Consider the following 72,089-nt stretch of genomic DNA (forward strand, 5'->3'; position numbering starts at 1 on the left):
TACTCGCAAGTGCTTGCTGTAGAATATTGAGCATAACCGTTTCAAGTACTTGAAATTATTGGTTAAATTCAACAGAGATAAGAACAGGAGTTGTTAAGATACGTGATGAATAACATGAACATCATCGAAAATGCATAAGATCTGTCAGAAAGCTCTGCACCAGCTCATGTCCTGTACGCTAGACTGCAGGTAAAAATCCATACTCATTTGCTTACCCGCAGCTTTTAGAGCACCGAATCCATACAGGTTAAACATGCATAGTTCTCCTTGCAGACGACACGACACACTCTTCTTCACACCAAGTGACAGCACCAACACCAGTGAAAACGTGATGAGCATTCTTTCTAATCTGCAGATGATGAAAGACAAGTAACATCTGTCAGATCGGCTCCTACTCTGTCAGATCGGCTCCTACTCTGTCTGTGTATAGAAAGCAATGTTCAAGAGTAAACCTAAATGAGAATTTATTCTAAAGAAATTTAAATAAAGCTCCAAAGCTAGTAAAGTGATTGAAGACGCTGGAGAAATGCTCAAGAAAACTCGCTTATGGCTATCGGAAGTCCATAGAATCATCCGTCAAAACAAAAAATGATATTCTCCATTTATTTTGATATTCCCCCACAGCATTGCAACACTATTTTTGGCATGTTTTAGCATGTGTGCATGAATTGCGCAATTTTATCTTAATAGCAATTTGTGACAAATCACGTAGTAAACACATTCTGTGCTTATTTTTCTTATCTTCCTCTTAATGACTCTTTTGGGTAAGGAAATAATTGCTAACGGAAACATTCAATTTTTCTTTCAAATATGGAGGTTATTCAGTAGAATGATTATGTCAGACACTTTAATACCAATAGTGAAAGACATAACTTAGAGATAAACATCTATGTCTATAAGATGAACATCTATGTCTGTGGTTCAAAGTTATTACAGATTAATGACAATTATTATTATTATTGGCAAAGAAAAAACTTGACCAGCCTGCAGACCAATAGGATTATGTTCCATTTGTGCAGTATTTAGATGCAACCGCATATACTAACTCATTACTGTAAGTATATAGATAAACTAAATATATAGATATATTGATTCAAATAGAATAACTGAACTTAGCACACAAACATCAAGTATGTTTGTACTGCAATCTGCAGAAAATACAATAAGGTTGAATTTTTAAGACATGTCCTTTCATATAATGATAGGACAATATCTCCTTATCTTAGCCACCGCCTATTAAGATATGCGGAAAGTAGCACAAACATGTATGAGTATATTGCAAACGATGCTTGTGCCCTACCTACCTTATTCTTGCGTGTCGTCAGCGAGCCTTTTCTGCCCAATTGAAAACTTTAAGCAGTTTGATATAACTGCTGGTCAGATGCGCTCAACGACCCAGCTCTTCCTATCTGCAAAAAAAACTCGTTATAACACAACCACAATTGATCTCCCGCTAACACCTAACTTCGATCTTATAACTCTTTAAAAATCATTCTATTGTAATTTAAACGCAGCAGCTTTACGTGTTTTTATAAATTTGTTAAAGCGTTCATAACATCCCTACACACAGACAACCTTAGACACATGTGTAGGCCCTTACAAGGTACTCACGAGTACTTGAGTTAGACACAGGAGCAACACTTAATCGATAGTGCAGTCCTAGCCCTCGAGAGCTAAGCTATGAAAAATAATCTTCTACCTTGCCAAGGAGTAAAGGCAGGGATAGACACACACTTGTGTCAGCTTGTCATTCTATATCGTCTCAACCATAGAGAGATAAAATAGCTATATACAAGTTGTGACAGCTGCTATTCATGTCAGACTCGCCACATACGTTCCTTTTACCTCCTGATCAGGGAGAATCAATGCAAGCCTACGACTTAAATGTCTCACCTACAAGAACCATAGAATACATAGCTCTAGAGTTTATTTCCTCAACGTTTTTTTATTTTTAATTTTAGCGTGTGTAGTAAAGCTGCCTGAACTATATTGATTAAAATTTTAGAATCTGCTAAATAATAAGAAATTTTACTCCGTACAAATAAAAGTTGAGAGTCAAATTAACTTTGGTGTCAGAATTGGAGGAAATAGGGTTTATATGAGCAGAATATCCTAAACTCCAGCCTTTGAGAAACACGACTAACAAGACTACAAAAGCTCCAGTTATGGTAGATTGACGTATATATCAGTTCTGTGGGATATGCTTATGAAAAGAATTCTACCGCGTGTTTAGGAAGGAGGTTTCATGTCTGGCATACAATGATTCAAATTCAATCGATTTGAATGCATGTCATACACAAGAGCCTAGAGTCTGTGTCAATACCAAAGGGATATTAACTACAGCTGTTGTCCGCTATAACTAATACAGCGATATCAGCAGTGGTCCAATTTTGAATAACTTGTAGAATAATTAGCGATGGCGATGACAACAAAGAGAGACATTCTTTCGATCAATCGTTGTACTTGTGTGACAGCTAAGGAAACAAAACCATAGGATAAACTTTGCTAATGAGATCCTAAACAAACAGATATACTAAAGCATATTCTCACCAACTAATTAGAAGAGTTATTCTTTTTAAATCAAATAGATAACTCATGTAAACATGATATTGTAGTAGATGCATTATTCACCTAATAGCGTCCTTCTTTGTTTGAGAAATTCAACAAAAACCGGAATTGAATGCCTGTTGTTTGATTAGGTTTTTATCTAGACTAACTGGAGTTTAACCAAATGCTTAATTGGTAACCCTTCTTATTCTGCATACCAGAGTAGCATTTTATCAAGTTTCCAATACTCGTTGTGCATATGACATGGAGGCAAACTTGCTATGCTGCCGAGTTACGCGAGCTGACCCGCTGCCGAGTTATGCAAGGTGAGCCGCCATTCATAATCAGATTATATGTACAAAAATATAATTTACAAAATTTATCTTTTATTACTTCAGGTGTCAGGGCAATCAAGACCCAAACACGAACAACAACAAACCCTCCTTTTTTGATAAGTAACTACAATTTATTATATTTTTATAATATCGTAAAGTGTCAGTATCGACTGTCAGTCTAAAGGAAAAAATCCTGTAAAACCCATTTTTATCCCACTGAAATATAGCACATGAAGTAAACGTATAATAAAACATTTACCTTGCTTTTAGGAAGAATGGAGGCTGAACTCAAATCTCCGAAATCACTTCTTAGTCGTGTTGGTATTTAACGTAGCTGTGAACACAGACCAACATGTCATGCACACGCATGTCAGATTGCGTGCTAACAAATAAATGGCTCCATTCAAGTCTCGAGCTAAGAGATAAGGAGAAACCCTATTGTTGAGAGATAGCGATGAGACGTGGTGAAAAGAGAACCAGCAAGCGAGATGGCCTAGTGCACAATTGTCATTCCTCCTAATTATGCTAGACTTAACAGGCCAGTTGTGATGATATACTGACAGAGATAGCGAAAGGTAAATACTAGCCATTGCGGTCTTAATCAGCATGATAACCATGTGCTGCGCATTTGAGAAGCGAGCAGATTCAGCCAATCAGAGCCCGTGTATGATACTGGGAGGGATAAGAGATTATAGCGAGTACCAGCTTCTTAATAAAGACTTTCAGGTAATCTGCTGACATATAAATGCTTTTTATCAAGTAAAAACTTTGTGTAAACCTGTGTTACAGAAAAGCGGTTGAGCATTCTTTACAACAATAAAATACAAGAGGGACATGTCTAAATATATTAGGGTAAATACAAATAAGAATAATTACTTTACTTCATGATAAAGACCAGAAAACGAGGACTTTTAGATTAAAATAAGTCAGGATACTGAGTGTGGTAAACTATATGATACGGCAGATGACTTTGACAATCCGTTCAAATCAGACGATTCTGGTCATTGGCAACAGAAGTGGAGTTATTAGCTTGAACACCAAGCATGGCGCTACAGAACCAGCTCTAAATGTATCTCTATGAGCATCAGATAAAATAGACATAAAATACAAACATTTAAATATAAACTGTTTAAATACAATTATTACTCAAGGTTGTTTGATTAATGGAAATATAGAATTCAAATATAAACCTGTTATAGAAAGGGTATTAAACAAAGATCGATCACAAATAACTTGTGCTACATATTTGCAAGTCACTGGGTATAATTGGCATTTGTCATAATACTATTTAGAATATGATGTACATGTGCATTCTATGGTAGAGCAGGGACTACAAATATTCGAGTAGGAATATTTGACAAGCACTGGCTCCGGACATGGAGAATCGTGCTGGGTATCTTGTCATACTGAGAAGAAAAGGCCATAGGGCTTGAGAACGTTGCCACTTTTACAAGACAAGAGACAAGTGTGTCAATCTTTTACCATTCGTTCCGCTTGAATTTGATATGCAACCTTCATGATGAATGGTTCTTTCAAGAAAGTTTGATATGTAACCTTCATGATGAATGGTTTTTTCAAGAAAGTTTGATATGTAACCTTCATGATGAATGGTTCTTTCAAGAAAGTTTGATATGTAACCTTCATGATGAATAGTTCTTTCAAAAAAGTTTATACAAACTTAAAACGGATTTGTGAACTAAAAGAGGTAATCTGGTGGATGGAAGAATGCAGGAAGTGACACTGTCACAACAAAAATGTTTCAGTGCAACTATAGGTATTCATCATAAAAGAATTAGCTATCTCTGAAAGCATTTCTTATCTCCTTCGACGATGAGTAACTCGAGTCAATATTTTTATCACGCCGGTATTAGTCAGGTGTCTAAAGAGTAAGTCAAGTATATTTAAGTTAACTTCTGCTGTCGAAAGGTTAGTCAGGAATCTGCGCAGTTGGCTATAAGTGTAGGCGGCCTGAGATGACTGGTAATTGTCTCCAACAAATACCTATTTTAATGACTCCTACTTTATCATTGCATGTATGTCTGTCTGTTAGTCCGTGTGTCTGTCTGTTAGTTCGTGCATCTGTCTGTTAGTTCGTGCGTCTGTTTGTTAGTCTGTGTGTCTGTCTGTTAGTCTGTGTGTCTGTCTGTTAGCCCGTGTGCCTGTCTGTTAGTCTGTGTGTCTGTTTGTTCGGCTGTGTGTCTGTCTGTTAGTCCGTGTGTCTGTCTGTTAGTATGTGTGGCTGTCTGTTAGTCTGTGTGTCTGTCTGTTAGTCTGTGTGTCTGTCTGTTAATCTGTGTGTCTGTCTGTTAGTCTGTGTGTCTGTCTGTTAGTTCGTGTGTCTGTCATTTAGTCTGTGTGTCTGTCTGTTAATCTGTGTGTCTGTCTGTTATTCTGTGTGTCTGTCTGTTAGTCTGTGTGTCTGTCTGTTAGTCTGTGTCTGTCTGTTAGTCTGTGTAAATTCTATGCATTTCACATTCTTTGGCTGATTTCAAACCGATACATGATCCGATCCATAATCTGTGCCTTCAGCCAGATCGCTAAAATACTTGGTTTTAAAAATCCATTTGGCTACTGAGAACCAGCCTATTAAACACCTACCTGCAGTCTATTTGATTGAATGTGAAAGAAATCTCGGACATCCACAGGCTGACTGCTAGTTAAACTCAAGTTTAAAAGCATGAACAGCGTTATTGGTTCCATTTCTGTTTCAGGGTTTTATAAAAGCTTAAATTAACAAAAGGGGCTACCAGGTAAAAACCTTATTTTATACAGATTTAGAGATGACCTTGGAAATGTTGATGATTGAACAGGCCAAACAACACATTTCATCTTCTGTTCAATCAAATGCCTCTTTCTTGACGTTTCCTTACATTATTGGTACAATATCTTAGACAAGGGGGTTCCTTGAAGCTCTGCGAAATCGTAGACAAAAATAAAATTCAAGGAAATTTGTTAAAACTCGTAACATCATTTTGTCAATCATCAGTGATTCTAGACGCACCATTCTGCCATCTTTCATCAAATAGAAGTTTCTCCTGCAGGCAACTCTAACAAACTACTCAACAATGCTGTGTTTTGCAACACATTCATATGAAGTCTTCAAGCTTTTCGCAGTTGCACCATTGAGTGTTTTGACATTTATGATTTGCTGAATACATAATATAATTGTGTAATATTTTTGAACAATTAACAGTCTTTATCATAATACATACAATAAAACTTTAAAGAACTTTACTCGATGATTAATATTTGTGTTGATAGCTGAAGATCTACTTTTCTGCTCGCCGGGTAAGACGCTACTCGAATGCTGCAGTTGTCTCACCTACCTGCAAAAACTTCTATAAAATTATTTCATTGTTTTGCATGCATAACCAGATTACAATAAAAAGTCAACCATCAAATGAGAGATACATGTGGGTTTTTTATGGCAGCTATTATTTCGTCATTTTTGCTAACTTTAAAAGTTATGTAATGCTATATTAAAACTTTTGCTTTGTATGTAAGTTGTATTATAGTAACCATGGTAATACAGAATAAACACATACTTTTGGAAAGAAACGAGTTATCACTCGAGTGAATAAATACATATGTCTGCTAGGTTAAAGAGCTCTTATGAGAGAACCAACAAGCCTGTGCGGAGTTGTTAGACCCTTAAGGTTCTAGCAAGTGTCGCGTGCCAGCCTAGCTGTAATTGTAACCCATTGTATTGGATTAATTACAGAGCAAACAAGGGCTAATAAATATGTAATTAGAACATACGCTGACACGCTTCTAAGGTGTTAGGGAGAAGGAAGTAACCACTCCTCGTATCGGCCCCGCCGGCTGAATCCACTAATTGACAGTCGGACAGAATTGGATACTTAAATTGACGTTGAAGAAAAGCTCTAGATGCTGCGAAACAACTTTCACTGAGACAATATTCGGAACGAGGTTCCGACGGAGATGATCCACGGATGGTTGGATTTTATTACACTCTAGATATTTTTTAATTTAAAGTTCCAAGTTCCAATTTCATAATAACGATTTACGCAGAGGCAAAAGGCTGTCAAGCGTGGACTGGTGCAGTTTTAGGGTTTAGTATCAATCTCACTGGTTGCAGAGCTCTCGGATAATGCGAGGCAGAGGCCTGCATATGACGATATTGGCCGCGCTAATCAAGCACAAAGTATTTTAACGAACAGCCATTTGCTTTTTTGCCTATGTCACGGCCCGGCAGCCATGAAATGTACAGACGCAAGACTCTATTACAGAGAGAGGTCACCGAAAACATACAGCAGAAGGTCATTTGTTGACGTCCGTAATAATCTCAGAATATGTTTAAGGCTTTAGCTTGGCAAGACTGCTTGTACTGTTCAGAGTGGGATATCAAGGTGGCATCTAAAGGCAGCCTTTTTAGTGCACAGATTGAGAAGATCAGCAATTAAAGAAAATGAGATTTGAATTATGAACACATTTAGAGGCTTGTGTAATTTATTCCATTTATCTCTATTTCCGCCAATGTTCCAATAACTGTTAGTTACCACTCCCAGAAGAGACGTGCATGAGGTAAAGCCAACTAAAGTCCTTCATAAAGATCTTCATCACAGGTATTATTATGCGCATAAAGAATACATGCTGTAAGAGAGTTGCATGAGAAGGCAACTTTCACGCCGATCACAGCACTTCAGCTTGCATTGACTTGTCAAGAAAACTTTATCACAAGATTATTTTAAAAACTAGTTTTTCACATGAGAATTCTCAGCCTTGAATATTAATATTAAAAGGTTGGCCAGGCATATGGCTAGTAAGAAGGAGCTGAGCAAGAGAAATGTTTCAACGGAAGCAGCGATAAGAGAACTCGCTTTTGAGAGTACTTTAACATTATAGCCACATCGCTCAATGTTTCTTCTTACCTGCCACTTCAAATATGTGACTCACAGAACTAATACAAATCATTTGCTCTAGAATATTCCATGCTCACAAAATGACACATTCTCTTATAGTATGTCTGAATTTTACCTCAATCACCTGTATGCTCTAGATGCAGTTCACCTCTGATTGTGAAAGTTGATTGTTTTAAAGTTGGACTTGCACAAAATTTTAGTATATTTTATCAGATTATATCGGGATATATCAGGATATATCGGGATATATCAGGATATATCGGTATTTTTCTAGCATTTGCAACTTTTCTTGATGTTTGAGGTGATTTGACTTCCAGGATGTTTTAAGATTGGAATTGACAAAATTTGATTACGGTGAAAATGCTCAGATCAAGCAAAAGTAGGATTACGACCTGTATTATAGTTACAAAGGGACCGGTAGATCAGAGACTCGTAACGCTGAAACTTAAATACAATAGTCGATATCGACTGTAGCAATGATAGCAGCTAATGAAATCATTTCGAATTTATTTTTCTTTTGAGCGTTTTAACCTCAATCCAGTTTTGTTGATTTTAATATTGAAACATCCTGACAGTCAGATCACCTCAAACATCAAAAAAAAATTGCAAATGATAAAAAATACCGATATGTTCTGATAAAATCTACTAAAATTTTTGTGTAAGTTCATATTTAAGCCTGGTACTAGTCCTGGTACTAGTCCTGGTACTAGTCCTGGTACTAGTCCTGGTACTAGTCCTGGTACTAGTCCTGGTACTAGTCCTGGTACTAGTCCTGGTACTAGTCCTGGTACTAGTCCTGGTACTAGTCCTGGTACTAGTCCTGGTACTAGTCCTGGTACTAGTCCTGGTACTAGTCCTGGTACTAGTCCTGGTACTAGTCCTGGTACTAGTCCTGGTACTAGTCCTGGTACTAGTCCTGGTACTAGTCCTGCCAGAGAGAATATTGCATTAGAATAGGCTTACTACAACATATTCATATTTACTTACGTGAACATATAACTCTTGAAAGAAAGGACAGAAGCCAAATCGTCTCGCTCACATTTCCAAGCATAATCAAAATTCTATTAAAAATAGGCATTGCTTCAATTCCGTGACAGTTTCATACAAGTGCTTGTTTAGCAATAACCTTTGTCACCAGCAATAATATCCTTCATATTAGCGAGCATTAGCTTTAAACTAGCTCTGCTACGGTTCTGGCATTCCTGGGAGCCAGCATATCATTGTTTGGTCACCAAGCTTGTACCAAGATTATACCGAGCTTTCGGAAAATGGAAAAACTAGACCAAGAACTCACACAACATTCACTCCCATAAAGTATATCTCTACTCTGGTTTATTGGGCAGATAGTATGCTTTTATTTCAACTATTGTTTGCGTCTAGTGAACCACACAACCAGCTCCTTCCATAGCGCTTCTTTGTATATTAGCCAATTCTGGTTTGGTCAAATCATGATTTCCTTATATGACTACATCTCCATACATTTGAGTATCAAACATTAGCATTAAGTTATTTGGTACGGAGTTTTATTGGCTGCTTTCTCTTACTTTTCTCCCAATAACAAATGGGTGACTGGCATATGGTAGGAATATATATATTCCTACCATATGTCAGTCTATATATGATTATTATATATACTATATATAAATTTATATATATTATATATATATTTATATATATAATATATATACATATATTTATGTATATATATATTATATATACATTTATATGTAATATATATACATGTATTTAGGTATATATATTATATATATTTATTTATTTGTAGTACATATATCTGATACCATGACAGGGTGTTCAACTTCTAATTCTAACATATGCCAGTCAATGTATTATGTTAATATCAATGTTAATATTGCAATATCTTTCTTTTTATTTAATTTCTTGTGGCAGCACATGCAAAACATTTCTTTTATATCAATGATTATACACTGCCCAATAAAAGTAGTATATACGGTACTTTTATATATACTTTTATTGAGCAGTCCATAATCATTTATACAAAAAAGCTTTACACACAATACTTCACACACGATGCCACAAAAAATTAAATAAAAAGAAAGATAATACAATATTGGCATTGGCTATAATAGTATCTCAGTTAGACGTAGCCTTCAGACATTGAGTCAAAGCTCTTTATTATCTCTCATTGGATCAGAGTGTTTGTTAGAACCATAGTCTACCATCATCTACATAAAACAGTCGAAGAAAGGAGCTCAGGACACATTTTGGCAAACATTAGCAAGAAACATGCTCATGGTATAAAGAGTCATGACATCACCAAAGAAGATTTGGTGATTCTTTCAAACTAATGACTATCATCTGCCAGAAGCACACTTACAATACGAACATACTAGCAGCAGTCATTTGGCAAACAATTGGACAGATGCCAAAAATGCTTACATAGTTTGTTTACTTCTGTTTTATGAGCTATTAATTTCTGTAACAGCCAGTTTGGTGAGGGAATCTATCTCATTTTCTCCAAAACATCTTTTTGAGAAGATACAAATAGCTGAACTTGATATATTGAGTGTTGGCATTAAATATGTTTGCAGGCACAAGGAGAAATGAAAATATCTCGGAGCTCAACTTCATTATATCCATTTCTCTCTCTCTTTCTATTAGAGAGCTTTCAAATAATGTAATAGAACAGTTGCCATAGATAGAGCTTATTTCTAAACATGAAACTTGCCTGCATTTACTCATTTTGCTATAAAAGAGGGCAAACTGGCTATATACCACCATCAGCAGCCACTAGCATACATTCTACCTGCTTACAAAGAGATATTCTTAACAGACAACATAATGGTTGGCCACAATTGTCACTTTTCATTAATTTGACAATGCTAACCGCTAAAAATACTAACTGCTAACAATATTAACTGCTAACAATGCTAACTGCTAACAATACTAACTGCTAACAATGCTAACTGCTAACAATACTAACTGCTAACAATGCTAACTGCTAACAATACTAACTGCTAACAATGCTAACTGCTAACAATACTAACTGCTAACAATGCTAACTGCTAACAATACTAACTGCTAACAATGCTAACTGCTAACAATACTAACTGCTAACAATGCTAACTGCTAACAATGCTAACTGCTAACAATACTAACTGCTAACAACGGCAAACTATCTAAACAATATCTGAATATTCTTGCTAAATAAGTAGGATGTTGAATAGAAAAAAGAGACTGAATATTTAAAGTTCTTCCGATATCCTGGTATGAAGTCATATAAAGAGTCTGCAACTTATAAATAGCTATTATAGGTTGGTTAAAAACATACATACACCTGATTTATATAACTTCTCAATATACTAACTCTGTTGACTAACTTTATAGACTAACTCTATGGACTAACTCTACGGGTTAACTCTGTAGACTACCTCTATGGACTCACTTTATAGACTAATTCAATAGACTAACTCTGTATACTAACTTCGTAGACTAACTCTATGGAAAAACTCTATGGACTAATTCCATAGACTAATTCCAAAGACTAATGGCATAGACTAACTCCATAGACTAATTTCATAGATTAATTCCATAGACTAACTCTAAAGAAGTTGTAACAAATACATCCATACCTCTACTCAAAATTGCTTTACCGTACAACAGTGTTCCCAACATATAACATGTAATTATAAAGAAAATGGAAGAAATATGAATTGAGAACCAAAACCATATCAGATAAATTGGTATAAACTTTCTTTAGATTTCTAATATCCCTCTCACCCTGAATTCCACTCGCAAGTCATTAAAGTAAACTAACAATAACGTTCATTTGTAATAGACTATCAGTTATAATGGTTGTAACATAGTCTTATATAGCTCACTTATTTTACTGTTGTGTTTAGTTACCCGCAATATTTATTTAGGAATTATCTCAAGTACTCAGGCTGTAGAACAAATTAAACTATTTACAATGTATTCTTATGGAAATATTTAATCCAACATACAACTGTTTTATCATATGAACTAGGTCTTGAAGCGAATAAAATTAGTATATCAAGGTTTGACTGTACATTGTAACATACATATGCAGTGCTCAATCAATTTTATTCTATATTCTCTATTTGCATGAAATAAAAATTACTTAAAAGAAAAAATCATCTTCCGTGATTCAGCAATTAGCAACTTGTTAGTAATGACACTTCCTACAGAGCTGACACACAGCTCTCAGGCCAATGCCGGCGAAAAAGTGTCATTTACGGTAGCTAAGTTTAGCGACAAACATATTGCCTGTTACCCGCTGCATACTTTTTACTACCCGCTGCATAATGTTTGGTACCTGCTGCATACTGTTTGCTGCCGCCTTTTGAATATTGAGACAGTGTCACACCTTGTCATAAAACTCACAATCACAAACTTGACATAAAACTCTGTTGACTTACCTTGCCAGAGCAAAGTTGAGGAAACTAGAGAGGAGTTTATGGGTATATGAGAACTTGTCAAGAGGACTTGGTTGCAGCCAAATAAAAACCCAATCAATATGATAAACTGACCGACTGCGGACCCGCTTACTCTATATTGCTTGTGACAGCCACTTTACAGACCAAACTTATAACAATAGTCATATCTGCTGCCGCTACATCCAAACTAATTATTATACAATATGTGAGGATTCGTTAATCATAGGAACAGTACGCCTGCAGACATTTTATAATTTATGGAATTAGCACAGTTCGCGTGATTACGAAAGTAAATGAATGTGGTTTAAGCTGCTGATATTATGCAATGAAAATAATAAGACATGCCTTGTGGAAATACGAGACATAGAAAGTGTAGATGATATACGTTTAAGCTATAAGGATATGCAGGACTAGCAAATAGTAGAGAATTGTATAGCATTGCACAGTATAGAGGTCTAGACTCATATATGACATGGTCTGCAGGTACTTGAACTGCGTGTGACATGTTGAACAGTTGCGAGATCTGTATTAGGTACAAAACTAAAAGAGCACGTTTTACGAAATTAAACTTTAAAAAAAACTATTAATAAGCCAAAATGATATATTATATTTTACAACTCTCATCTTATATTATATGAAGACGCAAAAACAATTCTTCCATGTTAGCTAAAAGTCAGCACTGCAAATATCAAGACCAAGCTTGAACAAGATGAACGATAGTGTCAAAGGTATGAATGTTATTATTAATTTACCACTTTGAAACCGATGTTTTTTAAAAACATGGTGATAAAAAGTTTACCTGTTGGTCTGTGACACTTGGTTGCTGTCAGATGTCTGGTTGATAGAGCAATGCAGAAATAGATAAGAAGGTCATGGAGACTTTTACAGACCAATTAGACAAGGAACTCTTGTCGGACTACAACTAACACTCTGCAGCTTGAGGAAAATGTCAGACAGGAGCTACCGGTCTTTCATAGCTTTTACATTTCAATTAAGCTTAAATTTCATGTAGTGAATCCATTTTAGATAAGCAATATTTTAACAGTTGAAGCTACATGCATGAGCTGTGTACACATTAGTATAATTGCTTCATGAATAAACAAAAACCATGTCTGCATGATTAGCTCAAAGCTATGGTTAAGTATTAGTAGTAATTCATATTTGAGGATCATTTTTATCAGGTATGCGTATTCCGTGGCAAGGCTTTCATTTCTGACCCTTTTATATAGGCTACATAATCTTAGTTCCGTCTGTGGGCTGTTCTACGTATGATATATTCATACTAAATACTAAAACTCTGAAATAATCCTATTGACTGTGTAACTCTCTGCATGATATTGTCGGTCTCTACCAGATATCCATGTAATTAGTACTACTGTTACTGATTATATTAAAATGAAAGCTCTAATATATTGTGCCTGTTATGTGAAACATTAGAAGTCTGTAACGGGAACAACTCAGAGTTTTACTGATAGTTATAGCGAGTGAAAGGAGAAGAACTGATAGCCAGTCTTAAAAGGCATATGATTTGTGGTCGGGTCCTAACCGTGAAATGTCGATAACTATGCAGTCACTCTGAGTTCAACAGCTTGTATACAGTGTCACACCTCATTTGTTTTAGCTCAACTTGTTATGTATCATTTACAGCTGTTCTTCACAACATTTCTTTCATGATTACAACTTTCTAGGTTGTTTGCTGACCTCGTTTATTTCAACCCTAAAATTATTTTGGGGTTGAAAGTCCTAAATAGGAGAAGACTCTAAATCTGTAGCATAACGTCTCTAATCTGTTGGTTTACTTTTTTTCGCAAATACACCAACAAATGTATTTTATTTGAGAATGCAGCAGATGAAGGTGTAGCATATAAAAAGCATATATAAAGGTGTTACTGGCCTCCAAAAGTGTTATATTCCTCATATTTTGGTTTCATATATCAAGTCATTTTCTTGATGAACTATCATGCCAAACGGGTACAAGATACAATAGGACTGACAAGTCTGTCTTATTTAAACTCACTTGCAGTTTTCACATTTCTCAAATACGAGTTGTATATACATGTACATGTGTTTAACTTTTGGTATTTTGAACACAGTTAAGATGGAGATGTGTCTGAACTGAACTTCTCCTTCTGGTTAGTGTCTTACTGACTAACAATCCCCAATGCTGTCAAGTACCTCATTGCTTAGTATTATTATAGTGTGTTATATGTACATATATGTATTCTTTTATTGGGCAGTCCATAATCATTTTATAAAAAATGTTTTACATGTTGTGACACAAAAATATAAAAAGAAAGGTATTGCAAAATGGTGTCATGAACAAAAAACAAAAATTTATACAAAGAAGGCGTGAAACTGCTTGAGCTCATATATGCATCTGATCACTTTTGACCAAAGATGAAAAGAGTTAGAAATACGATTGTTGAGTACATCTTTAGGTAAGTACAAAATAAATCATATTCATAGTGGTTTGTCTTAAAGAGCCTTTATACTATACAAGTACTTACTAGTATGTGTAAAAATATCCTGATATACTCAATTAGAACAAGAAAGAGCTATATAGAAGTCAAAATATAATTTAGTTGGACCAAGTTTAATCAGGGTTCCTTTAAAAAGAATTTGTCAAGAAGGAAGAAACTCAGGCTGAAGTAATTTAATTTTTTTTATAATTAAGTGAATTTAGAGTATAAATGATTACACACTGCATATGTATGTTATAGTGTACAGTCAAACCTCAAAACACGAAGATTATTTGCTTTAAGATCTACTTTGTATATTAAAACTGTTGTATGTTAGATTAAATATTTCTAAAAGAATACATTGTAAATTGTTTAATTTGTTTTACGGCTGGGTGATTTATGATAACTTCTCAATAAATACTGCTGTAACTAAATACAACAGTCAGTGGATTATATAAAACTATGTTAAAACTATTATAACTGATAATCTATTACAAAAGTATGTTATTGTTGCCTGACTTTGAATATGTCTTAATGAAAGTCTAGGATGAAAGATTTATAAAAAAACGAGAGGAAATTTACACCAACTTAGCTGATATTTTGTTTTGTACTAAATCATTTTTTTTTCATTTATCATCAACTGTTTTAAGCCTTTTCACTTTTTTATAAGAGAGTAAGTTTAGCAACTTATTGTTTGATTCATGGAATAGAGAGAGAACCAAGTGCTTCAGACTAGATCCAATTATTGCCCAATCGATTGAAAATCTTATTTTACAAAATAAAATACAAGAAACTAAAATACAGTGACCTTCCAAAAAGATATTCCAAAAAGGCTGACAAGAAGAGAGACATGCTTCTATTCCTTGAAATACGATGAAAGTACACGCGACATTTGCGCAAAACCACAGAGCTTGGCTGTCATCACTTATTAGCCACAAATATTTCTATAGATATTATCCGCTGCCTCAAGCTGCTGGCGCGTGAACCAGTTAGACTTACACAACTTTTACTACCTGTTGACTGATTTTGGCTACAATAGTTGCAACACCTGCTTTCAGTTGCCAAAACTTGGTGCCAGTCGCTACTGGCAGTAAGACGTAGTTGATTGATATGTGTCAAACACTCAGACTTCAGATGCCGTTGCAGGGTCTCAAGGGCCTGAAATAGATATAAGATGAAGGGAAGGTTTCATCGGTATATTTTTAAGAGTTTTTCATATAAGTAGTGTGAACTGTCAAAGACTGGTTAGATTAGACAGAAGGTCTTGATAGTAAGTATTTTTATCATTCTAACAGCGATAACTTCAAAATATGCGTTTTATTACATCTTCAAAAAACTGGCATCATTGCTGAATTAATTGTTACAAGTCGCTCAAGCTCTCCTTATGGTTTCAGATTGAAGTGGTGGCTAACAACCTCCAAATGACTAGACAATTAGAAACAAGTTAAAAGTATTTCAAGTAAGATTTAGCATAGAAATAACATCAAGTAGAAACCCACCTAAAACTTTGCCCATCAAAAAATAGATGAATGTTGTCATAAGTATCAATATGCTTGTGAGAATACAACTCCAAACTATGTCAGACTCGAACTGATGTGACGACTTACATCATTGCGCTAATTTTTTGTCAGAACTTAAAATTCATGATATTATTATGCTATTTTGGTTTTCGATATCAAATTTAATATATAATAAATAATAAATAAGCAAATATTTTGCTGTATTATTTATGGTATACACATTCATTATAATCTAGCTCTAATATACCTCACTAATAATTTATTTTTGTTGCATAAAAGAGCATTTGACCAATCGCAAATAAACATATTCCAGCATATCTTATTCCAAATGATCTTTCCAAATCTTTGCATCTTTTTACTCTGCCTTTGCTAAATGTTTATTTTAGGTCGAGTTTAGTTTTCAAGGTCGTTTATAGTTTGTGTTTTCACTTTTCACATGATAGTTACAGGTTCTCAACTCATTTCAACTTACGTTGTATGAATGAATTACATACAACCTCTAACAATTATTTTGACAATATCATTGTGAGCTCGCTTAATAATCATTCTACTACCTAATATTCGTTCTCTCAACAGAGAAAGGTATTTTAAATACTACATGCATTTGTCTAACCTTTTATGTCACTTCACTGACTAGCTGTTGTCCAGCTATGATACAGCTGTCAGGGTGATCAAAAACTTCAGGTTGTCACTGTTGTTCCTAGCTGATGAATATTATAATATCCTGCGTCATACTTAATGAATATTGATGTTCATATTTGATGTGGGACTCTTCTCGTATAAACTATGCATATGAGCTGGGGTACAGTTGAATCTCTTTTTAGAAAAAGTTCTTCTTAGATATGGACCAATCATGGAAATGTGAAAAATACTATACTTTTTCTTATTTTGCGAAGATAATATTGGATATGAATAAAAAAAAATTTTGACCAGTTACTGAAGAAATGGGGAATACTCTCTGACATGTGATGAGCATCCTAGTGGTACTCGGACTGGCTAGCACAAATTTGCTTGCATTCCCATGAGCCTGCCATGTTCAATGGCATTTCAACGAGTAAGTAACCACAACTCCAACATTGCATACACTTTCAACAGAGCAAATTTCTAAGTACCGAATTATCAAATTTTGAGCACAGCATTTAAGACTCTTATATGTGATCCTCAAAACTTTGGCTAAGCAAAAATGTTTACTAAAACTTTATAGAAAGCTGGTAAAGAATGCACTGGCTCAAATACGATTCATCGAGAAAGTGTCTAGTCTCTAGGGGCATAGTACGGCAATTTAAGTTGTGGTATTGGATCAAAGTTGTTAGAGTTGTCCCATCTTTTCAGCTACACATTATTAAGTACAAGATATCGTACAATATATACAGTTAACCCATTACCACAATTCTGTGATGAAAAGAATTTAATAAACTTTATTTGTTCTGCAAATGCGGTGCTTTTAAAAAGTTGGACCTTTAAGACCAACTTTGAATATTCGAACATTGGAAGCTCTGTAATCTTCAATAACTACTATTCTTATTAGCATCTTTCAAAAGAATGAATGAGTACTCCTCATTGCTGCTTGAATAGTTTAAATGCGATTATCAGCTGAAAATATATTAAATAAAACACATTCTAGAACAAAGCTAATACCGACACAGCTGCTCTAGTAAAAGTGATTTACTATATTTATTTTGTCTAGCTATAATTTATATTTAGTGAAAGTTTAAGCGAGTTTTGGCCATTAATCCGCTACAACATGCCAACTTTAACTTCCCGAACAGTAAGAATAATTACTGTTTACCACCTTGCAATATCATTACAGTAGCACATTGGAAATTTGATGATTTTTTTCATAACCAATTATCACATTCAACACTAGTTACTGCCTCATATGTGGAGCGAGTACTGCACAAAACAGTGACTTGTTACTAATCTAACTACAAATTCCTATCCAATGACAGTTCCTGCTCCATACTAGTAAGACTCCAACCCTGTATGGTTAGACAACTCCACTTGCTATTGTAATCTTCAGTAGACATCCGTTCTATGTAGCGGTAGTAACAGCAGACTTTTTATTGTTCACAAGTTGAACACTAATCGATGATTACACAGATTTCAATTTCGGAAACTTTTGGAAAAAGTAGCTGATTGCAAAATTATTTTGTGACAGATCAATTAATTGTTGGCTACACCTTGTTTGACTAAGGTGTTTTAATGTCATGCAGTGATTCCAATGATATTCGTGGAACCTTTTAGAGACTCCACCCTTCTGTCAAAACTACATGTACACAAGAAATTATACGACGTAAACCCAGTTTGTAACATATTCATTACGAAATGAAGCTGTCTAGAAAGCTGGGCTAATCATCAGATTGTTCATTTGAATATATCAGCGATTGAAAGCAGCATTTTATTTTGACCTTTTCCCTACTTAATGTAGGTAGTAGAATATATTCTACTATAACTATGATCCTCGATCCACCATCAATTTGCATACAGCTCCTTTTAACCTTCTACATACATGTAGCGTGGTTTCATTTCTGTAGGACACACTTGGTGGGGCCATGTCTCTGAAGATATAGCAATTGAATCAGATGGAGCTGGGCGTATCATACCAATCCTCCCGTCTCTCTAAATTGCTGAAACTTGGGTAGATGACGTCAGGGGCTTGAAAAAGTGTTGTTTTGTAAGCCTTGACTACCTCAAGGATACTGCATTTTCACACCACTTCATGCTCGGGTGAGAGATGTAGCAATATCATCTGGTGGCACATTCACTCTTTTTTATTTCAATGTTTAAGCTGATTTGGGTGACTGTTCATGCAGCTGTCTTAACTGTACATACAAGTAGATCCATTAAATGCTACATAGTAAATATATGTTATAGTCCTAAACGAACTACAATAACATCAGCAACTGCACATTAGTAGAGCAAGGACTGTTTATCTTTATATAGCCATCATTAGAATAGAGTTTATCTGAGGTAATATCCTATAATCATTTGGTTTGATCCTTCGATGAACAGAGCTTCAGCCAACCATCTCTCCAAGACAATTATAGTGTTTAACATATAAGATAAAGTGTGATAAAATCCAAATCACTTGCCCAAAACAGCTGTATAACAGCATATGACTATTACATGTATTTGTGAGTCCCAGGTGTATATCCAAGCATTAGCACACGTTGTAGCAGTGAAAGACTAATGTATTCTGTACCATGATTGGTCAAAAAGAGAGACTGGTTGGTAAGTGGAGTCATCAATAATTGATTTTATATAAATAAAGCAGTTAAAAAATCCTAAAACGTTTCTCTTAAAATGCAAAAACTAAATCCACAGCAATCTAAAAGTAAACAAATTAATTTTGTGCGAAAAGAATATTAATGCTGTATTCATAAGTTCGCCAAGGAAAGACAGCGCATTATCGCTGACATATTTCGACAAGCTGCCACCAAACTTCTTACAAGACTGTCTGATAAGTTTAGATATTATCAGATATCTGACTGTCTTCTACTTCATTACTGGACGGGTAATAAACCTTGAAACTGAACTTGGATGCTGGAAATGAACCCTGTAACCAAACAAAGAAAAGGTCGCAAGTTTGAACAACCGCCTTAAGTCCACCAGAACACCAGACATTACGAGGTCTCTCACCCTTAACAACCATAGAGTTAATTACATATGTGGACTTATTATGGCTACAAGATACAGAATTCCCACTGATTGAAACTATGTAGGGCCGAACCTTGACTCACGACCACCTCAACTATAGATTTTTAACATCAACGGAAAAAAGAGAAAATATTTGTCTCGACATATGAATTAACTATTACCTATTAACACCAAAGTTTCTTGAAACGCTACAGCTTCATAAGTGAAAGTAAAAATACTAGTCAAAAATAAAACAAAAATGCAACAAAATATATATGAATCAAGTGAATCAAAGCAATCAGGTATAATTTGAGAAAGTTACATACTGTATTTCTATCATTCACTCTACTATTTAACTAGCGCTGCCGAGCCTCTACATCCATATCTTTTTTAAGATAATGTAACACTAAAAACCTCTCTTTAGTGATTACTACTTTATTAATTTAATATTTGCTCCGATAAATAACGACTTCGACTCACAAAACAAATATGGAAATGGATAAAATTCGCGCAAAGAGATTCAACTCTAACATTACATATTCATTGCGACTACTTATAGCAAGTTTTGGAAGACATTTGAGCTCTTTAAAACCATCCGTGCAGTTGTTAAAACTTAGAATGATAAATTGTTACGGCCACCTGATTAAATAATTGTCTGTCTGCTAACAAGCACATCTTGTCCCAGATCATCTTACAACAACTCTCAGGAGTCACAGATCATCTTACAACATCCCTCAAAAGTCACAGATCATCTTACAACATCTCTCAGGAGTCACAGATCATCTTACAACATCTCTCAGGAGTCACAGATTACCTTACAACATTTCTCAGGAGTCACAGATTACCTTACAACATCTCTCAAGAGTCACAGATTATCTTACAACATCTCTCAGGAGTCACAGATCATCTTACAACATCTCTCAGGAGTCACAGATTACCTTACAACAACTCTCAGGAGTCACAGATCATCTTACAACATCTCTCAGGAGTCACAGATTACCTTACAACAACTCTCAGGAGTCACAGATCATCTTACAACATCCCTCAAAAGTCACAGATCATCTTACAACATCTCTCAGGAGTCACAGATCATCTTACAACATCTCTCAGGAGTCACAGATTACCTTACAACATCGCTCAAGAGTCACAGATTATCCTACAACATCTCTCAGGAGACACAGGTTACCTTACAACATCTCTCAGGAGTCACAGATCATCTTACAACATCTCTCAAGAGTCACAGATCATCTTACAACATCTCTCAGGAGTCACAGATCATCTTACAACATCTCTCAAGAGTCACAGATCATCTTACAACATCTCTCAGGAGTCACAGATCATCTTACAACTTCTCTCAAGAGTCACAGATCATCTTACAACATCTCTCAGGAGTCACAGATCATCTTACAACATCTCTCAGGAGTCACAGATCATCTTACAACATCTCTCAGAAGTCACAGATCATCTTACAACATCTCTCAGGAGTCACAGATCATTTTACAACATCTATCAGGAGTCACATATCATCTTAAAACATCTCTCAGGAGTCACAGATCATCTTACAACATCTCTCAAGAGTCACAGATCATCTTACAACATCTCTCAAGAGTCACAGATCATTTTACAAAATCTCTCAGGAGTCACAGATCATCTTACAACATCTCTCAGGAGTCACAGATCATCTTACAACATCTCTCAGGAGTCACAGATCATCTTACAACATCTCTCAGGAGTCACAGATTACCTTACAACATCTCTCAGGAGTCACAGATTACCTTACATCTCTCAAGAGTCACAGATCATCCTACAACATCTCTCAGGAGTCACAGATCATCTTACAACATCTCTCAGGAGTCACAGGTTACCTTACAACATCTCTCAGGAGTCAAAGATCATTTTACAAAATCTCTCAAGAGTCACAGATCATTTTACAACATCTCTCAAGAGTCACAGATCATCTTACAACATCTCTCAAGAGTCACAGATCATTTTACAAAATCTCTCAGGAGTCACAGATCATCTTACAACATCTCTCAGGAGTCACAGATCATCTTACATCTCTCAAGAGTCACAGATCATCTTACAACATCTCTTAGGAGTCACAGATCATCTTACAACATCTCTCAGGATATATATTTCATAAAAACTAGCAAAACTATTGGTATAATGCATAGTTCTAACACAGCCGAATGTATATTACATATCCAAATAATTCGCTCTAGCAACTGCATGCTAACATAATGAATAGGGATGCACATTGTTCATCACACTCGACAGCCTTGGCAGCAGTATTCTCTATTATTACTCACTGGATTCACGACGGTGCAGCCGGAATATTCTTTGGTGTAACCGTAGTAGCTGTCAGCCGCCACGACTAAGCTTGGCAGAGGGTAGAGTGACATGGCGTGGTCATAACTCCAAAACACCGGCATCGTGTTTAGCGGCAGCAGACTCAGACTAGAGGTTGAAACAAGCGTCTTTGTAAACTACAAAATAGTCAGAAGCTGTAGTTAGATTTTGCTGATCGCATGATCTGTGGTGCCAGAGAGCTGGGGAGATGGTTGGCTATAAGGAGTTCTGACCTCATTAGTTCAGAGAAATACAAGAAAAACATCAGAGCTTTTCGACAAGATGCAATCGATTGTTTTTATGAGTTGATATCAGCATGATAAACCAGCCTTGAGTCGATATGACCTCTTCAGAAGCTGCAGTAATTAATGTGCTCAGACAGGTCATGAAGTTGTAGCAAGACTGCAATGTTTTACTGATACAGTTGCATGACAGTGCATGCAGTTGCATGACTGGTATGGTCTTTTGTAGCCTGTCTTGACAAGCTGTTGTTTTTGCATAGTTGTCCCCCCCCGTCGAGCGGCGAGCAACAACAGCTTGTCACAAGACGTACTGCACCTGATGCATCAGCTGCACTTATAGGGAGTTGTTCTCTTCCGTCTACGCGGTTGGGCCGCGATGTTGTCGGTCGCTCCATTGGTAATCATAACGGATTTCACGCAAAAATTTATGAAGAAAAAACCAAGATTACAACGTTTAACCAAAGACCAGTTTCTGTGATAAACTTTAGTAGAACTTAAGAAAATAAACTCAAAATAAAATCCGTAAGAACAAATAAAACTGACTGCTACAAAAATAGAAATAAAACTGACTGAGCGCACAAATAACGACATGTTTAGTCGCTGTTGTTGCCTAAGTTCTCAAATTCTAATAAAATTTACTGCAGAGAGGGGTCGCCAGTTAAACGTTCTTATTTTAATTTTTCTACCTAAATTTTTGTGTGAAATCCGTTATGATTACCAATGGAGCGACCGGAATAACATCACAGCCAAGCCGCATAGACGGAAGAGAACAACTCCTTATAAGTGCAGCTGATGCATCAGGTGCAGTACGTCTTGTGACAAGCTGTGGTTGCTCGCCGCTCGACGGGGGGACAACTACGCAAAAACAACAGCTTGTCAAGACAGGCTAGGTATTTTGTAACATTTCAATCTTTGCTATTTGCTATTACATTCCCAGAATAACTGTATGTAGTTATTACACCTGATGATCCGCCATAGCACACTAGACTGCCAGGGTACTAGTGTATATATATATATACATGTTTCTAGGAAAAATGATGGTCACTAAAGACAAATACAATTCACAATCCAACAAAAAAGCACAATTAAAACCATGTCTATAACGCTTTTGGGATTGTTTGCTAATTTCTAAGGTCTATTTCGAGGTTCTAATTATTTGAACATGCGCACAGAGATGCTTGAAATGTACGTATCTATGGTAACGATAAAATTAGACAAAGATGTATAAATGCTTCAGATACATATATGACAATAATCACACACAAGTTTCTATGGTGAAACATCACAACACTCAACTGACATGCTCTGGCAGGTCGTCAGCAGGTTTGTTCACTCGACACCGGAACATCTTAGGAATGAGGTCTTCCCTGAATACCACTATCTCTTTCGTGCAGTACTGGATCCTACATGGATTTGTGGTGAACTTGGCATTCTTCACCTGCAGATGTTAATTGGTTACATGATGTGATTGCTAGCATAATCTGGTGTGATATAACCATTAACATGAAATGACTACTAGCACGACATGGTGTGATACAACCATTAGTATAATACGACTACTAGCATGTTATGGCTGTTTAGTGTTGATAACCAGTGTATTTGTAAGGAAGGACATACATGAAACCAGAGGCAGCCGTTTTTCATTATAGCCGAGTAGTCAGCGAGCTACCTAGCTATTACCGGCATAAGAAAATAACGGCAAGAGTTCTATTGATGGGTAGATAACTTCCAACCCTGGACTAGGAGTCGGAGAAATACCTGCTTTGTAAAGGCATCCGTGACTGAGGGACACAACGGAGGTCTAGGGTAGACTGAGAGACTGCCCACATCTTCCATCGCAGGTACAAACACAAACATTGTCCTATCCTTCAACTCAGCAATGGATGATATAATTTTCCCAAGGTTCTTAAGGCACCCTGATGGTGTAAAACAGATAAATGGGTCAAAGGTCAATTGTCAATAGTAACTCCTACTCCATATAACACACACAGTTTAAGGAACTCCAGAAAATACAGACTTGAATTTATGAGCAAGCCAAATGGGAAAATGTGAACAGATTATGTAGGAAAATACTGGTGAGAAAGAGATGAATCAGACTAGGTCTGCATGAGGTGTTTAATGTGGACTAAGAACAACTGAAGGAGTGGACTAGGTCTGTCCGATGTGAACCAGGAATAAAGAAAGTAGGCTAGACCTGCTAGAGTTGTAGGAAGATAAACAGTAAGTAGGCGGACCCGGAGGGTGTGCTAAATTATATATATAAAGTCGAACATCGATCAACTGAATGTGTTTGATAAGTTGAAAAAGTCGGAGCGAATCTATGACAGTGGATGAGAGCTATAAACCTATAATACCTGTAAGTGTGGAAGGTGGGTCAGGGTAAACCCGAGGAGAGAGGAAGGGTCCACAAAGTACAAATGCTATGGGAGGCATCGAACTATAGCCTGTGAACAATGTGTATAGCTTATTCATCACATCAGGGCAGTCCAGATGTACATTCGACAAAAATACCTGAAAGTAATCAGAAGATGGGGCTAGGCACTGCGAAGAGCATCTAAATATATGTGAGAACTTGTATAAGCAGGTGTGATTCTCATCCGTAGGCATATGTATGTGTGACACTGAGTTGTATGTACAGGCGTGTGTGACACTGACTTGTATGTATAGGTATGTGTGACACTGGCTTGTATGTACAGGTATGTGTGACACTGACTTGTATGTATAGGTGTGTGTGTCACTGACTTTTATGTATAGGTGTGTGTGTCACTGACTTTTATGTATAGGTGTGTGTGTGTGTGTGTGCGTGTGTGTGTGTGTGTGTGTGTGTCACTGACTTTTATGAAAAGGTGTGTGTGTCACTGACTTTTATGTATAGGTGTGTGTGTGTCACTGACTTTTATGTATAGGTGTGTGTGTCACTGACTTTTATGTATAGGTGTGTGTGTGTGTCACTGACTTTTATGTATAGGTGTGTGTGTCACTGACTTTTATGTATAGGTGTGTGTGTGTGTCACTGACTTTTATGTGTAGGTGTGTGTGTGTGTCACTGACTTTTATGTATAGGTGTGTGTGTGTCACTGACTTTTATGTATAGGTGTGTGTTTCACTGACTTTTATGTATAGGTGTGTGTGTCACTGACTTTTATGTATAGGTGTGTGTGTCACTGACTTTTATGTATAGGTGTGTGTGTCACTGACTTTTATGTATAGGTGTGTGTGTCACTGACTTTTATGTATAGGTGTGTGTGTCACTGACTTGTATGTGTGTGTGCGCGCGCGTGTGTCAAGAGCTTTCAAGAGCTTGTAATCACATTTCCACATATTTTGCACCTAAAACAACACAGCAGAATAAGACATAGTGAATCTTTGATCCCAAATAACTGTAATGTGAATTGTGTTGCAAGTCAACCTTTAACTAAATTTAAGTCAAGATTTGACCTTGACTAATTTGGCAAAATGCACAGATTACCGCTGCCACATTTCTTAAAGCTAACAAACAAGTTTCACAGTCTTCAGGAGGAGAGTTGTTGATGGCTTCACAGATGTTGTACAGGTGAAGATCATCCACACCAGCGAGCCAATAGAGTTAAAGTCAATTTGAGTGACGACATGTTAAATGTGCGCCATGTTGTATTAGAATGATGATTTAGAAGTGCAATTAGACATATCGTACACTGTTAGAGAGGATAAAGGAGGAAGTATTATGGACGGCAAATGATAACATTCAAAGCCATTTTAAAGATGTAGTTGCGTCAAAAAGGTCGATTTAATGCAATTAAGTCCAATAAAAGGCTAAAACAGCAGCTACTATTTGATGCCATTTTTGTCTTTGTAGACTAACCCTGTCCAGAGATATATGTGTTTGAATTAGGCCATCTTTTAAAAAGCTCAGATTCCAGCTTGCAAGCTGGAATTCAAGCTTCATTCGTGACGTAACGAGTGGTACATGTGAAAAGAGTCCACGAGCGATAAATATAAGATCTCTTCTTTAGCCAATCATCAGGACAAAATTTTCATATAAGTCATGTTAAATGTTATCGCTTGTAAAACGAGTTGTCTGTAACGTCAAAGATTCTCGTTGTTAGGGAGATTACTCTATTTCTACCGTTTTCTACCGCATTTTTGGCATCTTTGGCATTTTTAGCTAGTAAATTAGATTTATGCTTAGAATTTATGTTCAGTGTGTAAAAAGTGAGGAAAATCGATTGATCAATGCTCATCTTCAACTCTCAGAAACAAAGCTTCGAATTGTAGGCTTGGCGTATTTATGCTTTTGTTAAACATTTATTCATTTTGAAAATTACACTCGCACTCTATCTAACTCTCAAATTGAAAGCTTTCAGTAGATACGCGTTAGAACTACATATATACAAATGACATTTATTACATTTGTTTTAATGTTGCGGGATGTTTATGTTTACAGGTTCACTAGCGGAGCAGTCGTGTCGGTCTGGAAACTGCCATAAATGGGAAAGAGAGACACGAATGTGTGCTGCACAAACCATAATATGTTTTGTTTGAGTTTGCTGCAGTAGATTGATTTGTCCTATTATGTGAACTGAATGTATGTGAATGCCCACAACTTGGATGGAGGTTTTTAATGAAAACTTTATGCTGCGATGAAATTTTTTTTGCCTTGTAAAAATTATCCCACGACCAAACAAGAGTGAAACGATTGATTGGGAGAATTATGATAAATGCACATGTACACACAACTCCCGAAAAATTATCCGTTAACGGCCGTCACCAAACCCTTGCAACGAAATCCTATCAACAAGAATAACTATTTTTCAGTAAAGTCGTTTAAGTATAATAATGATACAAAACGCATATAAACCTATTTAAATATGTTACCAAGGCTTTGAAAGGTTACCGCAAATTCCTAAAACTAACCCATCTGATCGGATTATACACAAATAGACAGATTTTTTTGGACGAAAGTCGCCACAAAACGCTTGAAAAGCTTGGATTAATAGAAGACCGGAAATTGAAACACCGGGCGACAGAGAATAGAACGATAAAGTCTTGTGCATTTCACGAAAAAAAAACGTGCACTTTTCACCAGTCTATAGCATTGTCGAATTGCCGAAGGTTTTGGCAATTAACATAGGAGTACAGAAATCGTTTCATTCTTGCCGATTTCAATTTTTCCATTTTCAATTTCATTTGCCGACATATTTGAATACTTTCGCATTCTAACTGATGTCCAACGCAGTGTCAGTAAAGCAAATGACGATATTTTTTTAACGTTTCTTATGAGATTATTACAATAATTAATTATAAGTTTGGATGACTACGGAACAATGACTACATAGTACAGATATTCTAAAAATCTATATAAATATCACAACTTCGTGATATTGTTAGCTATGCCGTTTTGAAATGTAAAAAAATTGTGCTATGGTTTTATATTATTACTATGTAAATAATATTGGTTATTCTAATAATATCAGTGCATTTTACTTCTAATATTGGCCAATATTGCATTTCTCTTTTTGCAATTAACATAGGAGTACAGAAATCATTTCATTTTTGCCGATTTCAACTTTTTCATTTTCATTTGCCTACACATTTGAATGCTTTCGCATTCTAACTGATGTCCAACGCAGTGTAAGTACAGCAAATGACGATGATATTATTTTAACGTTTCTTATGAGATTATTACAATAATTAATTATAAGTTTGGATGACTACGGAACAATGACTACATAGTACAGATATTCTAAAAATCTATATAAATATCACAACTTCGTGATATTGTTAGCTATGCCGCTTTGAAATGTAAAAAAATTGTGCTTTGGTTTTATATTATTACTATATAAATAATATTGGTTATTCTAATAATATCAGTGCATTTTACTTCTAATATTGGCCAATATTGCATTTCTCTTTTTGCAGGAGGAGAGATATAAACATATAATATTTTCCTTTTATTATTGCTATTTGCTGTATATAATAACACCCACACCCAGTACATTACAGCTACCATTGCAGTTATCCTATTTGACTGCTTATATTGCAATTCTCAACCATCAGTACCCTTTCTTTTTCCCAATATGACTTTGGTTGTGGGCTGTATGACAGTAGAATTTCTAGAATAATAAAATAATATTCTTGAAGACAATGCAAAACATGATTTGCAGAACATATTGAATACATTATAGCCTTGTTATCATCTGTGCTGAAATCTTCTCTGATAGATAAATTTATGAAGTGTAATCAGCGCTGTGTTGACAGGTACCTTTGCATAGCTTGACTCAATTCCAACGGACTAAATATTAGGTTCAAAAGTTTTTATGCTCCACACTACTAAATGAAAACAGCTGAGTCCACAAACCGCCAACCAGGTGCAAGAATGGTTTTATTAACCCTTTACCAGAGTCGGTGGGTTAATTGATTTCAACAACTTGACTTTTTAGCGTTCACTATTCGGTCAACTCATAAAATCATCTGTTTTGTACTTGAATGAACTAATCGAATGGACCCGTAAAATTTTCCTACGACCAAACACTAGCGAAGCGAGTGTTTGGGAGCTTTATGATAAATGCATGTGCACACAACTTCCGAAAATTATCCGTCAACGGCCGTTACCAAACCCTTGTACTGAAATCCCATCAAAAGATTTAACCCTTTTTGTGTAGTCGTTTAGGTATAATAATGATACAAAACACATATAAACCTATTTATATATGTTACCAAATCTTTGAAAAGTTGAGACAATATCCTAAAACTTACCCATCTGATCGGATAATACATAACTAGACAGATTAATTTGGCCTAAAATTGCTATCAAAACCTGACAAGCCTTTTTTAATCAAAATTAAGACCGGCAAACAAAACGCCAATAAAGCCGTGCGACAGATAGTACAACTATTAAGCCGTGTGCATTTCACAAGAAAAACGGGCACATTTCACCAGTCTAAGGCATTGTTCAATTGCCGAAGGTTTCTGTAATTAACGTAGAAGTACTGAAAGGTAATCATTTCTTTTTTGCCGATTTTATTATTCGATTTAATTGTTCGATTTTACAAGATTATTATAAGATTTAATTATAAGAATAATCATTCGAGTTTACAAGATCGAAGTATATAGTGACCGATGGTGTGCGATATGTTACCGTTATTGTTTTTCTAAAGATTTCGTTGATGACATTATGACTGTGCCCAATATCGCAGTACTGCCAAGCCCTTTTTAACATCTGCAAAATTAGGTAATAGGCCTACATTTTATTATAGATATACATCTATTTTTATGACAACCAACTAAAATCTGTTTAAATTTTTAAATTCAGCATAATTTTTTGGATATAAATTAAGAATTCTAAATAAATATAACAACTTCTTGATATTGGTTGCTATGGCGTTTTGAAATGTAAACAAAATTGCTTACATTTCATTGGTTTTCGTTTCTCAAACTTTAACATCAGTTTTCTCAGAACTATGTTTTCTCACTAATGGCAAACATGCATTCAGTTTATTGACCATAAAGTCTGCTGTAATTAAGCTGAAATCAATTTGTTTTCGCAAAATAACTGAGAATTTTCTCCTTCTGCTAGTGTAGATAACTCTAAGTGTCACACACCCGATTTAACCATGGTTTCTGTGATCATGACCCATTTCTTCATTTTGATCCAGTTTGCAAAAAACTTCCTGACACACGTGAATGCTAATGTTTGCTTTCTGTTACAGATCGCTGTCAAAACCATTCTACATTCAACACAACCAACTTTCAAACTGTGTATATTACACAACAGTTTGCCACTTTACTTCTAATATTGCATTTCTCCTATTGCAGGGGAGAGATATAAACATATAATCTTTTCCTTTCATTATTGATGTTTGTTGTACATAATAACACCCAGTACATTACAGCTACCATTGAAGTTCTCCTATTGCACTGCAGTGCCGTTTGACTGCTAATATTGCATTTCTCAACCATCAGTACCCTTTCTTTTTTCCAATATCACTTTGGTTGTGGGCTGTATGACAGGGGAACTTTTAGTCTACAAATTAATAATTGATAATGACTAGATAACGTAGACTTTAGACTTTTTGGGGCGCAGTTGGTTTCACCATATATTCGAACATATTATTTCCAAAGATAGCGGTGTGCCTATTTTATTTAGTAGCTAGTTTCCAGTGTGCATGAAGCAACTGAGAACTTAGCTGATACAAAGGCCATGATGTAATAAGCTAACTCGGCCTAATTACCGTAGACTGGTAGAATTGGTAGTCGGTACTCAAATGTTTACACAGCATTTAGAGGAAGTTACTATGACAAGCTTTCAATTTCCCTTATTTGAGGCGTTTGAAACATTCATAATAATGTATCTGTAGCTGGATTTAAAATTTTGTTTTAGCTAACATGAGCAAATACAAAATAAAATATATGCCAATAGAGCCGCGTAGGACTAGACTTTTATCGCATTAGCCAATGTGAATACGAGAGATAGAGACAGGTTGTATCACGCGTTACATCATTTTGGGCAAGTCTGGGCATGTTTTTTTTTGGCCTGAGCGTTTTTACCGCGATCAATTTTTTTCGATTTTAATCTTCAAATATCTTGACAATGAGAACACCTAGCACAACAAACAACATATCAACTGATAGACAAAAACAAATACTTTCTTTTAAAATCAACTCAAATTTGACGCAGCCATTGTTTAACTAAGCATACAATGTTCATCATGTCTACTTGACCGACAGAGAGCTCTTAGGTTACGGTATGTAAATACCACCCACCATGAAGGCATCTTGATTCTCCACCTCTTTAGCTTTAAGTGCTTTATTGGCTGCCGCACACGTCGTCAACTCACCACCGAAAAAATTTGTATCTCCAAAATAGGCCCTGTGAAGAGGAAACAAAACTCCAAAATAGGCCCTGTGAAGAGGAAACAAAACTCCAAAATAGGCCCTGTGAAGAGGAAACAAAACTCCAAACTAGGCCCTGTAAAGAGGAAACAAAACTCAAGAATAAAATATACTGAGTTGACTTCCTTGGAAAAGCACAGAAGCCTGGGTCCACAGACTTCATGCTGAAGAAAGCACTCCGCACTTAGCTTTGTTGGCTTGGGAATAGATAAATATTAACACTATTTACACTGGCCCCTCAAAGCAAATCAGAACAGGAGATGCAAAAACAAAAAGTAGTGAAGTGAATTTCGCATAATGAAAGAAAACGCTCTTTTTGCATAACACTGTTTTATAATGTAAATTGGCAAGATGCTGATGTCTGGTATAAGGTGCAGTGGTTTTTTGAGAAAGAAGGAATGTAATGAATAGTCAGATTGGAGATGTGATTTGAGTATTTCAAACAGAAAATATCTAAAAACACACTTAACCCTTAAGTATTAAGGGCATTTAGACACTCGTAGTGATGGTCCACATCAGGTAGCATAACCATAAAGCATAAATTTTGAAAACCCTCTAATTTTACTTTATCAGCTTTCGATACAAAGAGATACCAGCTTGAAGCAGCTAAGACAAAATGGGAAATATACAATTCTGGTCAGAGTGATAGGCATTTTTTGTTTTTCTATCTTTCTGAGCTGAATTAGAGCATGAGTTGATGGTCTAGTCTTTGAGATAATAAAGCCAACAGGGCTTGAGAACTGTAAATGGTTATCTATTTGTATGACATGAAGCTTTACACTGTCGGTATTTTTATGTCCCCGTAGTTTATGGTGATAGAAGGACGGCATACGATTTTCCTGAGGGTAAAATTGCATACCAATTCAATCTCACTCATCGTTCACTATCCTTCCAAACTGACACTTCAGCAGGTGCTACATAAGATAACCTACAAGTGTGGGAATGATGAGCAGTTGGCTGGGTCAGTGTTAACCAGGCCAAATAATAGACACTTGTTAGACAAGCCGGTGTACCTACCTAGTCAGGGAAGCAGTTTCAGGTGGGGGTAAGCTAATGCCCATAACCTTCAGTATCTGATTATCATAGTGACCTTCACATAGCACAAAAGTGTTGTCACATATGAGACCAGGTCTAAATTCTGCCTTGCTCAAGTCAAGTTCCACTTCTGCATTGAAGTCTTCAAGATACCAGGCGCCCTGCAGGTACCAGTTAGTAGCTGTGCAATTGGATGACTAAGTGATGTATAACAGTGGTATATACTCTGGAGCCTTATACATAAAGCTGAGGCTATTTTGAGTATCTTGTACTATGCATCAGATAGCGCTATGGAATGACATACCGGGTATGCACAGTATATATCGATGTGGATTATACGTAGGAGATGACACGTGAGTAAATGGGAGGCCAGACAAAAATACAACCAACACCTCTGTCGACTGGGAGCAGCCGACATCTAAAGTGTGAAGATTTGAAATCGAACAACTTCAGTCATGTTTAATTTTCTTTGCCAGGCACACCTAAAGTTCGCCTTTAACTGAACCACATATTGTTAGCAAATCCAATATTTATGTAATTCTTTAGAGATGATCAACTCCACCATGATTCAAAACACAATGAATGGAATCACAAAACAAGCAGACAGGAAGTAGCTGACAAGACGTTATTCTCCGAGTTCTTCTCAGACCTGTTTAGCCATTCTATAAATTTGAGTCACTTCGGCTGACATATGCACCCTTTATACGCTGTGGTTCAGTCATCATATAATCATGGGTCAACACCCAATATGTCTGTTTTACAGAAAGTTGGAACATGAAGCTATATCACAGGTCATGTAATCCAACTATATAACAGTAGATCACGAGGCATAACTTACATAAAGTACATCTCACATGAAATGAGACGTACTGCTGTAAATGTTAGGTAATAACATAGTGGATGATGTGATATGAAGCTTCCAGCTGTACAATTTTTACATCAGCTTTTTTAATGGCAGGAAGGTTTATTTCTATATATGGGTAAAAACTTCTGGCTACAATAACTTGACAATGTACATTCGGTGCAATAAACAGAAAGTTGACAATTTCTAAGCTAAACAGACACGGTAGATGGAAACTGATTGCTTCTTTATGACTTCAACATCAACAGGAACAACTTCAGTCTAACGGAATACTAGATTAGTGATATTTGCTAGTTCCCCAAATAGTAGCATACTGGATGACTGAGCATAGAGAAGGCTTACCGGCTTCAGTTGTGTGATCATTCCGAAGACTGTGATATTCTCCATAAGTACATTAGAGCCATAGAGAGCTTCCAAAGGTTTCAACTGAAATATAATAACAAGCGATTGAAAGGATGAGATATCCTTGCATTTTCTTTTCCGTACTCTTTATCAAAACTGAAAAATAGATACGCTTGAAGGTAACTATGCTTATTGTTTTCTTGTCATCACTGAACGACTTATAACCATAAAATCATGAAATAATAACAATCTGAGTGAGGTAAAACATTACAGCAAAAAAGCAAAACCAAAGGTTTTTTAAAATTAGTAACATATTTAATATAACGATGAACGTGTACTGTATAACAATTTCTGAGCGTTTTTTACTCCAACTCCACGCCATCTGCTTCAGTAGGCCTACTCTAGCATTATATGAATGAATATAATAGCTACTCAATACACGGCACTTCTAGGAGATCAAATACGCATGTCCAATTTAATAACTTCAACTCTTGTCGGTGCCTCAGACAAGATTACTAGAAGAACAGACAGACTACTTACGAAAAGAACAACAGATACATGTCAGTGCCTGGTAATTTACCCACAGAGATATACGATAGAGAGCAATAGTGACTGCAATATCTCCTGAATGTCTAAGTCTAGGCAGGAGTGTAGAGTGTAGACCCTTCTCAAACTATTCAATGTGCTTGGAACTGAGCTAGAGATGGACCACTGTGCTAACGGTAAATCATGTGATGAGGAAAAACCTTGAATTTGTGTGTTGTATCTGTGCCAGCAGATGATTTGTTTGAGAAAAGAGGACTTCTGAGGATACGCTGGTAGAGAGTGTTGTAACGGTTCCGGTAGTGGTTGGAGTATTCATCGCAGTTTTCTGGAAACAGAGTTGCCTCCTCCCTACAATATCACAGTTAACCAGTCTTCATACTCGAGCGTAGAATGACATAAAGGCTTAGTAATATTGTTTCCACTCTGCAAAATAGTTGAACTAGTAAAATATAGGAAACGTTATATCCCAATTTAGGGTGAAGCCGCTGAAACGTGACATTTAGCATGAAATTTGGGGATGATTTCAAAATAAAACCGACCTCAAAAAATTAGTCCCTGATCAATAGGGGTGATACATGAGTGAGTGATATCAATTGGCAATCAATATAAATGGGTATTACGAATTTTTACAGAAACATCAAGATTCCAAATCTTACTTCCTTCTTGGATTCAACATCCTCTAGATTTTAATGTTAGTCTAATTATTAATCATTGCTTTTACTCAGGATGAGACACAAGTCTATAGCCCTTATTCAGGATGAGACACAAGTTTATAGCCCTTACTCAGTACGAGACACAAGTCTATAGCTTTTACTCAGTACGAGACACAAGTCTATAGCCCTTACTCAGGATGAGACACAAGTCTATAGCTCTTACTCAGTATGAGACACAAGTCTATAGGTGCAACTTTTAGCTGAACATAAATTATGAGATAAGATGAAAACGCTACATTTACTTTAAATATAGTCATCTAACATGGTTTTCAGTTCATGTTGCTTCATGACCTAATGTAGTATGTGTCATGCTTTGCTTATATAAACATAGGATGACGGCTCAAAGTACAAGTTCATGCTCAACAGACCAGCCTCTATGGCTTTAGTAGGTGAAGGTCATGTTCCTGTATATGAAAATAAAAGACAATTCCAAAAGAAGCCCCCGTGTCATATTTTAGAGTTGAACCTAATACATGCTCAGTCTTATTTTCGTGGAGCCACAAGCCAACGTTGTCAGGGAACCATAAGAACTAAGCATTCTCTTTCCGGAGACTGAAGTAGCACCTGACTGTTCGAGTCACTGCCTCTCAGTAAATCCGTACACATTAATTGCTATATAAATTCATAGACTAGTTGAATGTATAGAAGACATTGATAAACCTGGTAAATTTCTGACGAGACTTATCATAGACATATCGAGGAATCTCAAAAGCACCAATTATATCCAACAACTTGACAGAGCCATCCTTTCCGTGTCCTGTCACTTCCAACACAGCTTGCTCGCACTGCTGCCTGGTTATCTGACCAACATCAACTGTAAAATTATAGTCATGACTTTGCCATAAGACAGAACTGTGGTCACCTTTCATTGATACGCTGAAGGTGACAAAAACTGCTTGACGTGACACTTTAGGTAACAGAAACTGCTTCATGTGACACTTTAGGCAACAGAAACTGCTTGATGTGACACTTTAGGCAACAGAAACTGCTTGATGTGACACTTTAGGTAACATAAACTGCTTTATGTGACACTTTAGGAAACAGAAACTGCTTGATGTGACACTTTAGGCAACAGAAACTGCTTGATGTGACACTTTAGGCAACAGAAACTGCTTGATGTGACACTTTAGGAAACAAAAACTGCTTGATGTGACACTTTAGGAAACAGAAACTGCTTGACGTGACACTTTAGGAAACAGAAACCGCTTGATGTGACACTTTAGGTAACATAAACTGCTTCATGTGACACTTTATAGGTAGATAAAATGAGCACATATTTAGTTTCACAATTTTATTTTTGTATATATTTCAAAATGGCAAAACCAATGACAGAATTACAATACATTAAATAGATACTTTAGTACTGCTTGATGAGCACCAGTTGTCCTCACTTCTTGGATTACTTTTGAGCTATATAAAATGAATAAAGTATTAAAGTGACTCTCATCAGTAACTAATCTCATTGCAAATGTGAATGTAAAAAAAACTTTGTGCAATTTCATTAAAATTTGAGATCATTCAGAAAATAATGAGGATGTTTAATTTTATGCTAAAATATAGCGTTGTCCTTATTGTCACATTAAAGCTTTCAGATGTCTAAAGCTGCATTGGCACAAAACGTCAGCCATGACTTGATAACAAAACTTGAAAGTAAAGGTTTCGTGCGATGTAATCATTCACTGCTGATTTAAATGGCCCATTGATAATATAATCATACAATTAGTATTCATAAATAATGTAAGTCTATAACCATTATCAAATGTTGTATAATTGATTAAGGTGTCTTTTCCAGAGTAGGCCAGAGATAATTCACCAAATTTGAGCTCTATTTCAATAACTATCAAAAATTGTAAATTTTTAGCAGCCATTATGTATCATATTCGAAGCCGACTATGATGCAAACTATATACACATACTCTTTTGTTTAGCGAGGCTGCTCCAGATCTGTTCTATTGCCAAATCCCGCTCTGCCTGGGCCAAATCCACAAGAACTTCGACTAGGTACTTCAGCGATTCACTGTTAAAAACAACACCAGCTAGTTACAGTTCTACAATATGCATAAGTACCCAAGGAGACAGACTTATAGCTAACAACATATTTTTGTGCAATTATACGATGTAGCTCTTATACTAAAGACCATGATGTCATGAAACATCTTTACAAAAGACATCTGAAATCCATATCTATTCATTTAGAAGTACCATATGGTTAGTCATTTGGTGGCCTGTTCAGTATGAAGATGGAGACATTTTCCAAGGTTCTGATCAAGACGTGACAGAAGAAATTTCCAAACATGCTGTACAATAATCTTTGAAGGACTGCTAGAGAATATCATCAACTAAAACTGTCACCTATATATAAATCTCAGTGTTTGTCTTTTTGTTAAATCCTGTGTCTATTTATAGCAATTAAAATCTAGCAATGAAAAATCCGTGCAACACTATTTGATCTCGGGACCTCCAGATCTAGAGGTGGCGCACTTAACCAAAAAGCTACACATTAACTTTACGCTACACTTGACCATTGCTACTTATACTTATTCACTGATGCTCAGATGGATCAAGGTTGTGTACTGTTAGCTTTAATGAACTATATTAGGTACTGAAAGATATAATTAAGTAGAATTCGCAGCCAACAGCTCATGGCAGACATTAAATGAAAAAACATCAAGAAGATGGTTAATGTAAGACAGACATATTGTGCATGTGAGAACACCTTGTGATTAGTTCTCCAAGTGTAGTGTAGCAATGAAAGTGGAATCTCCAAACAAAATCCTTCAGCAAAGATATTGAGTGACATAAATTTGAAAACCTTCAAACTCATGTTCCTGTTGGTGGCCTTTTAATATATTACGCAAAAAAAACAAATTCTTATAGTCGAGCATTTCTGTATCTTCAATGAATTTCTACTAGTAAATTTCACAACTATGGAGATGCCATTAGTGTTCGTGTACATATATTTTGGGGAGAAATGTATAATGCCAACATCATTATATGAACTTATCAGAGACAGAATAATCGTTGGTGTAGATGATGAGTAACTCAGCTAAAAATTAAAGGCTAAAGCAGATGTCATAACGACTAATGCAATCCAAAACAGTCACAAGTACTGAGTTGCTGTTAAACAAGCAAGAACTATTATTTGTCCTACTACTACAGGGGTGGTGAAAAACATGATTAAGTAAGGCTGTTTAAAAAATTATCTATGAGCTAGATCATCACCATACAAATTTATTGAGTAAACATGTGGGTGTGTGCGCGTTTGTGTGCGTATCTCTAGGGGTTGTATATTACAACACCAAGTAAGTGTATAGTGTTGATAGTAATGCAGATGAATATGCCAAGTTTCATCATAAGGTTTTGGATGTATTTCCAGATCTAGGGAAAATTAATTTCACACAAATCTATTTATATTCGTTGGTGTTTGTATTTCATACAATTAGTGCAGCATTGAAGGGTGAACTGCCTTACATTGAACCGCACCTGACTTATATACTTCTCTGGTTGTGATTATATAATAAAGCTAACACCACGAGTAGGGCATAGTAAGTAGTGGTGAGCAGTGCCTGTAGCAGGGTTTGCTATTTCCTTTGAGTAAAGGTTTACTAATCTGGTCTTCAATGTATTTTTTCTTGATTTTCGTAGCCCTTTTTGAGCTTTGGTAAACAATTGTTAATCAAATGGGTCTCCAATTCGTCGAAATCGATGGTAGAGCCATCGATTTCAACGGATTTCGACTTTCTTTGTTTGACAACAAGTTTTTGACACTCTTTGTTGAACCAAGATGGTTTGCTGAGGGGCGATCGACTATTGCCCTATCTATCGACTATTATAGAAAATCTCAATGTTTTTTTATCCTTTGAGATATTGTTTGTTGTTTTAGGTGATCTCACTGTCAAGATATTTGAAGATTAAACCAACAAAAATTGATTGCAGTAAACATGCTAAAAAAAGAGATGCCCAGAATTGCCCATAATAATGTATATAATGTAATGAGACAGCCTGTCTTTATCTCTCGTATTCACATCGACATTTACGATAAAAGTCTAGTCCTACGTGGCTCTATTGGCATATATTTTATTTTGAAGTCGCTCATGATTGCTAAAATAAAATTTTAAATCTAGCTACATATACATTATAATAAATGTCTCAAATGCCTCAAATAAGGGTAATTAAAAGTTTGTTATACTAGTTTCCTCTAAATGCTATGTAAACATCTGAGCACCGACTATGATTCTGCCAGTCTACGGTAATTGGGCCATTAAGTTGACTTATTTCATCGCGGCTTTTGTATCAGCGAAGTTCGCAGTTGCTACCCACACCAGAAACTAGTCACTAGATAAAATAAGCAAGCCGCATCTTTGAAAAGAATATGTTCGAATATGTGACGAAACCAACCGCATCCCTAAAAAGTCATGTATAGTCAATGTTAGCTATTAAACTGGAAGCATTGGTAAAATTCTGCTGTTCGTCAATAAAACGATTTGACGCAGCATGCGTGATCGAGTAATTCAGCAAATTTTCTAACGACAGGAATCTTCGATATCATGGACAATGCGTTTTACTAGCGATAACATTTATTATGACCTTTATAAAAATTTTGTGCCAATGATCGGCTAAGGAAGAGATAATATATTTATCGCTTACGGACTTGAATCGCTTGAGCTTATCGATTGAATCTGAGTGTTTCAAAAATGATCTCATTCAAACGTTTTTATCTCTGGACAGGGCTAGTCTACAAAGACAAAAATGACATCAAATTGTAGCTGATGTTTTAGCCTTATATTGGTCTTAATTTCATTTGAATGGCTTCAATGGTGCAATCACATCATTAACAGCATTTTATAGATTTGTGGGAAACAATGTCCACATTTCATCAATGTTTGTCATTTCTGAGAGATGGTGTTTCATTTTTTCAAGGACTGATTGAAACTCATCAAAGCTACTCTGCAAAAGAGTTTAACAACTTTCCTGAGCGTCATGTTTGGTGAGAGGTTTGTGTCAATCTCAGCAGTTACTATGGAGTGACCATGTAAACCGGGATAGATGACATCGTGTGTGAGTATCATTTTTGGTTAATTTGAGCAGATTAGGTCCAGGGTGTTTCCATGTATGTTGTTTAACAAATTGCTGAAGATTATTTTGGGCTGAAATGTCAATAAACTCTCTATACATGTGCTGATCTTGCGAGAAAGGTTTGACTGTGTTGTAATGTCAGTCAAAACCAGGTAGATTCATATTTCACACCAACATGATACGGTCCTTTGGGAAATTGTTTTTGTAAGTTTTCTAATGTCATATTAAGAGATGACAGGTCATTAGCTTTTGGAAGTCGGTAGCGGCATCCTATTAGCAGTCTTGAATTCTCACAAAGGCTATTTCTATGTCGTTTGTGCTATTTGGCATTATCTGTTCGCTTGCAAGTGATTTATTGATGGCTATCAGTACTCCTCTACATGAATATTTCTGTCTTTTCTATAAAAAAGATTTATTGTTATAATCATAAATTTGGTGAATTTGAAAAGAGTTGTCAATGTGTGTTTCAGTTGTATACTATGTCATAATTAAGTCTCAGTAGATAATTGTTTGTTTTGCCTTTTAGTGATATGGTGCTAGATAAGTATATATGTTTAATCTAGTGTGTCGGTTTTCTGACTTTTTGACATTTGGCCGAATTTGTTCAGATACTGCCATGTTCAACTCTTCATTAGTTTGGATTTTTCATGTTTTTGATACGGTACTGCATGTTTTTTTCTTGTTTTTATCGATTTATTTATTTTGTATTAACATATATTGTTGATCCCTAACTTCCTTACTTCCATCGTGATTTGAATGGAATTTATTAATCAATTGGAATGATTTGAAACCCAAAGAAATATTTGTATAGCAGTAGTTCAGTAAAACTTCTAGGTTTTATCACCAGTGAGCAGAGTGGGCATTCAGGTCCAACTTGTATACAGAAGATTTTTGAGGTTGCCTAATTAGGTCCAAAAAGATTAATTAGTAGGCTATACTTCATCATAGGCATAACAGCTATCTTAAAGAATCATACCTGTTTAAGGCAAACCCGTAAAGTTTGCTACTTTTCAAAATACTAATACGCAATTTGGCAAGACTAGAGGCCATTACGTGGCTTTAATAAATTCTCAACTTTGATAAAAAACAAAGCATAAATGAATTAGAAGAGCATTGCAGAGGCGTACGATGATGTTTTAGCGCGGAAAATAGCACATGCTCTCTTGTTGATTAGCCTTGGCATCCTATCCATTGTTAGGGTTCTTATTTTACGCATGAAAGTTGTGCATTGTTTTATGCAACAATTGATTTGCTAAGTATAGTTGAAATTTTAATAAGTTGTATACTTTTTGTGGTCGTTATTAGGTATCTATTAATTGTTATTATTAAAACTATTTCCCGTTGTTTTTATTAAGTTATAATATTTTGGTAAGGTGCAATGATATACAGCCCCCAAGAATAGGCGACGGCTATCATATGGGCGGGGTTTAATGACCGTTCTCTGTTAGGGGGCTGTATATCATTGGTAAGGTGTACATCGATTGGAAAATATCTTACTGCATTTTTTGAAATTTGAATAGAATTGTTTTGTTTTTTGGTTTTAAAAATTGTTTATTAAATAACATTAAATAAAACTTATGCATTCCTATGTACTTGAGTTTGCTTCAAATTGTTGATATGCTATCAAACCTTAACTAGGTTCTGCTTAATAAGCGATGAAAGATTCATCGGTGTCTGAACTTTGTCTACGACAAGCCTAATATAAAATCGTTGCTTACGAACTCAGGCAACCGGAATTGAAATGCGAGTCCAATCAAAACTGCTTATTTAATGTCGCGAGTAGTCGCGATTGAGTTTCTCAGTGATGTTTCTAACAATTCTTGATGATTATGAAAAAAGAGTTTGAATGTTGTTGATCTATACGCCGTGACTATGCATTAATTTTAATGATTACAGATTTAAATATATTTTTTTATATTGTCTAAATAGCACACGCAACAATATAGCCCTTGTTACTACATATTTACTGTATAATTAAACGATTTAAAAAGTGTGGTTTCAATATTCAAGTTTATGTGTAAACAGGAAGGTGGGAACGTAGAACAAAGAAAACCCAGGGAAAATATTTTTTCTCTAGTTGTTTAGTTTGAATATTTGCGCATTATTCAAATTTTAGTTATTTTAACCACGTTCTTGATGGGTTACCAATGATTATTTTGTGTTACCGCTGGTACAGTTTCTTGTCAAAATTTGGTTTATTCGTAGCCATAAAATGTCATTGATAGTACTAGGCTATGCATATCTATTGTTGAATTTGACACTTTATAATTTTACCAGTTTCATTTTGTCAAGATTTCACACTCAATACTTATTCACAAAGTCGCAGGGATTAATGCTGTGATCTATAAAATTGTAATTGTAAGCCTTTGAATGTCTGTAGGTAGGCGTATGGGTACTTCCATTTGCAAGAAGGGGTGCTATAAGCAATGCAATTTGTAGCTTGTTACAATTTGAAGTGTTATGGTCTGAATTTAGTTAGATGCAAAGGTGATTTGCTTCAAATAAGTTTTAGACTGTTTCTACAGATGATCAGAGCTTTTGCTCTGTGTTAAGTTCGACTCTTGCCAGTGCAGTCAATATTAAACAGGCTCATATTTTAATGCATTTTCTTTGTTTTACATTGACTATCACTTTTTCTGACCTTTACACATGAAGGCAAGGCGTTTGATTTTATGGTGGTAGAAAATTATGCTTTTGTTTGATTCTCTGAGTTTACAACCTTTTATATAGGCTATTGGTTTATCTTGTGTTTTATCATTGCTATTTGGTAGCGGCTCCACAATAGTAGGTCTACTCTTAGGCATAAATATCGTAAACAGTAGAGAGAGATGTTATTTTTCCTCTTTTTGCAATTGTAGTTTTTGTTTCAATATGAGCAGCATCAATAATTTTGTAGATGTCTGAATATTGGGTGTCTCAAGGTCGACGTATGTGCACGTACTGCAAATGCTGGACTGCTGATAACAAAGCTTCCATAAACTTTCATGAACAAGGCAAGAATCATAAAGAGAATGTTAAAAAAAAACTTGATGAGCTGCGAAAAAAAGGAATCGAGGAAGCTCGAAAGAAGGAAAATGAGATTTCTGATCTGGCCAAGATTGAAAAAGCTGCAATGGAAAGTTTTAAGAAAGATGTGGCAAATAATAAAAACATGTCAAATGCATATGGAACTGTACCACCAATCAGTACTAAAACCACTACTAGCAGTGCTAGCTCTAGTGATTCACCACCATCCTCATCAGTCAAAGCTAGAAAGAAAAGCACCAAAGAAAAGACTTCAGATACTAGCCAAAACATTAGTTTACCAGAAAACTGGGAAACTGCATACACAGATGAAGGGTATCTCTATTACTGGAATTCTGTAACAAATGAAACAAGTTGGTATTCACCCGGTTCAGATTCGCAGGATACTGCTGCCAACAAGTCTAAATCAAAGTCTCAGGCTTCAAATGAAATGGTTAAATCATCAAAGACACAAGATCTCACCACAGGTTATGGCCAGTGGGAGACAATTGCCGTGGAACCAACTGAGACAGTCACTGACTATGACCTACCAACTGACAGCAAAAACATAGAAGTTGTTCCAGAGGATATTCCACTTCCGAGTGCTAAGGAGGAGCCAATTGTAGCAGAAAACGCGGAGCCGAAGGCTAAGTTCAAAGAGAAAAAAGTTTCTCTGGGTGAAACATCAAAAACTAATGAGCCAGTGGCATTTAAGAAGCCTAAAATGGCCAAAAAAAGACAAGCAAGGGCTGCTTTTGATGAGGATTGATGACAAGTTGTGGAGCTGAAGTTTTCTTATGTTCTCAGTAATGTTTGTACCGTCTGCCAATTGCATTGTGTTCAACTTGTATAGGTGTTACCCTCGATAACAATAGTTTAGCAACACATTGTATTTTTTAATTGCAGTAAGTGTTGAAACCTTCAATGTAATATGTACCAGATTTTGATAATAATTCTTTGTACTGTTTAAGGAAATGTGGCAATACCAGACGCTATATTTAAGGTACTATGATAGCTAGACTAAAATGCTTACCTTGAGTGAGCTTTGTCATAACGCGTTTCACATCCATTTACTTGGAATATGCTGTAATGTTATTGTTTCAAGCTGGTTTCCTTCTGTCAGTTCTATTTTCACTCATTTGTTTTAACGTTAAAATGTCTTTGCATTGTTGCAATAAGAAGGCTTTTGTAATAACATGAAATCAAGTTTTTTATTATTGAAGCGACTAAAGCGGTGATGATAATGTTGACATGGTTAACTTGGCAAGGTACACACATATGCTTGACCTTCAATGACCTTTAGGTTTGATGCGTTACATTTAACAACGTTGAGCATTTATCCGGGGTGCTGATGAGCTTACCTAAAAGAATGTCTACTAATGACTAAGCCCTGCCTAATAAAACATCTATTTTTAACAAGCTATAAAATGATCTACCCGAGTATGATTTCATGTACATGATTGAATGCAAAGACAGGTGGATGCCCATGCAAAGGCTTGAATACTTTGAATATGTGTGAATAAGGTAGGCGAAATTTGAATCTTCGATTGTATCCTGTACCCAATGAATGAATCGGAGAAACAGACCTATGAATATGCGGTAACTAGAGCATGAACCATCACTTGCTAGAGACTTGCGAAAGCCAATGTTGGAGTTTTGTTGGGTAGTACTAATAGATTAATCAGATGCGTGTAATATTATCTATTGATATTGCAAGTAGTTCATATCAAACATGGAAGCGTATTTGGTAACAACTCACACTAATTTGTGTGAAGAATTCTTGCTTCATTCGCTTTAGGCTACTTTCTCAATTACTTACATGTAAATTAATCAACATGTTTCAACTCGTGTCTCAGTGGCTCAAGGTCATTTTATTTTACTGTCTCAAGTTTGTCTCATAACATTAGTAAGCTATCAGACGTTTACATCAGTTTGTAAAAGATTTCTCACACATTTTAGTAAGGTCAGGCCATGCGTATAAGCCTGCTATAGGAATCAGTAAGAAAAGCATGGTTTATGTTTTCATAAGGCTTATAGTACCTACTACAAGATGTAGAAGTAATCAATTAGCACTGAACAGTAAAATTATATCATGATATATTTTTAAGACTGGAAATCTCAATAAAGAAAATATCAATAAAGAAATTAAAAAGGATGGATAAAACTGGCAGAGATCAAAATAGCATAATATGATAAAGAGTTGTTGAAAAATAAAATTATCTGAGATTTTGATTGAGATTTCTTTGTCACAAGCATCTAGATTAGTCATTGATTGTCCTTGACAGGAAATGTTTAGCTAAAGAAAGACGCATGTTGATGATTTTTTGTTGTCAGCTAGCTTTGCTGGCAGTTGTGTTTCCCTTGGTATCACAGGAGGAGGTTCGTGAGCCTGAAGTATAACTGCTTGTTAAACTCAACTCCATCCAAATGAATGCTCTATTAATAGTCACACTCTATTAATAGTCATACTCTATTAATAGTCACACTCTATTAATAGTCACACTATATTAATAGTCACACTCTATTAATAGTCACACTCTATTAATAGTCACACTCTATTAATAGTCACACTCTTAATTAGCACATAAAATTCAAATCAGTTTGAGCAGTATAAAAATTACAAACAAGCGAGTAAGAATTACTTAAGTAATTAATTTAAGCTAATTAAATAAATGTAAGTAAGAATTATTTTAAACAAATGGTTACCACATCATATCGGAAGTAAATGTTGGTCAGGATGTGTGCAAAAATAGACCAATTAAAAACAAGGTCCTATCAGAGCCACATACAATCCTATACGCTTATTATTTTGGATTTGAGCATTTTGTGACTGCCATGATTTTTATTGAGACAATAAATAAACTCAAATTAATAAAAAGTAAGCAAAACTGCATATGGATACACATACATATATGCTCCAAAACTGCATACGGATAGACATACATATATGCTCCAAAACTGCATATGGATAGACGTACATATATGCTCTAAAACTGCATACGGATAGACATACATATATGCTTCAAAACTGCATATGGATAGACATACATATATGCTCCAAAACTGCATACGGATAAACATACATATATGCTCCAAAACTGCATATGGATAGACATACATATATGCTCCAAAACTGCATATGGATAGACATACATATATGCTCCAAAACTGCATATGGATAGACATACATATATGCGCCAAAACTGCATATGGATAGACATACATATATGCTCCAAAACTGCATACGGATAAACATACATATATGCTCCAAAACTGCATACGGATAGACATACATATATGCTCCAAAACTGCATATGGATAGACATACAAATATGCTCCAAAACTGCATATGGATAAACATACATATATGCTTCAATACTGCATATGAATAAACATACATATATGCTCCAAAACTGCATATGAATAGACATACACATATACTTGCTGAATGCCTCTGCATATATACATATATGCTCCAAATCATTCGGTTCTTGGAAGAAAAGATTTTAAAAAATTACCTGCTCTAAAGGTTGTACAACACGCTGTACACTTGCTGGCACTAAACATTCTGATTGCATGTCCTCAGAACCCGCAGGAAGCAGCTCCCGATCGTCTTCTAGCGATGGGGAAGATATGGAATCTGATATGCCACTCCGGGAGGAGTCGGACTTCGAGTCAACCATCTTTCTGTAGTTAAGATGTACAGAATTATTCTGAATATATTGGACTAGTTGAATGAGGCAAATGGTGCATTTTATTGTTGCTCGTACTCATGCAGCTCTATAAAGACCTATTAATATTTGACAGCAAAGATTGTACGACAGCATGGCTATGACTGCTTGAGTATATAAGTTGAGGTCATAAGATCATATATCATAGCGTATGATCAATTAGACTTCAGCTATGTGAGTTTTAACTGTGAATTGTTTTCAGACTATTATAGACAGCAAATTAACATACATGTGAATAGATCGAACATATTTAAAACCAAAATAGTTATATGATATTTGCTAAATTTAAAATGGTTATGTAGACACATTCATGATTGCTTTGGAATTATTCGCTTAGTGAATCCATTTGATTTATTCCTTTTCAAATAGTTATTATAAAGACTCACTAGAATGACTTATAGCCAGTTATCTTTAATCTACTGACAGTAGGGCTACCCCACATTTAAGTCTTGACCGGCTGACATAAAACTTTGAACAAGTAGATTCATACTACACCTAACACAGAGTGATACATGTTCAAACCTAGGAAGTTAGGCAGTGATATGTATCTGGAATAACAATACATGTTTGAGTTCACCTCCTGAAGTGCTCGGGTAATCTTACACTGTTAAATCAATGCTGACTAAAATTTAGTTGTGAGATTAGGATCATTTGAAGTTGTTACTGTAGGTCATCTGGACTACGCTTCCTACCACAAGTAACACACATTACTGGCTGGCTAACTGTGTAAGTTCCTCCAACAGCATTGTATATAGAATAAATGAAGATGAGCAATCTATATATACAATAGTGAGAATACTCACTGGCTTTCCTCTAGAGCTCCCTCGACTGTTCTGACATAAGCAGAGCCTTTCATGATGGCTGATAGAAACACCCCGAAAGAAGGCACGACACCTTGGACTGTTGTCACTAGCAGTATTTGATAGCATGCCAGCACAGTCGATCTCTTCTTCTGTCACTGTATAAAGAAGCAGAGACCAGAGCATGACCATATACAACTAGTGGTACTACCTTGTAATACTGACTACGACTAGTGGTACCTTGTAATACTGACTACAACTAGTGGTACCTTGTAATACTGACTACGACTAGTGGTACCTTGTAATACTTACTACAACTGTGGTACCTTGTAATAATGACTACAACTAGTGGTACTACCTTGTAATACTGACTACGACTAATGGTACCTTGTAATACTGACTACAACTAGTGGTACCTTGTAATACTGACTACGACTAGTGGTACTTTGTAATACTGACTACAACTAGTGGTACCTTGTAATACTGATACATTATGAGGACAAAACTTACCAGAACGAATAAAGACTGAGTTGCTTCTGCTGTCAGTTCACCGTCATACTTTGCTTGTAAGGCAACATCTCTGAGAGCTGAGTACAAGAGGAATGACGACTCCTCCCACTGAACTGCTCCATTTCCCACAGAACTGACAATCGTATTATGTTATAACTGATCACAACTTTTTCACAATTTTAAAGCTAATAAAGGTAGGAAGTAAATCAAATTTATAAGCATGGCAGAAAGAGTAAATAAGGAATAAATAATGAAATGGTGAAAGCTGGTAGAATAAATATATTCGCCGTTCCTTCCGGAATGTCATAGAGATTCCAGAATAACTTGTTAACATAGTGGTACAACTAGTAAAGAAGTACATGTATAACAGACAACAAATTAAAAATTGATAGTTTCTTTGCTCTAAATTGAAGGAACGAACTCGAGTCTTAAAAGTTGGTATGAACTGATGAACTATAGACTCAGCAAACATCAACCAATAGTAGTAAATGAACTACAAGTAAGTTCTAGCAAAGATAAAACTTAAAACCAGAGTTGTCTGCTGTTGTAACTGATGGAAAGCATAAGGAAACTCCATAATATACCTAAGAATACGCTGAGAAGTGATTGAGTTTGTATCCAGCTTGCACCAGACATCCAGCAGTTGTTTAACTTTGACAGAACTAATATGAGAGACTAATATTGCCAAGTGTTCCTCGGATATAAACTTCTTCGAGTATCTGGTACCATATCTATCTCCCAGAAAGCACTGTGGAGAAAGTGAAAATAAAGTCAACTAACAAGCTTTAATGCCTATGATAACAAATGTGGAGTTCTAATGACTTGAGCTTCAAAATAAGAGTGGTGTGTACAGCTTACCACAAAGTTATATTTCACAAAGATATTTCTCTCATGCACAACTCTGATGTAGAGTGATCATCGGATGATTGATCTTACACACCCCATCTCATGTCAACCACCTGTCAATGTGACAATATGTTAACCTCATGTCAGCCACCTGCTCGTACAACAAATGTCAGTCTCATGTCAACCACCTGCCAACATGATGATCAGTTAATCACATGTCAGCCCCCTTTCATCACAACAAATGTCAGTCCCGTGTCAACCACCTGCTAATATGATGATAAGTCAATCACATGTCAACCACCGGCCAGCACAACAAATGGGAGTCTCGTGTCAATCACCTTTGGCAATAATGTCTGTCTCATGTCAACCCTCTGTCAGTATACAATGTGTGAAGCTCCAATCAACCCCTGTTCGATATAAAAACCTGTGATTCTCGTGTCAACCAACTGTCAGCGATCTAATGGTAAATGACTACTAGCACAGCAAACTGAGAAATGCAGTAATCTACCACTTTCCACAGTAAACCAGGACTAGCGTCCCCACGATAGGAGGAAATCAGTGAAATGAAAACTAATTTTTAAAGCAACTTGCTCATTAGTCGTAAGCATTTGCCTCTTTTTAGGTTCATTAAATGATTTTGAGAGTCATGGGCTCGTGGCCATTTAAGAAACATGATGAAGGTGGCACAAGCACTTTCACGCTTGAAAAAACAACAGGAAAACAGTGAACTGCGACGGCTGCTCAGTGATGCCTGCAAAGAGATCTCACTTAGTCAGAGTATGATAAAATTTGTCTTTTTTTTCATGTTTTATACTTACATACTACTTTATTTAAATTTTTTATTGAATATTTTTACCCTGCAGACTGTACTGAAACTGATAAAAAGGAAATTCCAAGTTGTGGAGGATTATTGTATGTGTCAATTCCATGTTCGCACAACAGAAACATGAAGGCCATTTTGGTAGAATAACTAGCAATTGCTGCTGTTATGTATAAGAACCAACAAACAAGCTTCCATTACCAAATGTAATTAAAGGTAAATCATCCTATTGGCCAACTCAATTAAATCTCATCAGACATTTGAGCATGAGAAGAGAACTGAAACTCTATACACAATCTACTAAAGTAGTTACAAATCAGCAGGAAGGTTCCTAAGCAAATGAATAAATATATAATGCTTGAACATACAAATTAACAACTAACTACAGAACAATCTAGAACTAATTCTGGGTTGTTCACGTTATTGTCCAATAGCCTCACTAAGTGCTTTGGTCAGCGATAAATATTTACTGCTAGCACAGCTGCCGCGCAAATTATTGGTTACATCTATGGATATTTCAATACAAAGTGCTATAACTGAAGGCCACTAAAATATAGTATGTGCAAATTCTTAGTTGTTATTAAAAAACCCAATAAGGTCAACCCTAGTCAGGATATACGCTAGGGTTCTAAACACACAAGGTTGGCAAACTGTAGAAAGACAACTCAGAGATTATTGCTAAATAGCAACCAAATCTGCAATCAATTTGGAGATTTTGACACTGACAAATGTTTATTAGCTATAATTATAATAGCTTTGTGCAAATAACCTTAATCTGCCAGCAAATAGCAACAAAGTAAACTGTTCTATGTACACAAGGGTATAAAAAATAAAAACCAATATTTCATAACCTACTGTAGCCCATATGCCCTTAGTGAATGTACCAAAAATTGATTTACACCTATGGCAATATATATTTATTTCACATGTATTTCATACTTTGTGAATTTTATTCTTTCATATTATAGCAAACTTCGTACTGGATATAACGTTTTTCAACTTTGAAATTGATATTATGTAAGTTGGCGATATAAAATTATTCTTTTAAAAGACAGCAGTGCAAGTGTGGTGGATGGCGTCCACCCGCAGCAAAGCCGAGCCAAGCAAAAGCCAAGCCAAAGCCAAGCCAAAGTCGAGCCAAGCCAAAGTCGAGCCAAAGCCGAGCCCAGCCAAGTAGAACAGAGGCGGGGCCTACCCGCTATATAAGCATGAACATTCAAGTTAGAGAGCAGAGCTGTTCTGGGCTTGTTCATTGCCTGTGCTTGATTATTCTTGTACTCTTATGAACTAAGCAGAGGTATATGTTTAAACTCATGCACCAAGTCTTGTACTAGTGGAGGAAAGTAAGGGTGGCACAAAACCTTTACACTGGTGGCAGCAGTGGGATCTCTGACGATCACAAGAACTCCACCACGAGACTGGCATTGGATCACTGGATTTCTGGATGAACTTTCGCTGCCTTAAAAGTGGCAGTAGGAAGAAACCCAGACAACATAGAATAAGGCCTGTCTGAAAAACGGCAGCGCTGCTCCTACTGGAATAACTTCCTGGCAACAGGAAGAAACTCGGAGAGAGCTGCGTAACATCCTACCTGCAGCAGCGGACTCAGTAGATAAACTGCTCTAGGAAAGGAGCAGAAACCTACTGAAAGCTGCAAGAGCCTGCCTGAAAAGCGGCAGCACTGCTCCTACTAGAGGAACTTCCTGGCAACAGGAAGAAACCCAGAGAGAGCTGTGTAAAACCCTGCAGCAACGGACCTAATAGATGCACTGCTCTAGGAGCAGAAATCTACTGAAAGCTCTGGCAGGACTTGCCTGAGAAAGCAGCACTGCTCCTACAGGAAGAACTTCCTGGCAACAGGAAAAAACCCAGAAAAAAGCCGACGGCTGCGGACTCAGTAGATGTACTGCTCTAGGAAAGGAGCAGAAACCTACTGAAAGCCCCAAACATGGCCAATAGAAGGGCACGAAGCGCCGATCCGAGACCCGACCGACTAGTCGAAGCACTAGAACGGGTGCTATTGATGCCAAGGGCTCAGGAACCGGCACCACGCTTCAGGATTTTCCAGTACACAGGAAAGGGGGATGTAGAATATTTTATTGCCCGCTTTCTGGAGGTAGCCGACACCAACCAGTGGACGGAAGGAGCAACACTGTTGCATCTCCAAGAAGTACTGGGCAAAAAGGCTGAGGACTGTGGACGAGCCAAAGACCAGGAGGCCATCTTCAATGCCCTCCGGGCAAGATTCGGGCTATCCGCCAGACAGGCACGAAGCCAGCTTAACGCCCTTAGACGAGAGGAAGGAATGTCACTTCAGGAGTATGCTATAGAGGTCAAAAGGCTGGTACGCACAAACGCTGCCGAACCTCACCGGAATAGCATGGCCATGGAGACGTTCTGTAGCTCGCTAAGAGACCCTGCCCTGCAGCGACATCTGTTGGCTGTACACACACCCACACTAGCTGACACTGTATAAACTGCAAATGACTACCTCCAGATTCAAGGAGGCGAGACCAAATCCGCCGGATCTTCGGTGCAAGCCCTGGAAGGAGGATCCTCTGACCAAGAAAACTCGGCAGAAATCGACGCCATTGATCGACTAGCCCGGCTAGTCCAATCTCTCACGAAAAAAGTGGAACAACTCCAGGAGCGAATTCACACACAGACCGAGAGAGGAATCCAGCCAGCTACCCTTTGCTGGGGTTGTGGCCGGCCAGGGCACGTTCGAAAGAACTGCCCCTGCTACTCTAAACCGGCTTCAGGAAACGAGGGGAGGCCACAGCAATAGCTCCGGCTACTGACTGTGCCAAGGCCAAGCAACCCCGGAGACGTACCAAAGCCACACGGGACTTGGTGAACGCTGACGGATGGTCTCAACCAGCAAGGACTAGATCGAGGGAATTTCATGCACAGGAAGAGCCTGTGGAGACACGAAATTATTATCAGTTCTTGAGTGAGGCAGGCCCCAACGCTTTTCCGATCCCTGATGCTGCCTATGCCCCTCTGAGCAAGCAACAAGGACGTAACTAGAAACGTAGGAGAGTGAATACCAATTCCCTTCCACCCAAGATATCGAGGACCACTCCCACAGAACGGGATAGTCGGAAGCCTGCCTTAAAAGCGGCAGGGCCGACACCTTCCCACCTCAGGAGCGGCGACCTCAGGAGCGGCGACCTCAGGAGCGACGACCTCAGGAGCCGCGGGTCAACCCCAGAAGCGGGCGGCCCCTAGGACTAACTTCACCCCGTTGCAAAGGGAGGGTACTTCAAGCCCCTCAGAAGATGCCCTAGAGAACACTACCATGGCGCAAGCCCTCAGCCGACCTCACTCTACCAGCTATTTCCTTCCAAGAAGAGTGGAGGGGCGGCCCATCCAGTTTCTCCTGGATACGGGATGTACCACAAACCTGCTAAATAAACAGGTCTTTGACCGAATACCTGGAGCCGTATGACACCAGCTCGAAGAGAGCAACAGCCACGGCCTACTGGCTGACGGGACACAGCTCCCCTTCTATAGAATAATCCGGTTGACAATTTGTCTGAGAGACGTAAGGACGGAAAAAGTTTATGCAGTCAGTCGTCTAAGCGAGGATGCCATACTGGGAATGTCATTCTTCGTGGCCCATCAGTGTTCTCTCGAGTTTGAACAGCCAGTGGTCCGAATGGATGGCAGGCAGCTAGTCCGCACAGACCGGCATGGACGGCTGCTATCGAGCAAAGTGCAGGTGATCAGAGAAGATGGGGGTTCCAGCCCAGACAGAGATGGCGATACATTGTCGCATCACCACGCGAAATTACTGTCCCATGGCGCTGTTTGAAAAATTTCTCAACAGACCCCCAGTGGCAAGTAGCCTAAATCAGCCAAGACCCAAGGGACAGGTAATCACCCACTGTATGAACCTGATGGATCAGCCATGACCTTCCGGTCTGGAGCCACCATTGGCACATACACGGGGACGGTTACCCCACAGGTCGAAGAAGACAACTCCTTACTGTATGATGTACGAAGCCGGTCCGACTTCAGCCAATGAAGTGCTGGTTCACCTTAAAGATTTGTTTCAGTCGACCCGACCGCACTGTGAAGGGGCGAGTCAGACGGCGGGGTTTGCCTCCCTGCTGAGTCGGTATGCCACCGTGTTCAGTACGGATGACGATGATGTGGGAAGGACCTCCGCGGTGAAACACTCCATCCCATTCAAGGAGGGCACTCGTCCGATCCGGCAGCCCCCCACAGGCTCGAGCCGGAAAAAGAGGCAGAGGCCGAAAGGCACGTCCATGACCTACTCAAGAGGGGGCTCATCGACTCAGCTGGAGGGGCCTGGAGCTCGCCCGTAGTGCTGGTCCGAAATAAGGGCGGGAAATGGCGTTTCTGCATCGATTATCGGTGGCTGAGCGCTGTCACCGAGCACGACGCCTACCCCTTACCCAGGATCGACGACAGTCTGGACGCGCTGTCTGGGAGTCGTTACTTCAGCACGTTGGACTTGGTGAGCGGGTATTGGCAAGTGCCCCTGGATGCGGAAGCACAGGAGAAGTCAGCCTTCTCAACACAATCCGGGTTGTGGAAGTGGAAGGTGTTACCCTTTGGCTTGACGTCCGCCCCAGCCACCTTCCAAAGGCTCATGGAACGCGTCTAACATGGCCTCAACTAGAGAACGCTGTTGCTATACCTTGATGACATCATAGTCATCGCACCGGATTTCAACACACACTTGCACAGGCTGGAGGAGGTCTTCCAGAGACTCCACAAGGCCAGATGAAAATTAAAACCATCCAAATGTGAACTGTTGCAACGCCAGGTCCGCTACCTGGGTCACATAGTGAGCCAAAACGAAGTCTCTGCGGACCCGGACAAGGTAAAGGCAGTCACGAAGTGGCCGAACCTGAGCGGAGTGAAGGAACTCCAAGGGTTCCTCGGGACAGTCGCCTACTACCGACAATATATTCCGGAGCTCGCTACTATAGCGCATCCCTTGCACCGGCTGACTGCGAAGGGAGAGCCCTGGAGATGGATGGAAGGGGAGCAGATCGCCTTCCACAAACTGAAGGACAGTATCAGCACCGCCCCGATCTTGGGCTACCCGGACCCCCGGAGGCAGTAAATCTTGGACACGGATGCCAGTGGATGTGGAGTAGGGCCGTGCTGTCCCAAAGACAGGAGGGCTGCGAGAGGGTCATTGCCTATTACAGCAAAACCCTCACCCCCTCGGAGCGCAATTACTGCGTCACTCGACGAGAATTGCTCATTGCTCAGCACTTTCGGCCCTATCTGTATGGACAAGAGTTTCTTCTGGATTTGTTCAATCCATTATGACAATAATTTTAGTGCTTAATATTACATATGTTGCTCACTTGGTTGTTAGATTTCTGGCAACACTATTTTTGTGTTTGCACGTTTTGTTTAATTCTTTCACTCGCAGTTGCATTATAACAGAAAAAATGTCGCGTTCATAGGTTAACAATCTCACTTTTGTAATTCATGTTTTGTGTAATAAAAATGAGATTGATGCTTTTGGCTAGCTTGAGTTAAAAACAGCTCAGATTATTCTCAAAGGGTGACTCGGAATCTGCTTGAGCAGACTTTAATCATATACATTTGCTGCGCCAAATGGCGTAACAACCTTCTGAGTTTTATTGCAAGCTAGTAAGATATTATTAACTGTGTATTTACTTCATATTCACCGTGCATGTGTATTCACTTTATATTTATTATAAGGTTAATCATGATTACCTTTAGTAGTATCGGTTGAACCAACTTAAAGGTGATTAATTCCTTCTTGTGCCATTGATCACTTGTCTACCAGTTTGTAGAAAATGCATAAGAGCGTATGAATGTAAATTGCCATTGTTGCGTGCATCATGCTACAACCATACTTAATCATACTCGCTAGTATATCACTCATATGTAATACTCACTATATTGTCTGTGTAACTGCTCGGCAATAATGTCACTCATACTATTGTTTTTTATCATTTACCTGTAAACTACTAATCACGAATTAAATCACGCACGCTGAAGTTTCCGGTAGTGCTAAGCTTAACGCTTCTACACACGGACATTTATTTCTATCTCTCAAAATAATCCACACACTTCTAGCACGAAACATGGTGCCCCGAGTGAGGGACTAACAGAAATAAATCAAACAAACATGGAACAGTTCTTAGCACCCAAACCAATCGCCGATGGCCTTGATTTACCTGATCAATGGGAAACATTTAAAAGAGACTTTGAATTATTTTTAGTAGCTACATCCAAAGACGACGCAGAGGCTAAAGTTAGAGCTGCCCTACTACTGAGAACAATAGGCAGACGGGAGGCAAACGAGGAATACAAATATATGACACCTTTACCTGGACTGCTGACATGGACAAGGTTGACTATGGCAAAATATTTGAACAGTTTGACAGATACTGCAAACCACGTGCCAATGTGATAGCCAAAACACATGCATTACTCACGTGCAAACAGAGGAACAGAACCATCGAATAATTCATCACATACCTACACAGCAGGGTTGGCAAAAATATCAATATTTTTAAAATTATCATATCACTGATATATATCATGATATTTGTTGATATTTTTGATATTTATTGGTATTTTTGAAACCAATGACATTTTTGAAAAAAATTTGAAGCTAGGTTGAACTCGTATGGTGTTTACATTGTGATAGATGCATTTTATAGGTTGTATGGGACCAGTCAGCAATGTTTAATACCAAACACTTGATTTATTGTAGGCCTAGTATAATAATAATGTTGATAAATATGAAAATGTTCGTCAAACATTGGATTGGAAATCCTGACATGAATGTAAAGTGCAAACAAAATAGTGCAAATCATAAATACACACTATGATAGTCCAAGCGTGTTCTAATGTCCTACTCTTGTCTAGCTTAGGCATTTGTAAACAAACACCGGCTTGCCAGCCTTCACCACACCAAGACGACTTCTCAACTTGCTGTGAACCAGTCCATATGATGAAAACACACACTCAACTCTAGCAGTCAGACTTATATCATCAGATTTATCTATAGATTTTATACTGAGCCAGAATCCTTTGAAGCTATTCATTGAAATTTTTTTTACAGAAAATGATGAGATACTCTGTTATCTCAGTGAGCCAGTGTAATGTGCTTACAATTCTGTTTCTGGGTGTCAGATTGTTCAATTTAAAATCATGAATTATGAAGTTCAAAGGGTTTTCAGCAGGCTGGTCTCCCAATAAGGCAATAAAATATAACAGTTTAACATGAGATGAGATAATCAGATTAGGAAGATAGCACTGGAATGAAGGAATACCATTTAGATCTGAAAAACTTTTCTCAACTCAAACACTAATTAATTGGTTTAGCCAATGTCACCTCCTTGGTCTGGCTGTCTTTGTTTGTCTGTGTTGAGTAAGCCTAATAGGCTCCTATACAAGTATTTGATGATTTTAGGTGTTATTTAGTGTTTTTAGACTGTTAGCAATAGTTGTAAGGTGAAAACGGAATGATAAAATGGAAATTTTTCAAAAATATCGATTTTTTTGACTCACAAATATATCTATCGGCGACATATATCGATGATATATATCAAGCGATATATATCAAACCAACCCTATTACACAGCATTGCTAGTTTGTGTGAATTTAACACCATGTATGACAGATTGGTACTACAGGCCCTAATCCTGGGAATAGATGAAGAAAGAACTCGCAAGAAACTGTTTGAGCAATCTGACGTCGACCTAGCCAGAACAATCGAATTATGTAGACAAGAAGAGACTACCACCAAAGACTACCAAACTATGACTGGACAGACCAGAGATGAGGAAGCCAGTGCCATCAACCACAAAGCCCCTTACAAGAATTCTGTGAGACCAACTGGCCCTAAGACCCAAACTAACTGAGTCCTGACTTGCAGAAACTGCGGAAAACATCACCCCTCTCGATCATGCCCAGCATATGGGCGCCAATGTAAAAATTGCAACAAGTTTAACCACTTTTCTGCTGTGTGCAGGGCCAAACGCAGACCAAAAGCCATGGAAACCGCAAATGAAGTCTCTTCGAACTACTCATCAAGTGACGACGAGGCAAACACAGAGCATGTTAACTACATAAACACGGAAGTAAGAGACCGAAAATTGCTTGCTACTGCAACAGTACTAGCTAAAGGTGATCAGGAACGAGAGACAGAGTTTCAGCTAGACACGGCTGCAACTTGCAATACTCTCAACACACGAGACTATGACAGGCTAGGACGCCCAGAACTGACATTTACTAAGACGACCCTTACCTTGTATGACCAGAGCAGATGCACTCCCGGAGGTTGGACGCAGTTAGCGGTACTGGGAAGCGACAAAACCTACACTGTTCGTAAGTTTCTGGTCATAGACACTCCACAACACAGTCTGCTCTCATGGAGTACCTGCCAAGAAATGAACCTTTTGCAGCTGGGTGAACAGATACACGCAATATCAGCAGCTGACAAGAGCATCGATAAGCTACTAACTGACTTTAGTGACATCTTTACTGGACTGGGACAACTTCCAGGAGAATATAGAATTGACCTGGAAGAGAGCAGCCGTCCCATACAAGTGCGGCCGCGTAAAATCGCCCTATCTATGAAAGAAGATTTGATTAATGAAATCAAGACACTTGAGGACTGAGGTATCATCACAAGGGTGAATGGACCGACAGACTGGATCAGCCATTTACAGCCTGTCCGAAAACCAAATGTAAGACTCAGGGTCTGTATTGACCCACAGAACCACAATAACCACAACCACGCAGTGTTGCCTACACGGGAAAATGTGCTGCCTGAACTCCACAAAGTTAAATAAGTTCTCGTTATGTGACGCCAAGGAAGGGTTCTACCAAGTAACAATGTCCCCAGCCTCAACTGAACTAACCACATTTTGGACACCGATAGGCAAATACAAGTATCTCCGCATGCCCTTTGGCATTGCGCCGGCGCCCGAAGAGCTTCAGAGGAGACTGACCGAAGGGCTCACAGACCTAACTGGAGTGATGGTAGTCGCCGACGACTTACTAGTCTATGGTGCAACTCGCCAACAACATGATGAAAATATCACCGCACTGTTCAAACGAGCAAAGGAAATTGGACTGAGACTCAACAAGGATAAATGCAAATTTCTGCAGGACCAACTACCATACATTGAACACCTATTGACCTCAGAAGGCGTCAAACCTGAACCTGGCAAAATACGCTTTATCCTACAGATAGAACCCCCACGGTGCCAGCAAAGTGTCAAATGGTTTCTTGGACATGTCACATACATGTCGAAGTTCATTAACAACTTATCCGCTGAGTCAGAGCCCTTGAGGCGAATACTCAAACGGGAACAGACATCTGAGTGGAAGCCAGACCAAGCCAAAGCATTTGACAAACTTAAAAATCTACTCACACAGTCGGACACCTTACAGTACTTTGACCTACCACATTTGACACTTTTGACCTATCGGTCCAAACCGATGCCTCGACGACAGGCATTGGTACAGCCTTGCTGCAAAGAAGTAAGCCTGTAGTCTACGTGTCCAGGAGCCTCACATCCTGTGAACAGAACTATGTGCCTTTGAAACTAGAGTGTGTAGCTATTGTGTTCGCAGCCGAGCGCTCTGACCAGTTCATATTCGAACACCGATATATGACGATTCACACTGACCACAAACCGCTCGTAGCTATCTTCAAGAAGTCAATCTATAAGGTCGCTCAAGAGCTACACGCAATGCTACTACACCTACAGAGATACCCAAACATAAAAGTTATCTGGCAGAAGGGCTCAGAACAGCTCACTGTGGATTTACTTTGCTGTGACTCCTACTTCGACTTGCCTGTGTACCAACAGCCGTCGGAGCACCTGTTTTCATGCAACAAAGACACGCAGAACGCGCCGCTGCAGGGCTGTCTGATGGAAAAGATTTGAACTGTCACAGCCAAAGATCCCGAACTGCAAGATTTGGCTCGCCCCATCCGCACTCGTTGAAATGGAGCACCTTCTCAAGCTTACAGAGAGTACAAACACTTTAGAGACGAGTTTGTAATTGAGAAAGGCATGATTTACAAGAGCTTGAGAGTCATTATTCCTCAGAGTATGCAGAGAAAACTTCTGAGGCTATTGCACACGACTTATAACGGTATTAACTCAACTCTCCGTCGAGCTCGCCACACAGTGTTTTGGAACAAAATGACAACTGACATCACGGGACACATCAATAGCTGCCCTGAATGTCAGCGAGACGCACCTGTCCAACAAAGAAAGACACTTCAGAGTCATGATGTACCCAAAGAGTCCTGGATGAAAGTGGGAGTAAATTTGTTTGAAGCTTAGGAAAGCCACTATCTAGTTATCGTTGACTACAGCTCCGACTACCTTGAGTCCGAACGACTTGTCAATCAGTCAACACTACCGGTCATAAATGCACAAAAAAAATGCTTTGGACGTCTGGGAATACTTAAGCTAGTCATGACTGACAATGGACCGCAGTTTACATCGCACCCACATTTCACCCACATCACCAGCTCGCCGCACTACGCACAGTCTAATGGCAAGGCTGAGTCTGCAGATAGCAAAGCAAATCCTACGCAGATGCTCTGAACCCGAGCTTGCAGTGCTCAAATACAGGAACACCCCTAAAGAGGCAGCACACACGAGTCCGATACAGTAACTCATGAGACGATCGACAAGATCAGTACTGCCAGAACCAACTAAAGAGCCGCCCCAACATTTAGCATGAGAAGAGAAACAATTAAAGAAGCAGAAAAATTAGCAACAGTATGACAGATCGGCTCATGATCTACCGCCACTTCACCACGGACAGCCAGTACTAGTCCGGGACTGGCGGAGTCACCGTCACCAATGGAGGGAAAGTGTCATTGAAAGACAACTCAGTGACCGATTATACTCTCTGTGTGCAAATGATGATGACATACGTAGGAATAGGAGGGATATCCGCCCGCTAGTGTCGGCACCATCAGCCCCCGCAGAAAGCCAGACACTCCTCAACAGCGAGCCGGTTGCTGACCGTACCGATGAAACGCCGGACTCACATACGGATGATAATAGTTCAGCGACCAGACGTTCTCAGCATATCAGAAAGCCCCCACAGTGGTTGCAAGACTATGTAATGAACTAACATTAGCTCTTAAGGGCGGAGGGGATGTTGAGTGCATCTTGTTACAACCATACTTAATCATACTCGCTAGTATATTACTCATATGTAATACTCACTATATTGTCTGTGTAACTGCTCGGCAATAATGTCACTCATACTATTGTTTTTTATCATTTATCTGTAAACTACTATTTACGAATTAAATCACGCATGCTGGAGTTTCCAGTAGTGCTAAACTTAACGCTTCTACACACGGACATTTATTTCTATCTCTCAAAATAATCCATGCACTTCTAGCACAAAGCAGTCAAATTTATGCAATGAAGATTAAGGTTATAAAATAACAACACAACCAATACCAAAGACTTTAGTTTTGAAAGCCTTTATAGACACAATTAGTATATGTCAGACTCAGAAGAGAGATTGTTGTATGGAGATACTGCAAAAACAAGATACCAACAGGGAATGTACCCAGAACACAGGATAAGCATATAATACGTACAAGCAGCAAGACACCCAAAAACAAAAAATTCAATAATTAGAAAATGTCAAAAGTGTGAAGCGCCCAGCATTTGTAATCTTTAGTTACACAGTCCATCAATACCGTGTCATTGTGAAACAAAGGAACTCATAATGTTATTCAACTTTTATATTAGTATTTATGCATCCTGTCGTAAGAGTATTATACACCTCTTACGGAACTACTCATCCCCTTTTATTTAACCATTTTTGATATAATTAGGAAACAGCTTTCTGGACTCTTGGTAGCCTGACACGCCGATTTGTTATTCCAACTTCCTAGCACCTGCTATTTTACTGCATAGCATAAATGTTATCTGCTTCTTTGTACTTACTCGCTTACTGCCTAGGAAGTTTTGCAGCGCCCAATCGTCTGTGATCTACGGATATGACGGTTGGCTGATTGATTAGGCAAACATATATAAGTATGCGTAGATCAGAAACAATTTGAATTCCATATTTTACTCATGCTCTAGGTATCACTCTGCTCTTGTATTACTTTTTATATTTTTAGACTTGCGCATTTAGCATCAACTCTTGACTTGATTAGCCTTTATATAGTTTTGGTTTTCTGCTATTGAAGGTTTGTATTTTAAATATAATCTGTTTTAAAGTTTATCAGTTAAAACAAACCAGTCTAATTTTTGACATTAAACCTACACCTAAAATACAGTTCTCTAAATTCGCAAATCATAAACCAACTACTTAAACCAACTATCCAGCACTTATAGTTAATAATCCCTAAAACAGAGAATCATTACAAAAGCAAATTAGAAATTTCAAATTTGGAAGAAATCAATCATAGAAATTGCATCAACACCAGATGGAGAATATGCCAAAGGGAAGTCAAAGCAAATAAACCTACCAACCACCATCATCAAAAAGCCACCAGAGAAACATTAGAGACGAGTCAAATGAGTCACATACAGATCTGCTACTTCTGTCAAACATGGCCTAGACACCAGGAGTAAGTCACGAGCTCCACCCTACATGTCAACATCACGTGCACCAGCTGTAAACTTATGCAAACAAAATATCTTCACACGCCTGACAGAGAGCATTGAACCTTAACCCTCAACCTACACCCACATGCTAGCCATCCCACATGCCAGACATCTATAAAAGAGAACAGCTCCAATAACTCAGCATCTCTATCTCCGGCTCTAGCTTGAGCTCTGGCTCTCTCTCTCTTCCCGAGGGCCTCCTTAGACGCTTTCCCATCTGATTGCTGAGGAGCCTCTCTCTCTTTTTTTTACCGATGGCGCCTCCTTCTCCTTCATCAGCTGAGCCTCTTCCACACCACTATGTAAACTGCTGACACTCTCTACATATGGCCTCTCACGACTCTCGTTTGACTGTCGAAACTCACAGCTGTACAAGACTGATCAACAAGCATAGACGGCCGTTCTAGTAAGGATGTAATTTTATTAGCTTTTCTAATTGTTTGTCATTAATATTATTGTTTAAGAATTTTGTTAGTTGTTTATTTCATTGTTTGACTTATAGAATAACGAAGTAAGTTTGACTGGTAGTTATTAGTATTGCTTACAATAGCTTAACACCTTCACTATACTTGAACCAGTAATAATTAAATTAGTTCCCACAAGCTACCGGTAAGCAAAAGTGCATAAACTAAACATAGTCAAAATAGAATAATATGACAAAGCAAATTCAACACTGATGTTGTGTGTGAATTCGGATTAGATATGCATAACATAATTTCTCCACAACCACACATAACAAGATAAAAAAGAAGATGCAAAAAAGGTCATTAGAAAGCTACTTTCGTCCATGAGTGATTACACATTACAATATTGTACGAGTGGAGTGAATCATTGAGTATCTTCTCTCCTCGTTCTCTTAATATTCACATCCCGTTTATTCTTACGCTTGGTTCGGCATTTTAACTATGTCTAATAAATGTGATAATAGTTATGCATAACATAATTTCTCCACATTCACCCATAACAGCATTTTAACTGTGTTTAATAAATGTGTTAATAGTTTTTCACAAAATATCTTAATGGTCTTCTTGAACCAGATACTGTTTATCATTAACTAATATTCTACATCTATGAAATGAATGTACGACAAGCTAAAGTCTCGGTTGATTTTAATAAATACATGTATGTATGTAGGTAAATACATAGTTCGTCAACAACGATAAATAACTACGAACTCTTACGGCCGGATAAGTGAAGCACCTGCAGTAGAGTCGTTGATGAGCGACGGCGAGTTGCTAAGTTTTTTTATTACATAGTTATATTTTTACATCTTAGAAGCTATTATAATGGAACGGCTATTTAGCCTTAAAAACAATGTTTTCCAAACATCGATGCGGTTTTTCCAAGGCATGCTCAATACAAAATATTTCTTTTGGCTAAAAATCTCGGCAGCGCTGTCCATCGCTTATTGTGCTTGATGTCTCATGGCAACCTACAAATGTCGTATGTGTATCCACATGTAATCGGCTGGATATAATGTAAATACCTACTTTTCTTATTTTAAACCACTGGAATCGATGGAATAATATATACTACATTGATAATGTTTTTCAAATTGAAATATTAGTTTATTCAATCTAAGGTGTGTATGCAACATCCTTGTCCATTGGTTACGTATTTGGCGTTGACACATGTTATGGCACTACTATTTATTATTTTATCAACCTAGCAGTATATGCAACATTTTACTGATATTCTAGTTATACTTTTAAATAGATATAAAGTTTGTAAACACCATAAATAGTTTTATGTATTTATTTTTACTTTTGCATGTTGATTTTCCTCTGTTTTATTATTTTGTGGGATATTATGCGAATATCCAGAGCTTTCCTGTGATTAGACAGTAATGCAAAAGCTGACTTTGCAAAAAAGCTGGGTGACTGTTAGCAGGATTTGCTACATATAGAGCAGTGAATCAGAGTTCAAGGGAAGCTTCAGTGACGTGAGCAGTACGTGTAAGCTGAGCTACTCGGCTGTCGTGCCTTTCTCGTTTGCTGACAGGAAACTTTCAGCGTGTGGTGGTATAAGCAGACAAAGACTATTGCGTAGCAGCAGAGGCTGCTAACAAATTATTGGCTTGCACACAGGTGTTGGCAGTAGGGACTGCTGTGAGGTTGATTGTAGCTGTTATATCTGATATTAGCCGTGTACAGTGGACATAAAGATAACAACAAGTTACATCGCTGTTGTAACTTTCATAACAGATTCTCATAGAGATAGCATCTACAAATTACAGAGAAGCCAATTTCCAGATTTAGCCTAGCCATTGTAATAGTAGGACATTAAGAACTTGGCATAAGGAAATCTCAGATAATCACCAAAGGATTGTAGTTATAGCCCAGACTATAACAACTTGTGTCGTGAAATATCAAGACCCATATCTGGTACCAATCTACACCAGATCTGGGGTTATGATTAGAAATTACAGATGGTGAAATATCCGCTGACGAGAAACAACAAAAAGTAGTCAGAAACCCCCAAAACTAAAAGGTTCATAATCAAAGATCTGAAACATATAGTTTCACTCCTAGACACTAAGGATAATGCTGAATCAATATAAAAGATCGAATATTCACTCATAATCTTCACTCTTTCAAGGCAGCTTTACCGTGGCATATAGATGTGTCAGCAGAGCAAGCTGAAAAGTCGATTACCGAGAGAACAAGAGGGTGACTATATTTTAAGTCTCAGACATTTACTCTTCTATTCTTATAATTTAGTCTAAAGGTTTAACTATTATTACTGTTTTTTGTTCTTAAAATAAACATTGGATTATGGGAAAACCCTTTGACATTCTCTACCTTAGGAATTTCATTTCATTTGAAACTTTAGCTCTAAATTGCAACAATCTCCTTTCCCTTGTAACTGTAGTTCTACATTGCAGCATCTGGGAAAGTCAACTGTAAAATCTTAGTTACATAAATCAACAGAATAAATTGATTAAAACAGTCAATAATCAAGATCAGACCTTACCTAAGAGCTATTAGCAATGACTGTTTAAAGCAGCCCATCTGCGTTCGATAATAAACCGAGCCATTCCCAATAGGTTGGAGAGTAGTTGATAGGATAATCCAGTTCTATTAATCACCAACACAACATAGCTGTTGTGCTACGAGTGTGTAACGCCATGGTGATTAAGGCTGATGGCAAATGAGACGTTGGTGTGCTATCGTTGCAGCTTGATGTTGTGTAACAACTTTTGGTTGTTTTTCTCACAAGCTATTTGAGCTGTTGTTAGGCGCTAGCAGTCGAAAGGTACAGCTGCCAGTTGGGTTGGTGGACAGAGGTGGACGTTGGGGGTGGAGAGAAATGGGCTTGCCCCTAAGTGTCAAAAAGACTTGACAACTTCTGTGGAGGTATAGGTGGCATAGGGCCATCGACATGGGGTACGTGGAAGCTCACACCTGTAAAGGGTAGGTGCTGGCACATTGGCCAGCATTTTGAGGCAGACTCATAAACTGGTCTTGCATCAAAACGGCGGCAGTTGAACCATTTCATTGGCAATGCAGCTGTGGAGGTAACTGCGTAAGTGGGAGACTATGAATGGCTCTGCACCCAGGCTCTGGGCTCTGTTTGGTAAGTCAATGGCAATGTTATAGAGGATGCTTTGTGGCTTCAGAAGGAGACTGACTATTTGCATATTAACATTGCTGGGTTAGAAACTGTGGCAAGAGGGATTATTCTGGCGATTACGTGGGGTTTTATGACTTTCTCACTGGCCATAGATTCTTTCACAGTCATAGAGTAACTGAATTAGCAATACCCTGACAAGCACAGTCATATTAAGGTAAAAAGCCTACAGAGATGCTGGTGAGACGTTGGCTTGGGATGATCAGTGACACGCTCGCCATGTATGGGCTTGCGATATCAGTACGTTTCATGTCGACGGTAAAAATAAGGCTGATTGTATAACTAGGGTTCTTAAGCACTGGCTTGAACACCATGAGACGCATGTTCTTTTAACTGCAATAGTAACTGTGGCCCTCTCAACTTGGGAGGGTGTGGGAGACGCCATATGGGCAGCTCATTTGTCTCATCACTTGGGTTTTGACAGGACACTATATCTTGCTCGGTATATTTGCATTGGGCTGTCTCTCCAACTGCTGAAGCATAAATTGGCTAGATGTGGCTCATGCCAGTGTACGGACTTTGCACTTGAAGTTAAAAACATTATCGCAACTGGGAGTCTGGCTGTCAAGGAGAGTTGCCGCAGACTTGCAAATGATATGATTCACTGTGATGGACAGCTATTCCATGCAACAATGATCTGGCTCATCACGTTTTGCTATTTAGTGACATTTGCAGGCTGAACCTGCAACAAGAATAGTTGATCAACTAAATAGTGTTGTTTTTGAGCATGGATCGTGCGACGAGTTGTTGAAGGACATCTCGGCAGAGTTCCAGGTCAGCTGCTGTTGAACAGTTTGCTGACAAGTTGGGATCAGCAGACAATTAAAAGGATTGCCAAAAGGCGAGGGATTATCAGGAGGGGCTACCCCTGTAAGCTACATCTTAGGGTAATGGGATGCCTCAGAAGGAGATGGAGAAGACTTCTTTTTCTTCAAATGTAGTGTTTCAATATCAATGGTCAGTGCCTTTTTGGTATTAACAGCAAAGCATCTGAGGAAGATGTCGAGAGCTGATTTGGTTTAGGTGATGAGGTATGGGTGAAATCATACTTAACATCTTGCACGAAACAGTGGATGTTAGGCCAGGTTACCGGCATCATTTTTAAGCACATTGTGTGTGGATGGTGTAAATAGGCATGTGAGGGACGTCAGTGAGCTGACCATGTCAGTTACGAACTTGTCACTGATGTTCGACCCAGGCCATTGGGTTTAAGTGGCAGCCATTTCTTGGAAGTGAATGCTGCTGATATGCTGCTTCTGGAGATGGCTACTGACCAGATACTGCCTGCTGGGCTTGTAAGTGAAGCTGATGCTGAGGCAGTAGAAAATCAGGAAGGTGATAGAGCTCAGCTGTCGTCTGAGGAAGTTGTACTAGAGGCTGATGCAGACCAGCCGGTGGTCAAAGCGGAGAGACTGCCTGACCAGCCTGATTTGCCTAAACGATCTCAGCGTGTGAACAGCGTCCTACGTATCTGGATGACTGTAAGTGTTGTCACCTGATACCATAACCTGATACTATAAAATCTACCTTGTGAGATTTGTAAAAATCTGTGGGAGATGTGACATGTTATGTGAATATCCAGGGCTTTCCGGTGTTTAGCCAGCAATACAAAAGCTCGCTTTTACAAAAAGTCAGAGGACTGTTAGCAGGGCACGCTATGTTTAGGGCAGGGAATTAGTGTTCAGGGGAAAGTTTCAGTGAGGAGAGCAGAACGTGTGAACTGAGCAGCAATGTCTTTCTCTTTTGCTGACAGGAAACCTTCAGAGTGTAGTGGTCTAGGCAGACAGAGACTATCGTGTAGCAGCAGAGATTGCTGACCAGTTATTGGCTTGCACACAAGTGTTGGCAGTAGAGTCTGCCATGAGGTTGGTTGTAGCTATTGTGCTACGGGTGTGCATCGCCGTGGTGATAAAGGCTGGTTGCAAAGATGAGGTTGGTGTGCCATCATTGCAGCTTGGTGCTGCGTTACAACTTTTGGTTGTTTTGCTCAAAAGTTTTTAGTGATTGTCTCATACAACACTATTATTAACTGGTTTCTTAGTTATATTTTTATACCTACAAACAGAATCTTGTTCTTTTAATTCTATCTAAAAACATTTAGAGGAACATGTATCATAACTACTTGTTCTCATAAGATATCGAGAGCATTTCATACTACAGTCTCAATCCTTTGAAAATTACTGAACGTTGAGAAAGGATAAGAATACCTTTTATACACCTTTTTAATATAATATGTTTGCTACATGAAACTCATTTTTATGCTGCATTGGAGGTGTTTTGTTGTTTTTTTAGTCTGTTGGATATAATTAAATGATTTGTGCATGTCAGGAGTAGTTGCTCTATTTTAAAGATTATACTGAACACGTTAGCAAAAACTGCATCTTAGACTCAGCGTATATTAGATCGAATGTTACCACGATGGTCTTGCTTAAAACAGTCAGCTCAGCAAGACAACTGTTCTGGTATATTCTACTGTGTTGTTATATGGTCTATAGTCTGGTATAAGCCAGACACATATGCCATTATAATGCCCTGACTATTTTTAATACCAGATCTATAACATCTAACAATCTTTAAAGTGTTTTTCATTTTTTAAGAGTTCTCGAACATTAAAAAAACCTGCAAGCTGTTACCATTTGTTCTTGCAGAAAAACGTTTATGGGCAAAGAGTATAGCATAGAATCCTAATCTATGGAAGAGTGATGCATCTATTTTCTTAGGATAAGCTTTTATTTCAATAGCATCCTGTTGTTCTGGTGTACTCTTTAGCAATTTGAAACAGGACTTGATCGATGATAGTGGAAAAACTCCAGTGGTGTCCGGTGATCATTTAAACTATTTGTTTCTACCTTTGATCTCATACTATTCTTAACAATATCATGTCAATTAATTTTTGTTTTAATGACCTGATTACAAAAACCTTTAGTGTGCATAGATTTGCGTTATTCTATCTATTGCACTAAATCTATTTGCTAAGATGTAGTTGTTTTAGTCAGTCAATCTTGTTACAGATTGCCACAGTTAGGATGGAGAGCTCAGGAAGTCTGCTTTCCGTGGTCTCTGGATCGATGTCTAACTTACCACAAGAGCAAAAGAATGTAATTCGAATTTTTCTCAGCTCCACCTTCACTGGTAGGAGCTGATAACTCTATTAACTTACTTCAATTTCGTGATTCTCATAAATGCAGATTTAAATCTGAAATTCCATTAATCTCCCATAAAAGGTTACAAATAAAAAATGTTCATATCTGTCAGTAGTAAACTACAATACTAACTAACTCTAGTCATATACTGTGAACATACTTACTATACAGTGTATGGCATATATTCATATCTGTCAGTAGTAAACTACAATACTAATTAACTCTAGTCATATACTGTGAACATACTTACTATACAGTGTATGGCATATATTTATCTGCAGATATGAAGGTAGAGAGGAATATGCTCATGAGTACCATATTTCCTAGACTGAAGAAGTATTGCCAGGAAAACTACAAACTTGAGTTTCAGGTGACAAGCTCTGCATTGTTGTGCCGGTTTAATGTTATGACTTAGTTATAATCATAGTGTAGTATAGCAGAGGGTTTTATGACAGGTTTCTAACTACCATATTATATTCATATACATGAGTAACTATAGACCAATCTTGTGGTTAACTTTTGTTAGGCCTGATTAGACACTGTATGTACATGAAGTACAACTGTACACGCTGTTTGCAATGTCATTAAATAGGGTGAATTGTGCACAGCGTCGTCTCATGACGTCAACTTAATTGAAACAGTTTGCAATATTGATTTCACACCTTAGTAACCACATCCTAGCCTATTCATACTCATGTATTTTTTATAAAAGACTTCTTGTGCTCCTGTTAGAGTTATTTATTGATGCATTTAGAACACTACTTGCCTAGCTTTCAACATGCAATTCTCATCTAGGAGTCTTGCAGAGATTGAAGTGATTTTCCAAAGTTTTAGTAGTGCAATAACCTTCCATCTCTGCAAAATATCAAATTTAAAATTGTGAGTCTTAGTGGAACACGCCAAGTGTTAAGTATGTTTAATAGTTGTGTACATTTGGTAGGGACAAATGCTACAGTCATGGTGGAGTGAATATTTCTGTTAGAATTTCAATCAATTTGATTTGTTCCACAACTTCAAAGTTGATGATAAACCTTAAAACAATTACATATTTGAAGTGCATTTTAAAGAACTATGTAAAAACCTAAGTGTACAGTACTTAATTGTATTAAGTGGAAATACTATACTGATAAAATCATGCGTAATAATAAATAAATAATAGTGTAGCAATAAATAAGTGTGCAGGGCTTAATTATATGGATGTACTACATTAGAATGATAACAATCAACAAAATTTTTTTGGTGCCACTACACCATAGAGATATGAGAATGGGTCTGTAAGTTTGACAAAGTTTAGATTCAGAGGTAAAATTGATAATAAAAATGTGTGGTATAATGTATTCTGACTTAGACTACAGGTTAGGTGAAATCTTAACTATTCTGGTTTATATACAGTATTTTTATCATTTACACCGTTTTTTATTGATTTTTTAATCTATGTTTAATTCTTTCTCAACTTTTTAATTTTCATCTATAAAATTGGAGTGTTTTAAGAAATATTGCAAGTCTTATGTTGGAAGTGCATGTAAAATTAAATATTTGCTCAAATTTTACATCATATATTGAAGAATTTAAATATTAAAGTAGTCGATGGTGAATGGGGTTGGTTTTTATATCACAAAATGGCTGTGAGAAAAAGGAATGACCTATATAGCACATTAGTTTGTATATCACACAGTGGCTGTGAGAAAAGGAATAACCTGTACATTACCCAGGATTTGGGAAAAAAAACCTATATAACACACAGTGTGCGAAAAAGCATGATATAAACTTGTATATTACATGGTACGGTGTGAGAACAAGCATGATCTATACTTGTATATTACATGGTACGGTGTGAGAACAAGCATGATCTATACTTGGATATTACATGGTACAGTATGAGAACAAGCATGATCTATACTTGTATATTACATGGTACATGTGAGAACAAGCATGATCTATACTTGTATATTACATGGTACGGTGTGAGAACAAGCATTGACTATTGACTATGCATTTACTAACGGCTAGTTTCAGCCTGTGTAAGAATTCTCTGTGCACATTTAGTCTTTGCCATAACAACAACGATAATGAACATGATCAATAGTATATTAGAATTTAATAATAATATATAATGTTGACAGAAAGAAATGGTCACAAGAACACCGTGTAACTTTATTAAGAAAGCCACCAGAGAAATTATCAATTCATATACTTAACTTCTGTGTATACACTGTTATGTAAAGTTTTTTATTCTAAAATAAATAAAAAATTAATGTTATTAGTGTAAGATAGTATTTACTGAATATTTGAATCAGTCTAAAATTTAAAGTCTGCGACAGTATGATATGACGGTTGGTATAAAAATATAGGATCATTGAATCATATAATCATTGAAATGAGTTCCTGTTGTCATTCCTACAATTGCCTGATATGTGTATTAACTAATATATTGAAAAATGGTCTGTCCACATTTAATAGTCCACAGACAAGAAAGTCAGCAAGTGTATGACAGGCATCTCCAATATTGATCAGTGATTGGAAGTTATAACCAAATAAATCAATGTGAGATGGCTTGTTCAGGGTCAGTATACTATGTTGGAAAATGAATGCCATTTCTAAATTTAGTACTGACTGATGGACAATTGATAACATTTGGTCTACCAAATAGTTGGCAAATAATAATTTTACTATTGATATATTGGCATAAGCGTGGCGTGGTCTTATAAATTAATTTCTCACTTAATTGTCACATATTATGCCGACAGGTAGCTGATAAGACACTGACGAGTTGCTGTACTGGCAAGTGTTTGACAGGAAACTGACATATTATTATTCTGGCAGGTAGTTGACATGTAACTGACACATTTTTGCACTGTCAGGTAGTTGAAATGTGACTGACATTTGTTATGCGAGCAGGTGGTTGCCGTAAGTTTGACACATTGTTATATTGGCAGGTGGTTGACATGAGATGGGGTGTCCAAGATCAGGCGACTGATGATCACTCTACATCAGAGTTGTGCATGAGAGAAGTTTTGAACTGTCAGAGAGAATCTGCTGGACCAAACTTTGTGGTGAGTTGAAATGCATTGTCTTTCATCATTATTAAATTGTAACAGTGTGCTCATATCGTC

At 37.5% G+C, this 72,089-nt stretch overlaps 3 protein-coding genes across 4 annotated transcripts; 1 reads left to right on the plus strand and 2 right to left on the minus strand.

Annotated features, from left to right (window-relative positions):
- Nucleotides 1–19,232: 19,232 nt before the first annotated feature.
- On the minus strand, nucleotides 19,233–40,925 carry LOC137399763 (DNA polymerase epsilon subunit 2-like). The gene is made up of 12 exons (XM_068085982.1): nucleotides 40,829–40,925; nucleotides 36,693–36,793; nucleotides 35,437–35,590; nucleotides 34,264–34,411; nucleotides 33,518–33,601; nucleotides 32,296–32,474; nucleotides 31,150–31,255; nucleotides 24,762–24,918; nucleotides 24,166–24,323; nucleotides 23,708–23,845; nucleotides 22,126–22,302; nucleotides 19,233–19,736 (listed from the first exon to the last, which is right to left on the minus strand). Exons 1-12 carry the CDS (start codon nucleotides 40,900–40,902, stop codon nucleotides 19,647–19,649), a joined length of 1,566 nt encoding a protein of 521 aa, XP_067942083.1. The 5' UTR covers nucleotides 40,903–40,925; the 3' UTR covers nucleotides 19,233–19,646.
- Nucleotides 40,926–42,533: 1,608 nt separating this feature from the next.
- On the plus strand, nucleotides 42,534–44,057 carry LOC137399784 (WW domain-binding protein 4-like). The gene has a single exon (XM_068086011.1). The coding sequence runs from the start codon at nucleotides 42,749–42,751 to the stop codon at nucleotides 43,622–43,624; it is 876 nt and encodes a 291-aa protein (XP_067942112.1). The 5' UTR covers nucleotides 42,534–42,748; the 3' UTR covers nucleotides 43,625–44,057.
- Nucleotides 44,058–44,861: 804 nt separating this feature from the next.
- On the minus strand, nucleotides 44,862–48,856 carry LOC137400244 (uncharacterized). 2 transcript variants are annotated; one of them, XM_068086572.1, is made up of 6 exons: nucleotides 48,755–48,856; nucleotides 48,481–48,644; nucleotides 47,897–48,029; nucleotides 47,390–47,544; nucleotides 46,374–46,542; nucleotides 44,862–45,244 (listed from the first exon to the last, which is right to left on the minus strand). In XM_068086572.1, the coding sequence occupies exons 4-6, from the start codon at nucleotides 47,440–47,442 to the stop codon at nucleotides 45,152–45,154; spliced, it is 315 nt and encodes a 104-aa protein (XP_067942673.1). In that variant the 5' UTR covers nucleotides 47,443–47,544; nucleotides 47,897–48,029; nucleotides 48,481–48,644; nucleotides 48,755–48,856; the 3' UTR covers nucleotides 44,862–45,151. The 2 variants fall into 2 exon arrangements, with proteins under 2 accessions (XP_067942673.1, XP_067942674.1); XM_068086573.1 differs by having other exon boundaries at nucleotides 47,390–48,029.
- Between the last annotated feature and the right edge of the window lie 23,233 nt (nucleotides 48,857–72,089).

The sequence above is a fragment of the Watersipora subatra genome, chromosome 7, assembly GCF_963576615.1.
Source record: "Watersipora subatra chromosome 7, tzWatSuba1.1, whole genome shotgun sequence".
In the NCBI taxonomy this organism is placed as follows: domain Eukaryota; kingdom Metazoa; phylum Bryozoa; class Gymnolaemata; order Cheilostomatida; family Watersiporidae; genus Watersipora; species Watersipora subatra.

Bases quoted from the DNA above. Each gene is read 5' to 3' on its own strand.
- LOC137399763 (XM_068085982.1), bottom strand. From the start codon at position 40,902: ATGGCCTCTAGTCTTGCCAAATTGCGTATTAGTATTTTGAAAAGTAGC. The intron at 36,794-40,828 runs GTATGATTCTTT...TGTTTTTAACAG, and splicing joins TACGGGTTTGCCTTAAACAG to TGAATCGCTGAAGTACCTAG. The intron at 34,412-35,436 runs GTTTATCAATGT...GTGATATTGTAG, and splicing joins TCTCGTCAGAAATTTACCAG to GGAGGAGGCAACTCTGTTTC.
- LOC137399784 (XM_068086011.1), top strand. From the start codon at position 42,749: ATGTCTGAATATTGGGTGTCTCAAGGTCGACGTATGTGCACGTACTGC.
- LOC137400244 (XM_068086572.1), bottom strand. From the start codon at position 47,442: ATGAAAGGCTCTGCTTATGTCAGAACAGTCGAGGGAGCTCTAGAGGAA. The intron at 46,543-47,389 runs GTGAGTATTCTC...TCTTAACTACAG, and splicing joins GGAGCTCTAGAGGAAAGCCA to AAAGATGGTTGACTCGAAGT. The intron at 45,245-46,373 runs GTAATTTTTTAA...GTTATACTTCAG, and splicing joins TTGTACAACCTTTAGAGCAG to GCTCACGAACCTCCTCCTGT.